We start from the raw sequence: 71,635 nt of genomic DNA on the forward strand, positions 1-71,635 counted from the left end.
AGAGCACTACTTTTTCCAATCCACTCCTCGGCCTACGATCTAACTTCTGATCGAAGTTCTCCACGATAACTCCTCTTACTGAGATTACAAATGACCTTTTAAGTGACATAAATCTTGGAGACATTTTTTTGATGATCAAGTGACTTTCTTCTGCACTCCCACTTGGTGACCACCCCTTCCCTCATTGTTTCCAGGACCATAGTTTGTCCCAGAACCACCTTTCTGACCTATTTATTTCCCCGTATCTTTCTATGCCATTTTTCTTTTGTCAGTTCATTCTTAAATGCTGATCAAGAGCATATCCATCCACCTCCTTAATCTACATACCCTCCCTGAATGTTCTCACCACTTTCAGTCTCACCCTGAAATGCTGAAGGTAGGGGAAATGGTGCCATACCCTGACACTCATAAACTGAGACAAAGATCGTTTATATTTGGAAGACTCCCCCAGTCCTTAGGAGCACCTCAAGTTCAAGTGTATCAAACTGAACACATGCACACTTTTTCTATACCATCCCCAACCCTGACTACCTTGCTGCCTCCCCACCTTCCTTAACATTATTTAGGTTAAGCTGCTGTCACCACCTAGTTACTCAAACCTAGGGCCTGAAAATCATGTTTGCCTCCTCCTCCTCCTCCTCCTCCAGTCCACTCCATGTCTAGGAGCTGTCAATTCTACCTCCAAGTTTTGAATTTATTTGCTTCTCTCTGGAGACATGGGAAAACCTTGTGGAAGCCACCATCTCTCACCTGACTGACCAAAATACCTCCCTCCTCACCTACCAGCCTCCAGTCTGGCCGCTTCTGCTGTTTTCTCCACCCTAGTCATAAACTTTCTCAAACTCAAATACAGAGGATGATGTGATCAGATTGGAGCTCCTTTAACCCCCATTGCCTCAGGATAAACTCAGTGCTCCTCGACAAGGCATTCAAAGCTCTCTCAAATTCTGTTTTCGTCTGCCTTTGAGCCCCATTTCTTGCCACTCCAACCTGGTTCTCTAGTTGCACCAAGCTTCTTGTGGTTTCCTAAACACACTATAGCTGGCTGATATTTTTAGCATTTAATACTCAGCCCTAAAGTCACCTCCTCCTGGAAGTCTTCTCTGACTCCCTAGGCTGGGTTAGGTGTTTCTGTTTAATGCTCCTAAATTCCTTTGATGACATTTCTGTCACTTCATTTCCAATATTGATTTGTGATTATTCTCACGTCCATTTTCCCCACTAGTTCGGAAGTTTGTGGTTGAGGTCAGGAACCATTAATTTCCAGTATCTAGCATATATAACCCCTTAGTGAATGGCAGTTGAATGAATAAATAAATAACTTTCCTAAGGTTATATTGCAAATAATTTCTGACTAACTAAAATGTTGCACTCTAAAATTCACGTTCTTTTTACTAATCCATTTGCACATGTAGAGTATTTAGAGACTTCAAAAAGCTGACATTTTAAGGGGCCAAACCTTATAAGATTTCCTTCCAATTAAAAAAAAATTAAAATGTTCAATAATATAGTCACATGGTTCAGTAATCAAACAATATAAAAAGATACATAGCGCCCACAAGAGTTGAAAGCAGAATCTCAGGATATTTGTATGTCTGTTCAGAGCAGCATTATATTCACAGTAACTTAAGATGTGGAAGCAACTCAAGTGTCAATGAATGGATAAGCATAATGTGGTATATGGAACATAATTCAGCCTTAAAAAGGAAGGGATTCTATAATAAGCTACAAAATGGGTGAATCTTGAAGACGTTATACTGTTGTTTGAAATAAGCAAGTCACAGACAAGTATTGCAGGATTCCACTTACACAAGGTACTTGGAGTAGTCAAAATCGTGAAGACAGGAAATATAATGGTGATTTCCGGGGGGAGGGGGGAAAGGGGAGTTACTGTTAAATGAGTATAGAGTTTCAGTTTTACAAGATGAAAAGAATTATGGGGACGGATGGTGGTAATGGTTGTATAATAATTTGGATGTATTTAATACTACTGACTGTATATGGAAAAATGGTTAAGATGGTAAATTTTATGTGTATTTTACCACAATAAAAACAGTTTTTAAAATTCCCCAAACGAAAGTTACTGAAAAGAGTCTGGTTCCCATTTTTCTCCTCCATCTTCCCAATTCCTACTCCCTTTACCCCAAGATAAACAACCTTGGTAGTTTCTCTATCTCCTTCCAGGTTTTCTTTTTGCAAATGCAAACAAATATGAAGCTATATATTCTTCATCTCCTGACTTTCAAAAAGATATTTAAAAAATTCTTTTTAAAACATCTCTACTTCTGAAGTGGAGATGTAGCAACAAAGTACCCACCTCCAATGAACTCACAAGAGGGAGCCTTGTGAAAAAGAACAGCTATTTGATGAGAGGGTCAGATAATCTTGCCTGTTACTGCCAAGGAGACCTCTAGAGGTCTATCCAGGGTCCCCCAGGTTAGAGCCGTGATCCAGGCAGATTTTTTATTAAAAAAAAAAAAAGATAACTAATAATAACTTTATTTACATTCAGGATCTTAGTCCCCCGACTAGGGATCGAATCTGTGCCCCCTGCAGTGGAAGCACAGAGTCATGACCACTGGACACCAGGGAATTCCCCCCACCACGTTGATTCTTAAGCTTCCCAGGTACCTTTTCTCTGGAACTCTCCTAGGCCACTCCCACTTGACGCAATATCTAGGTTTAGGCAGAAAGGAGGGTGCTGCACAGCCCGCCTCTTCAGAGCTGTCGGGGCTGGCTCCTCTTTCCAGAACAATTCAGGCTTTACAGCAACTCAGACTCAGCTCCAACATCTGTGTCCCGAAGCAAGGATGGCTGAGATGGAAAGCACACTTCATTCTGGAAGGAAACAACATTCCAGGTCAAGCTGAGTCTGCCAAACACCGACCCTCAAAATGATTCTAGAAGAAATCAAGACAAGTCTTATCATGTGGTTTTCCTACGCCTTGATTCCTTGTTTGTTTGTGGGTAAGTATTAATTAGAATACTGCCAATAGTCTGGGACTCAACTATAGGTTAAGAAACTGAAAAATGCTTTCCCAGGGTTTGGGGTTGTAATATATGCATAGATCACCTTATGTCTGTTTTTAAAAAGGTTTTTCACTTCCTAATCCTCCATCCGCACAAAGAAAAGGCCTGCATTCTATTAAGAAACTTCTCTTAAATTCATCAGAGCAATCTAGAAAGATAAAGCATCAGAACAAATAGTTTGAAGGTGAGCAGAGATCCGTATGCATTTTATTATTCATTTCATTATCGAGTTTTAAAAGCCACAAAACAGTATTATCTCAGTCTTTCTGTTTGTGCCTCAGAGATGTTCTCTGTAAGGAGAGGTTTAAGTAAAAAAGATTCTAACAAAACACAGGCGAATAAGAAGACATACTTTGCAACCTTAATATTGGGTCTAAGACATAAAAATTGGATGCCTCTCCTGGTCAGGGACTCTGTAACATTTTTACAAGTATTTGGTTTGGAGCATTTTGCCTGCCAGTTAAGATTACATAATTTTCTCTGCTCCATTTCTGGCTGCTTGCACCTACATGTTTTATTGTTATGAAATCGCAGCTTTTTTGCTTTAGATGTTTCTTCCTGTCAGCATTTAAGAGAAATTTCTAATTTGAATACATCAAGGTACGAGACACTTTGCACTGTTGATGGGTGTATTGAGTACTTTCTTTTTCATACTTTCTTTTCTTTTTTGGGGGTAACATTGAGAACTAATCATCCAGTTAGTTTAAATCAGGTAACAAATCAGTGCCAAGCTGATTAGCAGATGTTTGGAGCTGACTGACACATCAAATTTATGCCTGTGTAGCTCACAGCCCTTCATAGCTCTGTGTCTCAGCACGTGATATGTAAATTTGCTCTTTGTTTCGTGACCCACTGTATTTAGGCCCCAATCCTCTTTCTTACAGCTCCTTGTAAACAAGTATAGCCACAGGCAGCTGTTGTCTTCACAGTTGGCATGTAACCCCCTCATTTCCTCCTCCTGGACTTTATTATTGTTCTTCTCCACCAGAAGCTTGATCTCTAGTTCCTTACCTCACTCCAAACCCATCATCCCATCGTCATTCCAGGTGGGACCCTGCTCCTGCAGAACCTTACCACACCTCTCTCCTTTGACTCTTGACCCCATGTATTCTATTTCAGTGCATTATTTCTGTTTCCTACACTGGCCTGAAGGCAGGGCCTAGGCATCTTTCCTGGTGTCCCCATGGCCCTTAGCATAGGCTAAGCGTGTTGGTTGATTGGTTAGTTAGTTGATCGATTGATTAGTTGGTGGGACAAACAAGTTGCCAGGAAACTACTCCTCCACTAAGCCAAAGGGAGAAGATGGGGAGGCTGAATGAGAAGGGGAAAAGCCAGCATATTTTTCCTAATTTTTTTTTAACAGGAAATTTATGTTTTTTTTGATCCCCTTGACCCATTTATTAATTTGACATTTTCTTCAATGAGGCAGTCCAGCCTTTTAAGGAAAACTATTTTAAACAGACCTGGAGGTGAGTACTCTTCTGATACCTGTAAACTTGCACAGAAAAACAAAGAAACAAAAACAGCCCCACTATCCTTGTCTCTCCCTGCTCCCTTCCTCACCTCCCCCCAAAAACAGTGGTAGAAGCCACAAGGATGTCAGAGTGAGAAGGACCTGTGGGTGAGTCTTGATTTTTATCACTTGCTAGTTCAGTGAATGTATCACATCACTTCAATTTCCTTGTCTGTAAAATGGTCAAAATAGCTACCTTGTGGTTGGGAGGTGTCAAACGAGATTATGCAAACAAAGGCACTCTGAAGATGTCAGGGTGCCCACCCCATGTTACTATCTGTTGATTGTGCAAACTGGGGGTGGTGTCAGCAAATATTTCCTTTAGTAGAGGTTACCTTTATGCGATTTTGATCATTTCCTCTGAGTTGTGTAGAAGCCTGAAATGATTTCAGCAACATCTAAATGAACTATTATTCTAGATTCTTGGGAGAGATGGGTAGAGTTCTTGCTCTCTTTTTTGAATTATTTTGCCTTGCCTGTCCCTTTCAAGTAATTTGTGTGATTCAAGAAACCGATTCCCACTACCAGTAATAATAGTAATAAAAATAGCAACAACGATGACCATCACGACTGCCATTTATGAGGACACACTGTGTGCTAGATGAGTAAAACCATTCTCTTGACATCTCACATCAGTCCTGCAAAGGAGGTGATATACTCCCCATTTATGTGCTAGGAAACAAGAGGTTCAGTTAGTTACACAAGTGTATACATCTTGTAAGTTGGAGAACTGGGATTTGATCCTGGTTTGGGTGGCCACAGAGCCTGTGCCCTTTTAGTTCTCTGCAGAAGAAGCTGGCACATAAGCAGGACAGGAAAAGGTTGGAAGGACGAAGTGAAAGTAATAAAGAAGATGTTTCTACCTTTTCTGACACATTTGCCAGAAGGGCTATTGAGGTAAAAGTGAGAGAAGAGGATCCAAATGAGGGGAATTGAGAGCAGACCCCATGAGGGGAAAGCCAGTATGGAGTCATGCAAGGAAGAAGATGCAAGGTTTTCTGCTGGGGAAATTTGCCTGAGGACTTTGTGGTGGGCATAAACCTCAGAAGGGCACAAAGGTCTAATGTGAAATAGGAACTGTTGTTGTTCAGTTGATCAGTCATGTCTGACTATTCATGACCCCATGGACTGCAGAACATCAGGCTTCTGTGTCCTTCACTACTTCCCAGAGTTTTCTCAAACTCATATCCATTGAGTCGGTGATGCCATCCAACCATCTCATCCTCTGTCGTCCCCCTCTCCTCCTGCCTTCAATCTTTCCTAGCATCACGGTCTTTTCCAGTGAGTTGGCTCTTCGCATCACACAGCCAAAGTATTGGAGCTTCAGCTTCAGCATCAGTCCTTCCAGTGAATATTCAGTGTTGAATTCAAATCAGACTTGAAATCCTTTAGATTTGACTGGTTTGATCTCTCAAGGGATCCTCAAGAGTCTTCTCTAGCACCACAATTCAACAATATCAGTTCTTCAGCCTTCCTTATGGTCCAGCTGTCACATCCATTCATGACTACTGAAACCATAGCTTTGACGACATGGACCTTTATCCACAAGGTAATGTCTCTGCTTTTTAATATCCTGTCTAGGTTTGTCATAGCTTCTCTTCCAAGGAGCAAGCATCTTTTAATTTTACAGCTGCAGTCACCATCTGCAGTGATTTTGGAGCCTCCCAAACTAGTCTGTTACTGTTTCCATTGTTTCCCATCTATCTGCCATGAGGTGATTGGACTGGATGCCATGATCTTAGTTTTTTAAATGTTGAGTTTTAAGCCAGCTTTTCCACTCTCCTCTTTCACCTTCATCAAGAGGCTCTTTAGTTCCTTTCTGCTTTCTGCCATAAGGGAGGTATCATATACATATCTGAGGTTATTGGTATTTCTCCCAGCAATTTTGATTCCAGCTTCTACTTCATCCAGTCCGGCATTTTGCATGATGTATTCTGCATATAAGTTAAATAAGCAGGGTGACAATATACAGCCTTGACATTACTCCTTTCCCAATTTGGAACCAGTTCGTTGTTCCATGTCCAGTTCTAACTGCTGCTTCTTGACCTGCGTACAGGTTGCACAGGAGGTAGATAAGGTGGTCTGGTATTACCATCTCTTTAAGAATTTTCCACAGTTTGTTGTGATCCACACAGTCAAAGGCTTTGGCTTAGTCAATGAAGCAAAGGTAGATGTTTTTATGGAATTCTCTTGCTTTTTCTATGATCCAACAGATGTTGGCAATTTGATCTCTGGTACCTCTGCCTTTTCTAAATCCAGCTTGCACATCTGGAAGTTCTTGGTTCACATACTGTTCAAGCCTAGCTTGAATGATTTAAGCATTACCTTGCTAGCATGTGAAATGAGTACAGTTGTGTGGTAGTTTGAACATTGTTTGGCATTGCCTTTCTTTGGGATTGCAATGAAAACTGACTTTTTCCAGTCCTGTGGCCATTGCTGAGTTTTACAAATTTTCTGGCATATTGAGTGCAGCACTTTCACAGCTTCATCTTTTAGGATTTGAAGTAGCTCAGCTGGAATTCCATCACCTCCACTAGATTTGTTCGTAGTGATGTTTCTTCAGACCCCTTTGACTTCAGGATGACTGGCTCCAAGTGAGTGATCACACCATTGTGGTTATCTGGGTCATTAAGAACTTTGTGGTTAGTTCTTCTGTGTATTCTTGCCACCTCTTCTTAGTATTTTCTGCTTCTGTTATGTCCATACCATTTCTGTCCTTTATTGTGCCCATCTATGCATGAAATCTGTATGCAGGTCAGGAAGCAACAGTTAGAACTGGACATGGAACAACAGACTGGTTTCATATAGGAAAAGGAGTACATCAAGGCTGTATATTGTCACCCTGCTTATTTAACTTCTATGCAGAGTACATCATGAGAAACGCTGGACTGGAAGAAGCACAAGCTAGAATCAAGATTGCCAGGAGAAATATCAATAACCTCAGATATGCAGATAACACCACCCTTATGGCAGAAAGTGAAGAGGAGCTAAAAAGCCTCCTGATGAAAGTGAAAGTGGAGAGCGAAAAAGTTGGCTTAAAGCTCAACATTCAGAAAACGAAGATCATGGCATCTGGTCCCATCACTTCATGGGAAATAGATGGGGAAACAGTGTCAGACTTTATTTCTTTGGGCTCCCAAATCACTGCAGATGGTGACTGCAGCCATGAAATTAAAAGACGCTTACTCCTTGGAAGGAAAGTTATGACCAACCTAGATAGTATATTCAAAAGCAGAGACATTACTTTGCTGACTAAGGACCGTCTAGTCAAGACTATGGTTTTTCCTGTGGTCATGTATGGATGTGAGAGTTGGACTATGAAGAAGGCTGAGCACCAAAGAACTGATGCTTTTGAACTGTGGTGTTGAAGACTCTTGAGAGTCCCTTGGACTGTAAGGAGATCCAACCAGTCCATTCTGAAGAAGATCAGCCCTGGGATTTCTTTGGAAGGAATGATGCTAAAGCTGAAACTCCAGTACTTTGGCCACCTCATGCAAAGAGTTGACTCATTGGAAAAGACTCTGATGCTGGGAGGGATTGGGGGCAGGAGGAGAAGGGGACGACAGAGGATGAGATGGCTGGATGGCATCACTAACTTGATGGACGTGAGTCTGAGTGAACTCTGGGAGTTGGTGATGGACAGGGAGGCCTGGCGTGCTGCGATTCATGGGGTTGCAAAGAGCCAGACACGACTGAGCAACTGAACTGAACTGGTGCGTGAAATGTTCCCTTGTTATCTCTAAGTTTCTTGATGAGGTCTCTAGTCTTTCCCATTCTATTGTTTTCCTCTGTTTCTTTTCACTGTTTGCTTTAAAAAGGCTTTCTTATCTCTCCTTGCTATTCTTTGGAACTCTGCATTCAGATGGGTATCTTTCCTTTTCTCCTATGCTTTTTGCTTCTCTTCTTTTCTCAGCTATTTGTAAGGCCTCCTCAGACAACCACTTTGCCTTTTTCCATTTCTTTTTTGGGGGGATGATTTTGATCACCGCCTCCTATACAATGTTACGAACCTCTGTACATAGTTCTTTAGGCAGTCTGTCTATCAGATCTAATCCCTTGAATCTATTTGTCACTTCCGCTGTATAATCATAAGGGATTTGATTTAGGTCCTACCTGAATGGTCTAGTGGTTTTCCCTACTTTCTTCAATTGAAGTCTAAATTTTGCAATGAGGAGCTCATGGTCTGAACCGCAGTTATTGCCCACTCTTCTTTTCACTTACTGTAGAGAGCTTCTCCATCTTTGGCTGCAAAGAATGTAATCAGTCTGATTTCAGTATGGACCATCTGGTGATGCTCCTGTGTAGTGTCATCTCTTGTGTTGTTGGAGGAGGGTATTTGCTATGACCAGTGCATCCTCTTGGTAAAATTGTTAGCCTTTGCCCTGCTTCTTTTTGTACTCCAAAGCCAAATTTGCCTGTTACTCCAGATATCTCTTGACTTCCTACTTTGGCATTTCAGTCCCCTCTGATGAAAAGGACATCTTTTTTTGGTGTTAGTTCTAGAAGGTCTTGTAGATCATCATGGTACCGTTCAACTTCAGCTTCTTCGGCATTAGTGGTTGGGGCATAGACTTAGATTACTGTGATATTGCATGGTTTGCCTTGGAAATGAACTAAGATCATTCTGTCGTTTTTGAGATTGCACCCAAGTACTGCATTTCAGACTCTTTTGTTGACTATGATGGCTACTCCATTTCTTCTAAGGGATTCTTGCCCACAGTAGTAGATATAATGGTCATCTGAATTAGATGGGAATCAGAGGAGAAAAGAATTCAGGCTGAGGCCAGTTTCACCGAACCAAGATTTGGTTCACGTATTTTGTTTTCATTCATTCTAAATTTCTGAGCACCCACTTTGTGCCAGTTTCTGGATTAGGTGCTGATTAAAGATGAACAAAACAGAGTCTCCTGTCTTCAGGGAACATAAAAGCCTACTGGGAAATACACTCAAGTCTTTAGGGATTTATCATTCATAGTTTTTTTTAACTGAAATATAGTTGATTTATAATTTTGTGTTAATTACTCCTGGATAGCACAGTGATTCAGTTATACATATATATATGTACATTCTTTTTAAATATTCTTTTCCATTATGGTTTATCACAGTATATTAAATATAGTTCACTGTGCTATACAGTAGGGCCTTGTTGCTTATCCATTCTATCTATAAAACCTTACATCGCTAACCCCAGACTCCTACTCCACCCCTTCCCCCATCCCCTCCCCCTTGGCAACCACCATTCTGTTCTATGTCCATGATTCTATTTCTGTTTCATAGACAGGTTCTTTAGTGTCGTATTTTAGATTCCATGCATAGGTGATATCATATATCATTCATAGTTTTAACTGTCTTTCAGGCCCCAGAAGTAAGGTCTAGGTCAGTGGTTCTCAATCGCAAGTGCACATTGGAATCACCTGGAGCGCTGGTAAAAATACAAACACTTTCACTTTTCACTTGCATGCATTGGAGAAGGAAATGGCATCCCACTTCAGTGTTCTTGCCTGGAGAATCCCAGGGACGGGGGAGCCTGGTAGGCTGCCGTCCATAGGGTCGCACAGAGTCGGACACAACTGAAGCGACTTAGCAGCAGCAGCAGCCAGGATTTCACAGCCAGAAATCTGACTTAATTAATCTAGGGTGCTGCCTTGGCTCTGGGATTTTGAAAAACTTCCTGGGCCAGACTCCTTAGAGAAGCAGTTTATTCTATAACTGGGAAGAGAAAATACAAGTTTGGAGCATCTTGTAACGAAGGAAGTGCTCAAAATAGGATGGGGGCCAAGATGCCACAAGTATCCTGGATTGGAACCTGAGATGGAAAAAAGAGTATCAATGGAAAATTTGGCAAAATCCAAGTAAAGTTTGGAGTTTAATTAGAAGTAATATGCCAATGTTAGTTTCTTAGTTTGGACAAGTATATCATGACTATATTAGATGTTAGCATCAGGGGAAGCTGAGTGAAGGGTTTACAAGAACCCTGAACTTACTGTCTGTACTTTTTCCTATAAATCTAAAATTATTCTAAAATTAGAAGTCTATTAATGAAAATAACATGAAAAAAGAGAATGAGAGATGAAAGTAAGTCAAAAGTACACAAAATCCAAAATAACTCCCAATAACCAAAGAAGGGTTAGTTTAACCTCTATATACCAGTGCTTCTCAAACTTTAATATTTATGAATTACCTGGGGCGGGAGGGCATCTTGTTAAAATGCAGATTCTGGTTCAGTAGAGCATAGGTTGCAAGGTTTTGTGCTACCGCTGATCCAGACCATACTTCAAGATCCTGAAACAATAGACCACTTTCCTGAGGCATGAACTGGTTTGCATACTTTTTGAGGCTGAGATGTGGGCACTAGTTACTAGGCAGCAAGTGATGCCAGCAACTTGTTTAGCAGCCATGTCCTAGTTCAGCCTTGCTCTTTGTTCAGATCACACACAAGGGGATTCTCTTGAAATAATCTACTGTAATTGAGACAAGTCATGTCAGCTTGCAGTACCAGTATCCCCTAAAGTGCAAGCCCCTTGTGGTGGTAGTCAAAATGATGGTCCCCCAGTGATATCCATATTCTTCTTCAAAAAACACTTATTTGACTGTGTGGCTTGTGGGTTCTTAGTTCCCTGACCAGGGGTTGAACCCCTACTCCCTGCATTGGGAACACAGAGTCTTAACCACAGGACCACCAGGGGAATTCAAGATATCCATTCTCTAATTCCTAGAAACCAGTGGATATGTTACCTCCTGTGGAAAAAGGGATTTTTTTTTTTCCACATTAAGATGCGATTAATGTTATGGGATTTTGAGATTAGGAGATTATCCTGAATTATTGGTTGGGCCCAATCTAATCATATGAGTCCTTCAAAGCTGAGAAGCTTTCCTGGATCCAGGGAGCGAGGGATGGAAGGACAGAAAAAGAGGCAGGAAAAATTTGAAACATGAAAGGGACTTAACCAGCCATTGTTGGCTTTGAAAATGGAGGAAAGAGGGGCCGTGCGCAAGAAGGTGGGGCCTTGTCCCAGCAACTGGAAAAGGCAAGAAAACAGTCTTCCCTGGAGCCTGCTCTTTTGCCAATGCCTTGATTTTAGCTCAGTTAGACCTGATTCAGATTCCTGACCTATGGAACTGGACAATTATAAATCTGTGTTGTTTTAAGATACTGCCTTTGTGGGAATTTATTACAGTGCAATAGAAAACGAACAGGCCACAAGAAAAAGGGATCAGCTTTGTGAATGCAGCTCTGTGCAAAAAATGTTGCTTAGCTAGTTTTGCCACACTGAGCACCAAAATCTTAATAGTCAGGTCACAGTCACCCAGCTCAAGTTTTTGTTGGAAACACAATCCAAGAGGCTCCACCCCATGGGCCTTCTTGAGATACTGAGTCAGACGGTTAAAAGAGAATAATTCTCTATAGTGACAAGAGCATAACTATTCAGAAGAACCAAATGACCAGAAGATATTCCAACATCTCACTCCAGCTCTGGTGAGAATTCTCATCCAGTGTGGCTGAGCAAAAAACTCTTCCCCATTTTGCACCCTCCTTCCTGTGGCTAATGTGTCTTTCCCATTCAAACTACAAGCTTACTCTCCCCTTTCCCCTTGACTGTATTCTTTTTTTGTTTTTTGTTTTTTTAGTACTTTTAAAAAGTCTTTATTGAATTTGTTGCAATATTACTTTTGTCTTACATTTTGTGTTTTTTTGGCTGTGAGAGCTGTGAGATGTTAGCTCCCCGACCAGGGGTGGAACCTACACCTCTTGCCTTGGTCAGTGAAGTCCTAACCACTGAACCACCAGGGAAGTCCCTTAACTGTATTCTTTGTTTTTGTATTTGCTTATTTACATCAGGGAGAGTGTCTACTAACTGGTTGCTTCAGAGACTTGACTTCAATACATATTATTCCCGGCTGTTAGATGACATTTCTTGTTAATGAGATTGCTGGGTGGATGACAAAGTTTTCTTTTTCTCCACTGAATTGCGTTCTAAGGACCACCATGTGCCTTCTCAAACAATTGGAGGGGATTTTAAAACCTTTCATAGGTGAAAGGAGTCACTCTCGCTCAGAGTTGAGCTGAAACTAGAGTTCCCTGTTTAGTGTCCTAGCATAAAACGGATCCTTCCTCAGGTAGTGCCACCTTAGTTTTTTTTTTTTTTTTAATTTAAAATTTTGGCTGCATGGCATGTGGGATCTTAGTGCCCAGACCAGGGACTGAACCCGTGCCCCCTGCCTTGGAAGGCAGATTCTTAACCACTAGACCATCAGGGAAGTCCTCTGCCATACTTTCTATGTAACCCAATTAAACATACCCTGGCATCAGTAGTTCACTGGCATTACTGATTTTCCATCTCATTCCCAATGTGTGTGTGTGCTACATAAACTACAGTGAAACAAAGATAGAATTTGGAATATACTATACAAGTGGAATAAAGATATTGAAGATGTTGCTTATAGGGCTCAGAAGGAAGCAGTAATTTTCGTTTTAATATAGGAATGAGACAGTATTTTGCCGATAGTGGAGTTAGATTTGGAATTTCACAGCTAGGTGAAGACAGTTACACAAGTGCAAACTGTTGCATAGCATAATGGAGTGACCTAAAAGTTGGGACATTTGCTGTTGTCCTGCCTGTGTGCCCTTCATGAAGAAAGACATAACCAGAAATTCAACCTCAGAGTGTCTTCCTTAAAGCCTTGGTAAGTGCCCTAATCATTGGGACAGCTAATCATTAGGTCTCCCTCCATGAACAGGTTTCCCTCCCAGATTGAATTGACTACACAACTTTCCTAGATGCATTTCATCCTGTTTGAGTTTATCCTATCATGGTCTTTTAAAATGTATCCTGTCATTCAGATAATCAGAATTAATGTTAATTTTTTAGGTGTGATGACACTATATTTTTTCACTGAAATTTTGTTGTAATTCTAGATTTTTATGCAGTTATAAGAAATAAGTGGGTTTTCCTGGTGGCTCAGATGGTGAAGAATCTGCCTGCAATGCAGGAGACCCTGGTTCAATCCTTGGGTCAGGAAGATCCCCTGGAGTAGGAAATGGCAACCCAATCCAGTATTCTTGCCTGGAGAATCTCATGGACAGAGGAGCCTGGCAGGCTACAGGCCATGGGGTTGCGAAGAATTGGACACGACTGAGCAACTAATGCTTTCACACTTTTTGTAAGATATAACACAGAGGGACTTCCTTGGTGGTCCAGTTGCTGACTCCACCCCCACAATGCAGGGGACCCTAGGTTTGACCCCTGGTCAGGGAACTTGATCTCACATGCCACAACTAAGAGTTTGCATGCCAAAACTTAAAAAAAAAAAAAATCCTGCATGCTGCAACTAAAAAAGATCCCTCATGCCCAACTAAGACTTGGTGTGCTACTGCTAAGTCGATTCAGTCGTGTCTGACTCTGTGCGACCCCATAGATGGCAGCCCACCAGGCTCCCCCGTCCCTGGGATTCTCCAGGCAAGAACACTGGAGTGAGTTGCCATTTCCTTCTCCAATGCAGGAAAGTGAAAAGTGAAAGTGAAGTCACTCAGTCATGTCCGACCCTTAGCGACCCCATGGACTGCAGCCTATCAGGCTCCTCCATCAATGGAATTTTCCAGGCAAGAGTACTGGAATGGGTTGCCATTTCCTTCTCCAAAGACTTGGTGTAGCCAAATAAATTAAAAAAAAAGAAATAATACAAAAAACCCAGTTTCCCCAATGGTATTTTGTAAAACAATAGTATAATACTACAACTAGGATATTGAAATCCTTGGAATTGACAAAATCCACACATCTTATTCAGATTTCCCCAGCTTTACTTGCATTTGTTTGAGAACATGTATGTGTGTGTGTGAATGTTTGCATATTTATCACCACAGTCAAGATACTGAACATTTCCAATATCACAATGATATGTCTTGTTGCCTTTTTATAACCTCACCCATCTCTCACTACTGTGCCTTTCCCCACTCTTCCTAACTCCTGGCAACCATTAATCTCTCAAAATTTAAAATTTTGTCATTTGAAAATGTTATAAAAATAGAAATATACAGTATGTAGCTTTGGGGGTATGGCTTCTTTCAGTTGGTGTAATTCCCTGGAGATTCATCCAGATTGTTTTGTGTAGTTTGTGCCTTTTGCTTGGATATACCATATTTGTTTAACCATTCACCTGTGGGCATCTGGGCTGATTCCATTTTGTTTATGGACATTTGTTGTGCAGACTTTGTGTGATATAAATTTTCATTACCTTGGGATAAATGCCCAAGGGTGCACTTGCTGGGTTGTGTAGTAATTTACAAGTTTAGTTCTGCAAGAAACTGCTGAACTATCTTCCAGTGTGGTAGTACCACTTTGTTCCCACCCAGTGATGTATGAGGGATCCACTTTCTCTGCATCCTCGCCAGGGCTTGGTTTTGTCACTTTAAGAATTTTTAGTCATTCTGATAGCTGTGTGGCACTCTCTTATGGAAGTTTTAATTCACATTTCCCTAATAGCTAATGATATTGAACATATTTTCATGTGCTTATTTGCCATCTGTGTGTGCTTTTTTGGTGAAATGACTCTTCACATCTTTTACTCATTTTCTAATTGAATTGCTTGCTTTTTTACTGTTGTATTTTGAGTATTCTTTATATATATATTCTAGATATAAATCCTTAGTGAGATATATTGTTTGCAAATGTTTTCTCCTAGTCTGTATCTTGTCTTTTTATCCTCTTAACAGGGCTTTGTGGTGCAAGAGATTTTAATTTAAATGATGCCTGTTTGTAAATTTTTCCTTTTATGTCAAGTGTAAGAAATCTTTGTCTGGCCCTGAAGATTTTCTCCTATATTTTTTTCCTAAAACTTTTAGACTTTCACATTTTACATCAAGTCCACGGCCTACTTTGAGTTAATTTTTGCTAACATGCAAGATGTAGGTTGAGGTTTCTTGTTTGCCTGCAAATATCCAATTGCTCTAATATTGTTTGTTGAAAAGGCTATCCTTCCTTCAGTGAATTGCTTTTGTACCTTTGCCAAAAATCAGCTGAGCATATTTATGTGGGTCTATTTCTGGGATGTCTATATTGTTTAATCAATCTATGTGTCTATTTCTTTGTCAATACCACACAGTCTTAATTATTGTAAGTTTTAAAATTGGGTAGATTGAGTTCTCTTACCTTTTGCTTTTTCAAAATTGTTTTATTCTTGTTCCTTTGCCTTTTCTCATAAATTTTAGGAAAAGCTTGCCTATCCCCACAAAAAACCTTGCTGGGTTTTTGATAGGAACCTGTTAAATGTATGTATCACTTTGGGGAGAATTACCATTTTAACTGTGTTGAGTTGTCCAATCCATGAGCACAGTATGCCTCTCCATCTATTTAGATTTTCTTTGAAATTTTTTCACTGGCATTGTGGTGTTTTTTCCCCATAGAAATCTTAGGTATGTTTCATTAGATTTACACTGAGTTTTTCTTTTGGAGAGGGGCAATGATTGCAAATAGTATTTTAAGTTTCTGCATATAAGTGTTCATTACTAGTATTTAGAGATACAACTAATTTTTTTATGTTTATCTTGTATCCCATGAACTTGCCAAACTCACTATTAGTTTTCAGGGCTTTTTTGGTAGATTCTCTGGGATTTCCTACATAGTCTAACATGTCACCTGGAAATAGAGGGAGATTTATCACTTATTTTCCAAGCTGTAATGTCTTTTACTTCCTTTGTTTGCCTTATTACAGTTGCTAGAACTTCTAGTACAATGTCTAATATAAGTGATAAGTGTGGGCATCCTTGCCTCATTCTTGATATAGGGAAAAAGCATCCAGTCTTTTACCATTGAACAAGATGTTAGCTGTAGGTTTTTTGTGTTTTTTTTTTTGGCAGTGCTGGATCTTCATTGATTTGCATGGGCTTTCTTTAGGTGCAGTGAGCAGGGGCTCCTCTTCATTGCAGTGCTTCTCACTGTGGTGGCTTCTCTTACTGTGGGGCACAGGTTCTAGGTGCACAGATTTCAGTAGTTGCGGCTGGCAGGCTCTAGAAAGTGGGCTCAGGAGTTGTGCTACATGCTTAGTTGTTCCACGGCATGTGGGATCTTCCCAGATCAGGGATCAAACCTGTGTCTCCCCATTGGCAGGCAGGTTTTTATCCACTGTGCCACCAGGAAAATCCAGCTGTAGCTTTTTTATAGATGGTCATTATCAAATTGAGATAATTCCTGTTGTTCATAATTCAAAGAAACGGTTTCTTTTTTTTTCTGTTTTGTTTTAAAATTATGAATGGGTGTTGAATTTTGTAAATGCTTTCTTGGTGTCAGCTGAAAAAATTATATGATTTTTCTTCTTGATCTTGTTGATGTGGTGGATTACATTAATTGATTTTCAAATACTGAAGCAGCCTTGCATACCTGGAATAAATCCCACTTGATCAGAGTGTATAGTCTTATACAACACCAAATTTGGATTGTATTTGTCAAAGATTTTTACATCTAAGTGCCTGAGACATATTGATCTGTAGTCTTTTGCTTTTTAAAAAATATACATAATCTTTGTCTGATTTTGGTATCAGGGTAATACTGACCCCATAAAGTAAGTTTTTTCTTCTCTCATTTCTGGAAGATATTGTATAAAATTGGTACTACTTTCTTTTCAACTATTTCATAGTTTTTGTTGTTTTTCAGTTGATAAGTAGTATCCGACTCTTTGCGACCACATGGATTGCAGCATGCCAGGCTTCCCTGTCCTTCACTATCTCCCAGAGTTTGCTCAAACTCACGTCCATTGAGCTGATGGTGCCATCCAACCATCTTATCTTCTGTTCCCCCCTTCTCCTCATGCCCTCAATCTTTCCCAGCATCAGACACTTTTCCAACGAGTCAGATCTTCACATCAGGTGGCCAAAGTACTGGAGCCTCAACTTCAGCATCAGTCCTTCCAGTGAATATTCAGGACTGAGTTCCTTTAGGATGGACTGGTTGGATCTCCTTGCAGTCCAAGGGACTCTCAAGAGTCTTCTCCAGCATCACAGTTCAAAACCATCAATTCTTCAGTGCTCAGCCTTCTTTATGGTCCAAGTCTCACATCTCACATTCATATTGAGATATGAATTAATTATCTGGTCCAGGAGATTTCATTTTTGAGAGTTTTAGAATTATGAATTCAAGCTTTATGTTTATAGTTTTAAAATCCCCACATATCTGACTAGAGAAATGTTTTGTCTGCTTCACCAGAGGAAGCATGTCAGAGGGGACTACGCCCTGCCCTCCTGTGCTATCTTACTGCAGCTGGCTCTTTTCCCTTTCTTCCCTTGGGTGACGACAAGTGTAAGGGTGGGGAGGGCAGGAAGCCTCCCTTGAGGGCACCCCAGGTGTTTCCTCACAGGCCAAGCCCTGGATGCTGAGAGTGAGATTGGGCTGCATCACCAGGGTCCTACATTAGTGGCCACAAGGGCACTAAGTGGGATGTTCCCGACAGCCCCCATCCCCTCATGGTTACAGGACTTGATAACGAACAGCAGGTGCCAATTTGGAGACAGACACAGAGATGAAAAGTCCCAGGCGAGGATCCCAGCCTCATACACATTGTGCTGTTGATGTTATCACTGCAACTGTAACAGCAAAAGGAGGCAGGTGTTGGGCATTAAAAGAGGAGTGTGTAAAAGTCAGAGGGGAAGACCACAGTAGAAGATCTGGACTGGGGCTGCGAAGTCCTTATAAGGGATGAGCTTCACAGATGATTCTGTGAAGAATCACAAGAATCACAAATCAGCTTTGATTCTGTGTGCAAGCTGTAGACCCACTATGTGCACACACTGGGCACACAGCTGTGTGAGCAGATGCTTGAGTCTAGTCTGGCTCAGAGGCCTGCAGGCTGTCTGGGGTGGAGTCTCCAAACTGGCTTGGTGCCCTTCTGTACTGGACTCCTTCCATGGCAGACCTGAGCCTGCACTTTCCAAATAGCAGCTGTGCCCCATTTGGCCATTTTGGAGACACAAAGGAATTGCTTTGATACCTGAGGATGGCAATAGCAAGAGAGGGTGGTGATGAGAAGCTGGCAGGAGCCGATCTGGGTTTGCCATGTAGAGGTGGGAGCTCAGGTTTACACAATGTGTTTACGGTCGCAAAGTCAGGGGCAAAGTCCAAACAAAGTCCAGGCCTGCATCGCGGCCAGTGTGACACAAGGGTTGTATATAATGTGCTTCAGTTTTCTCACTTGTACAACAGAGAAACTGATGGTCCTTGCATCCCAGTATGGTCATGAGAATTAAATGAGATAATCATGTGTTAACCGAGCACACGGCATAGACAGAGCTTGGTAAGTGCTCAGTAATACTGTTGTTGTTCAGTCGCCCATTCATGTCTGACTCTTTGCGACCCCATGGACTGCAGCACGCCAGGCCTCCCTGTCCCTCACCATCTCCTGAAGTTTGCCCAAGTTCATGTTCATTGCATCAGTGATGCCATCCAGCCATCTCATCTTCTGATGCCCTCTTCTTCTGCCTTCAATCTTTCCCAGCATCAGGGACTTTTCCAATGAGCTGACTGTTTGCATCAGGTGACCAAAAATACTAACCATTATTAATGTCAATAATGTTAGCTATTATTATTAATATTAACTGGGTTTTCCAGATGGCTCAGTGGTAAAGATTCAGCCTGCAATGCAGGAAATGCAGGGGATGTGGGTTTGATCCTTGGGTCAGGAAGATCCCCGTGGAAGAGGGCATGGCAACCCACTCCAGTATTCTTGCCTGGAAAATCTCATGGACAGAGGAGCCTGGCAGGTTATATTCCATAGGGTCACAAAGAGTGGGTCACAACTAAGCACCCACATACAAATTATTATTAGTGTTAATATGCTATTCTATCACCAAAGGGAGAATTACAATGATGATAGCAACATTTAGCATGAACACAAATATGGTAAAATTAGAGTTGTTTCTAGTTCCAACCGGTCCATCCTAAAGGAGATCAGTCCTGGGTGTTCATTGGAAGGACTGATGTTGAAGCTGAATCTCCAATACTTTGGCCACCTGTTACGAAGAGCTGACTCATTTGAAAAGAGCCTGATGCTGGGAAAGATTGAGGCCAGGAGGAGAAGGGGCTGACAGAGGATGAGATGGCTGGATGGCATCACCGACTCAATGGATGTGAGTTTGAGTGAACTCCGGGAGTTGGTGATGGACAGGGAGGCCTGGCGTGCTGTGGTTCATGGGTTCGCAAAGAATCGGACATGACTGAGTGACTAAACTGACAACTGACTAGTTCCTAAGCATGTTTGACTTTCCATTAGAAGCTAACTTGAAGCTGTGGCATTCTCTGAGGTGAACTCACCTAGACAACTTGTCTTTTTCCCTTGGTCACCAGATGGAGTGGCTGTTCTACCTGCCCCTCAGAACCTCTCTGTACAATCAACCAACATGAAGCATGTCTTGACGTGGAGCCCAGTGACTGTGCCTGAAGAAATAATACACTATTCTGTTGAGTACCAGGGGTGAGCGTTTGTTGTTGTTGTTGTTGTTGCTGTTTTTTTTTTTTTTTTTTTAGTTTCTCTCCTTTAGGCAGTAGTTGATTCCTGGAGGCACAGCCCTCATTCCAGAGCTCAAGAAGGCTTTGTGAGCCCAGAGAAAGATGATTTTCTATGATCTGCCTCCTCTGTCTTCACGGGCCCTCAGAGAATTGAAGCAACAAGGGAAGTTGTCACATGGATTTGACAGGGAACTCTCTGAGAACACAAACGTATATAAACACATTTTCATGAAGTTTCTTTCCAACAGTGAGTCAGTTGTCTATAGCTGAAGAAAATCTTAAGATGAAATGAGTTTGCCTCTGACTTGAGGAAGAGAAATTATTTGGAGACTTGGATCTTTTAAGGGTTGGGGAGACCTCAGTTTTCCTGACAGTACGCTTGCCCCTAGGAGCCAAAACAAATTGTGACCCTATAGGTCAGCTGGTCCTTCTCCAGGTGTCCAGGCCCTCAGAGCTGTCAAGGAGTGACAGGGATGCAGAAGGTACTCAGTAAAGCTCATTAACAATTCATATGAACCAAGCAGCTTACATGCGTAGACATTCTTCTGGGCTCAGGGGTACAGACCACAAAGTTTCCAGGCAGAAGAAGATTACATTTAGAGGAGGAGACAGTAAAAACTTAAAGAAATAAGAACACTGTCCAACGTGGTAGCCACTAGACACGGACAGCTATTTATACTTAATCAAATTTAAATTCAAAAGTCTGTTTCCTAGCCATATGAGCCACATTTCACGTTCTTAATAGCCATCTGTGGCTACCGGCTACCATATAAAACAACACGAATACAGAAGGTTTTCACCATCACAGGAAGTTCTGTCAGGCAGCACTTCTGTAGGTAAGTTCAGATAGAAATCAGTTCTAGGAGGGAGCTAAAAGCCATTGCAACGTGAGCTGGCTCTGTGGCAGCTTTTTATCTGATGGTTAGGGAAGGTCTGTCTGAGGATGTGATATTTAAGCCAATATCTGAAGGACAGGAGCGGGCAACCTGTGTGAATGCAGGGGCAGGGCACTGAGACACAGCGAGCACTCGCCAGCCAGGAGGAATGGTGAGGAGGCCCGTGTGGAGGGAGCGTCGCCTTTAGGGGTGGAGCAAGAAGGCCAGAGAGTCTCGTAGGCCGTTGGCTGGGGGAGAGTGTGCATTCCATTCTAGGCTCTTTGGAAGTCACTAAGGAAGTGCTCTGCTCTGCTGAGTGACAAGTGGTTTGAAGATTGGCAGGAAGGGAAGTAGGAAAATCTGTCCGGAGACACAGCAAGGCAAGGGGTGACAGTCGCTGAGACTAGGGTGGTGACCGTGCAGATGGAGAGACCAGGACAGAGTGGGGTTGATGCCTGGGTCTCCCTTGTCTTTGGAGTCAGGACGAAGGGATGGTTGGTGACGGAGGAGAAGGGAGGAAGGGAATGTGGAGCAAATACTTGTTTTCCTGGCCCATAAGAAGTTAGCGGAGGAGGCGGTTACTTGAAACTGTCATTGAGCCAGGGTGGAGGGGCCTGGTGTGACCGCTGTCCCCTCCTCTCTTTGGCCAGGGAGTATGAGAGCCTGTACACAAGCCACATCTGGATCCCCAGCAGCTGGTGCTCACCCACTCAAAGGCCTGAGTGTGACATCACGGAGGACACCACTGCTACTGTGTCATACAGCCTCCGGGTCAGGGCCACCCTGGGCTCGCTGACCTCGGCCTGGAGCATCCTGAAGCACCGCTTTAACCAGAACTCAAGTAAGGCCCTTCTCTCCTTACTCCCCCGCCCCCAGCAGCCTCCCCTTCAGCAGCCGTGCTCACTGAGACTGTTGGGATTCTTTTCAGTGTCGAATGAGTCTTACAAAGTCAGAATGCTACAAACATAGACAACCCTAACTGCTCTGTTGAAAACATTGCCAGCTGCTTCCTCTCTCTCATTTTGAAATGAGACTTTGGAAGTTATTCCTGACTGTCTCTGGAAGGAAAAGTGCTCTGGAAGTGGGTAGAGGCACTAGGATGGCCTCTCCCTACCGTGATCACACAATTAACTCTTAACACTGCCTCCCATCTGAGGCCTCACTGTCCCCATCTTGGTTGCCTGTGTGAGCATCTTCTTTGGCAATAGGGTCTATACATGATCAGAGTGACCAAAAACAGCCCTTTGGAAATAAACAACTTTTCTATAGCAATGGAACCTGGCAAACATATTGAGAAAGAAGTAAGCGAAGAATCTGGATTGGTGACCAAAAGGGCAGAGTGCAAACCATGCCCAGTGTGTAGCAGGGTGTGAGGGGAAAGAGCAGGAGCAGGGTCTGGATGGCTGGGGCGAGGAAGCAGCTGGTCACACGGTGAAGGGCTTCTGCATGAAGTCTCATCAGATCAGTAGAGGAGCGTCATGGAAGAGGCGGGGATCTGGTCCAGTCTGTGTACAGAACAATCGCTCTGGCTGTGGTGTGGAAAGTGAGCTGGAGTAGGACAGACTTGCAGGCCATGGGAAGAGTGAAGAGAGGGCTGTAACATTCCAGCTGAACCAGTGTGGATCGTGATCCTAGAGGAGGGGGAGGCATGGGAAGGAGAGGACAAATTCCAGAGACATGGTTGAGTTAGAAGGGACAGAGCTTGGTGACCAGTTCCCGTGAGACAGAGTTGGGGGAGATGGTGATGGGCCCCAGCTTCCAGATAGGGTTAGTAGGAATGCCTTCCAAGGAAGAGAACCCAGGAGGAGCAGCTGGTCTGAGGAATAAGAGATGCTGCTGGCTTTGGGCTCTTTGAGGTTGAGATTCCTATCAGACATCATCCCATGGATGTCTGATTAGCAGTTGGGAATCAGGCCCTGGGACTCAGACAGGTCACAGACACACAAAATGAAATTAACAGCTAACGGCCTGAGAGCAGGTGAGGGTGTCCAGGGACAAGATATGAGGACAAATAGAACCAGGCTAGGATTCTGGGAAACCTAGGGTTTAAAGAGAATGGAGGGGAGGGTACCAGTAGTGCTGGACAGGGAGAGAGTCAGAGAAGGGAGAACAGACGAGCTGCTGCTGGGCCTGAGGGAGGCCCCCAAATAGGTCCTCTTGAAAGTGGTCTCATGGAGCAGGAGGAGGGGGGATGTTGGACAGGCTGCCGACTGGGGGATTGAATGGAGGTGGAAAGACAGCTGTGGGCGATGATGTGACCCTCTGGGACACACAGGAAAGGCAAATGAAAGGTCTTTGGGGACCTGTATTCTCTGGGTGACAGGTGGCCCTCTGCTGGGAGTGAGGACACAGGGAGGTCGGGGCGGCCTCTAAATTAATGAACTGAGTCAGAGCTTCCTGAGGAGTGTGGGGGTTGCCAGAAACCGGGAGGGTTAGAAGGTGAGGGAGCCCCTGCTGGAGGAGGTTGAGGAAGGTGAAGGTAGATCTGAGAGAGAACTTGGTCCTCCAGAGTCAGACAGACGGGGTTCAAATCCCGGCTCAGCCACTTGAATGAGAGGGGCAATGGCTTGCCTCAACAGGTGGTTGGGGGTGAGATGAAAAGTGTAAATGCTCAGGGCAGTGCTGCCTTGTAATAGCACTCAGCTATTTGTATTATTATTATTACTCTAGGGATATGCCCAGAGTTGAGAGCCAGCAAGCAGAGGAAGAAGGGAAGAGCTGGGGGGCGGGAGTGGGACCATTGGAATGGGTGTGTGTGTGTTAGTCGCTCAGTTGTGTCCAACTCTTTGTGACCCCACGAACTGTAGCCCACCAGGCTTCTCTGTACATGGAATTCTCCAGGCAAGAATACTGGCGTGGATTGCCATTCCCTTCTCCAGAGGATCTTCCTGACTCAGGGATCGAACCCTGGTCTCCTGCATCACAGGCAGATTCTTTACCGTTTGAGCTACAGGGAAGTCCTTTTGGAATGGATACCAGTAGGAATTTTGGTGCAGGATGTGGGCTCCTCTGCCTGCCCTCTCTCCCATGGCACTGGCAGGACATGGTGGAAGCAGTGGGATCCTAGTGCCAGGCCCTGGGGGAGCCGAGGGGGCTCCGGAGGCTGCTGTAGCTCTGCCTCCACCCACAGTGCCTGGGCAGCACCAGCACTACCTCCCTCTGGCTCCTGGAAGCACAGGGTTCCAGGCAAGATCATTGCTGGAGGCTGGCAGCTGTTGGAAAGGCAGGCATGGGGCATTTGGAGATAAGGAAGTGTCTGCACAGCTCTGAGGATGGGTGTGTGCAGTAGCAACTTATGCTTGAGAAGGTCAGTATAAACAGGAAAAGGGCTCGCTGCCGAGGAGCTGAGGAAAAGTGTCTCCATACCTGCCCCAGAAGCAGAGGACGAGGGTCCTCAAACAGGTGGACCCAGCTGCAGAGCTGGGAGGAAACTGAGACTCCTCAGGGCATGACGTCTGCTTTTTGGCCTTTGTAAAACCCCACCCCAACTTCTCCTCAGACATGAAAAATCTGGTTTTAAGGCTGTCTTGGAAAGGATCCCCAGTTCTTAAAGGGAAGACTGTTGAGAGCAGAGGTTCTTAACCTCAATGCAAATCCAAGTCACAGGAGAGCTTTAGAACCCCTGATCTCCGGGACCCATCCCTAGAGTCTGATTTAAGTGATCGAAGTGCATCCTGTTCCTTGGGAGTTAAAAATCACCCCATACAACAGAGTCTAGAAACGTGGAAAGACATGAGCTCAAAGTCTGGCCATTCACTGGGTGACTCTGGAAATATCACTTAACCTCTCTGAGGCTCTGCTATGTCATCTGCAAGTAGGAGTAGTATTTACTTTCTGAAGCTTGCTGGTTGGACTAAATGAGATGAATATGTAGAGTACATAGGAGAGAAGTTCCTGCCCCAACATTGTCAGAAAATCATCTGAACTGAAATGACATGTGGTCATTTTGTCTAATTCTATTCTCTACATAGATGGAGAAAAGGGGATCCAATCATGTTTAACTTAAAAGTGGAGGAGTCAAACATCTCCTTTCTTACTGGAGGTGTTTCAGAGGCAATTCTAGTGGTGCTGTGTGCTCATATGAAGCCTCTGATCTGGGTATGTTTTGTACAGTTGGCCCCTGACTTCCCAGGTCCTCCTGTCCCATTTCCAGGCAGCTCTTTAGATGCCAGGAAATACTTTGTTCTCTGAAAACTCCCTGTAGGAATTGCCTTTCTGTTGAGTGTCTACTGACCCCAGTGCAGGAGGTTTAGCCAGAACACACTCCCAAGCCACAGCCCATAATTAGGGTGGCCCTTCCGGTCTTGCAGTGTCTGGATCTGGGAGGAAGGTCTGGACCCATCATCAGTAGGCAGGGACTGAAGACTGTGTGGGCCCTTTGGTTTCTGGTCTACTAAGTGGAAAGTATCCATGTGGCCTGTGAGGTCTCTCTGTTTTGGATCCAATAACATGAAAGATGGTGTTTGTGCTTAGGCTGTAATTACTAGAGCTGATTCTTGGAATTTGTAAAACCCTCTGACTTTCCAACATCTCCCATAAGGCTATGAGATGAAGAATCCTTGGACTGGGAATAGAAAGGCTAACCCATCCACAGGCTGCTGATCTGCTGATGTTTGAAAGTTAGCAGCAGACGGTATATATCACTGATCTATGTGAATTGTACTACATGGTGGTTGTTTGTTTTTTTCACTTGCTCATCATTTGCACCTACTGAGTACAGTGCTTGCTTCTGCATGCTGTGAAGCCACATAAAAACCCCTCCCCTCCCATGAGCCTGGCGTGTTTCCACTGATGGTTTGGTCATGGTCTCCCTGGACAGAAATCAGTCTTGTCTGGGACTGGCTTTGACTCTCCCCTTGTCTTGCCGACAGCCATCCTCACCCCGCCTGGGATGGAGATCACCATGGACGGCTTCCACCTGCTTATTAAGCTGGAAGATCTAGGGCCCCATTTTGAGTTCTTCGTGTTCTACTGGAGAAGGGAGCCCGGTGCCAAGGTGAGACTTGCAGCCTGGGCCTTTAAGTTAGACTTTGGAGAAGGTCTGAGAGCTGGATGAGGAAGGCCGGCCCCTGCAGTGCCTGCTGTCTGTGGTGGCCGGAGGATGAGCAGGCCTGGGTGAAATTAGGGAACACAGAGATGGGTGTAGGCTGTCAATGCTGGCAGCGTCAAACTCAATGGACTGCCTTGGTCCCATCCAGACTTTGGCTGGGAGCCGTCTTAGGACATATTCACTGAAGCAGGGAGGCTACCTCCTTGCCTTAAACTCTGTCATAGTTGGATCCACAATACCTGTGCAATGCATTTCTTCTCTCCCATCAGCGTGTTTTCTCAGCCATTCTTCCCGCTGTTTAGGGGCAGCAGACAGGGCTGTTCCAGGTCAATTGGATGATTTCATAAGTATATGAGGCTGGTCCCAGCTTCTTGAGGGTGTGTATCTGGGCTGAGTGCAGAATTAGGGGCAGAGAGCCAGGAGCTAACTTATAAACAACCCTAATTATGAGCCAATGGGCCACCTGGAATGCCTAGATGGGGCACGGCCCCTCCCTGTGGGGTGGGTGCTGCAGGCCAGGCTGGGTGGGAGGTCAGCTCTCTCAGAGGGAGTGGCTGAGCTGCAGCAGCAGAAGGCATGAAGCGTGGGTGCACCTGTGGAGCCCTGTCCAAGCTGAAACGGTGATAAAACCAGCTCAAATCAGTGCAAGGAAAAGTAGGCTCTGTCACAAGGATTGCTGTTGTTTAGTCACTCAGTTGTGTCTGACTCTCTGCGACCCCATGGAATATAGCCCATCAGGTCAGGCTCCTCTGTCCATGCAGTTTCCCAGGCAAGAACACTGGAGTGGGTTGTCATTTCCTTCTCCAGGGGATCTTTCTGACCCAGGGATCGAACTTGTGTTTCCTGCATTAGCAGGAGGATTCTTTACCACTGAGTCACCAGAGAAGCCCTGTCACAAGGATTAACACGGTGCTGTCGGGGGCTCTCACAGAATCCATGACTGGAGCAGGCCCAGAGCCAGGCTGCTGCACAGCCTCACTCACCCAGAGGCCCCTGTCTGCCTGGGGAGCCCTTGCTTCCCCCTGGGGGTCCTCTCTATGCACTCTGTCCATGGCCCTCACCCCAGCTTGCCCCGACCCCTCATCACTCCTTCCTGTGAGTGCCCGTGGTTGCGACTGACTCCCCTCACCATGTCCTCTCCCCTTGGTCCCTGCTTCTGGCTGCAGGTATTCAGTTCCTCGATACCAGTTCCCAGGCCAAGAAATCTGACTGGTCCTGCTGATTTTATCAGGCCAAGCGTAGGGGTTGCCAGATGCTTGCTAGCCTTTGATAGACCCTTCTCTGGCCAAGGGTACCCCTGAGCTAATGCCAGGACATGTGCCCCTCCTAGCATTTACTCCTGCTGGGTCAGGGCCCAGTGGTAGGGCCTGGCACTGTGAGTCGGGCGGATGCAGTCGTGTGGGAGCAGATCGGGGCCTGGGCTGCAGGGAACAGGCAGGTCCCTCAGGTTCTTTGGGAGAGGAGCACCTGACCTGAGTCACCTGGGCTTGGCCCAGACAAGCCTCCGCAGGTCTCAGGGGGTGGCAGAGGTGGAGGGCTGTGCAGATGGATGGACAGACAGTGGATGGGTGGATGCGTGAGGAGGCACTGCCCACTGGCTGCAGTACTCCTCTTCACTGACCCTTTGGAAGTCATGGCTGGGCCAAGCACCCGGTCAGCTTTCTGTCCAAGTATGAGCCTATCAGAGAGGCCTCCCCGAGCCCCTCTGCTGGTGCCTCCTTGCTACTCTCTACCTGCTTGTCCTGCTCCATGATTCCTCGTAACCCTCATCACCACCTGATGTGTGTTGTCAGTGGTCCGGCTTCCTCATACATGACAGAAGCTCTGTGAGGGCAGGAACTTTTTGTTCTGTTCAGTGCTGGGTGTCCCTGTTTTGTTCAGTGCCTACAGCTGTGCCTGGCACACAGTAGGTGCTAAATGAATTGCTAAATAAATGAGTAATTTTTAAAAAGTGAATGAGTGAATGAAAGAATGAGAGGAACATTCTGTATGCATGCTGGGAAGGAAACATTGACAGCTTTCCTTCCCTCCTCCTCTCCCTTTCCTGGCCTGCTTCGCTCAGGGTGTGACTGTTTTCTGGTTTCCTAAAGGAACACGTCAAAGTGGTGAGGCCCGGGGTCCTTCCCGTGTACCTGGAGACGGTGGAGCCCGGGGCGGAATACTGTGTGAAGGCCCGGACGTTCGTGAAGGCCATCGGGCGGCACAGTGCCTTCAGCCGGACAGAATGTGTCAAGGTGCAAGGTAAGGCAGCCTGCCGGCCCCTCCTGGGGGTGCATGGCGCCTGCTGCTTCCTCTGGCTCTGAGTCTCCCCTTGGTTTCCCTGACCTGCTCCCCCAGGCTGCATGGGTTCCGGTGGTGAAACCGTGCTGTATCCTAATCCCCACCCCAACCCTGAGGTGAAAGTCCACCCTCGGGCTGGGTGGGGGTCCCTTGGCAGCTGTCTGGCACACTTTTCCCCTGAAAGCTTCCGAGGCCTGAGGACAGACTTTGCAAAGCTGGTTGACCAGGTGGCTGCTGCCTGCGAATTGGGCCAGTGCAGGTGAGGCGCTGGGGCCCCTGAAGCTCAGAGCTTGTGAGGGGTACCCACTCTGTAGTGCAGCTCTCAGCTGGGAGGGGCCCGATAGGACATCTGTAGAATCCTCTTCTTTAATTTTTTTTCCCTTAAAGTTTTTATGGTCTACAAACCTAGAATGAAGAGAAGCAAAATGAAACCCCACATCCCATGATTCTGCCATACAGACATTGCTAGTGACATTTGTGTAGAGCTTTTTAGTTTTTAAAATATAATTTTGAATATTTGGTACATATATATTTCAAAAAATATGATAAGGATTTGGAATTGGCTACCTCCTCCTCTTCTTCATCCATGTCATTCCTATCCACTCCCCCATAAAAGTTAGCTCTTTGTATATCTTTCTGAAAACTTCCCAGTGCATTTACAAGTAAATGGGAATAAATTATTATATATTTTTCTTCTTCTTAGCACAAATGGTAGCATACTCTGTGCACTGTTCTGGATCTTTTTATAGATCTTTCTGGATCTATAAAGTCTTTTTTTCACTTTATACATATTATAGATTTTTTCATATCTAAAAAAGAATTTCTTTAACCTTCTTTTACTAGCTACCTAGTTTTCCATTGGGTGTTGTGTACCTATAACTAATTTTACTACCCCTCTATTGAGGGGTGGGCTTCCCTGGTGGCTCAGCAGCAAAGAATCTGCCTGCAAGGCAGAAGACACAGGAGACAGGGATTTGATCCCTGGGTTGGGAAGATCCCCGGGAGGAGGGCATGGCAACCCACTCCAGTATTCTTGCCTGGAGAATCCCATGGACAGAGGAGCCTGTCAGACTATAGTCCATAGAGTTGCAAAGAGTTGGAGATGACTGAAGCAACTGAGCACACGCGGACGGTATTGAGAGGTGTTTAGTTTTTTTCCTGATATTTTGCTATTAAAGCCAATGCTCTCATTAGTTACCCTGTACATACATCACTTGCTGGTGTATGTGAAGGGTAACTTCCTGGCAGCTGAGTTGCTGGGTTGAAGGGACACACATTTGAATTTTGACTGCTGTTTCCAAATTATCCTCTAGAGTGGTGTTATCCTTCATGTAGACATATGTTCCAGTTGTATTATACATATGTTTTATGTCTGCTTTTTCACAAATGTCATATCAAAAACATTTTTCCTGAAGACTTTCTGATGACCATTTTATACTATTTTTTAAAACCATGTAGGTCAAGCTTGTTAAAAAAATTCAAACAACAGAGAAGTATGTAGAATAAGAAGTGTGCGTATGTGTGTGTGAGCTCAGTTGCTCAGTCGTGTCTGACTCTTTTGTGAGCCCATGGACTATAGCCGGCCAGGCTCCTCTGTCCATGGAATTTTCCAGGCAAGAATCCTGGAGTGGGTTGCCATTTCCTCCTCCAGGGGATCCTCCTGATCCAAGTTTTCCATTCTCCCCACACCACTGAGGAGGTTTCCTTTGGCAAGTGTGGTGGTTAATTTTGCAGTCACCGTGTGAGGCCAGAACTCACAAGCACAGTTGGGACTGCACTATGCTTACTGCTCTCCACCGCCCTCGCCGCCACTGGGTACTGCTATTGTGAACACCTGTTCACGTCAGTGCGTATGGATCTACCTCATTTTTAAAGATGCATAACAAGCCAATGTGTGGATGTGTCAAAATACGTGTAACAGAACCCCGTAAACTAGGTATATTCTGGGCTTTCCAGTGTTTTCTGACTACCACCCATGCTGCAGTGAACAAGCTTGTGTATATTATGTATCCTAATTCTCATTTTAATAGCTGACCTCCTGACCTGCCATGCTGTTATCTGATGATGTAGCAAATCATCCTCTACTTGGGGATATTTAGGCCATTTCCATCTGCTTTTTTAAAAAAAGATTATTTAGTTTTGTCTGTGCTGGGTCTTCCTTGCTGCATGTGGGATTTCTCTAGTTGCGCCAAGCAGGGGCTATGCTCTCCATGCAGTGCTCAGGCTTCATGTTGCAGTGGCTTCTCTTGTGGCAGAGCACAGGGGCTTCAGTAGTTGCAGCTCGTGGGCTCTAGAGCACAGGCTCAGTATTTGTGGCACATGGGCTTCATGGTTCAGTGTCATACAGGATCTTCCCGGACCAGGGATCAAACCCATGTCCCCTGCAGTGGAAGGTGGATTCCTAACCACGGGACTACTTCCGGAAGTACCCATTTCCATCTGCTTTTGAAGATGACGTTCATTTTCACTGATTCATTCATTCATTCGGTGAATAATTACTGGGCACTATCACTGGGATATAGTCCCTGCCCTCGCTGAGCTTACCTTCTAGTTGAGTAGACAGACAAGTAAGCAAATGCGATGGCTTCCCGTGGTGGTTTGTGCTATGAGGGAACACACCAGAGCATACTGGGGTGGAGGGAGGGGCAGGTGTGCTGCCGTGGGCTCCGCGGACAGCTGGTTATGAAGCTGTGGCTCTAATCTAGACGTTGCTGTGAATTGCTTTATGTGTATGTTTTGTCCTCTTTGGAATTATTCTTTGGAATCTACTCACAGGAGCGGTGAAAGAGTCTGAACGTTTGTGTATCTCCTGATGCATGCTCTGTGCTCAGTCACTGTCGTGTCGGGGAGCATCACCACGGGGAGATGGGGATTTGATCCCTGGGTTGGGAAGATCCCCGGGAGGAGGGCATGGCAACCCACTCCAGTATTCTTGCCTGGAGAATCCCATGGACAGAGGAGCCTGTCAGACTATAGTCCATAAAGTTGCAAAGAGTTGGAGATGACTGAAGCAACTGAGCACACACGGACTGTACTGAGAGGTGTTTAGGTTTTTTCCTGATATTTTGCTATTAAAGCCAATGCTCTCATTAGTTACCCTGTACATAGATCACTTGCTGGTGTATGTGAAGCAGCAGCGCCACCACCAGGATCAGCACGAAGCCCACGAAGGCGAACAGGGCCAGCGCCAGAGGCAGGGCCTCTCCTGAAAACAGAAAGACAGGAACCGGCTTAGGAGACAGCCCCAAAGACCAACTCGCTCTTGGTCTTTTTGCAACCCCGTGGACTGTACCCCACCAGGCTCCTCTTTTCATGGGGTTTTCTAGGCAAGAATACTGGAGTGGGCTGCCATTTCCTTCTCCAGGGGTTCTTCCTGACCCATGGATTGAACCCATGTCCCCTGCATTGGCAGGCAGAATCTTTACCATGGAGCCTCCTGGGAAGCCCCATCTCTTGATGTGTACTGCCAAAATCATTTCCAAAAGCACTGAGGAGACCCTCCCAGCTTCTCTGCAGCTGTATCAGCTGTGCCACCCTTCACACTGTGGGTGAGCAGCCCAGCTCAGAGGGGCTACACGAATAGGATGGAGAGATGGGACAATAACCCATCCCCCACTTCCACATCTCCAGAGGCTCAGACTTGGCACTTTCTGATACAACACTTGGTAGCATCTGGAGCACGGCCCTCCCTGTGTGACCTGGGGTAAGTCACTTAACCATCGCCAGGACCTGATACATCAGAGTTATTATGTGACTGTGTTCTGAATTCAGTATTTTCTTCCATAATACGGATCAATGCCAAGAGAAAATTGTGAAACACACTTTGTTTTCAGTTACCGCCCAGCTCCCTTCTGGGCTGTGCTCTTGGGCACCGCCTCCTCATCCTGCCTGGGGGCCTGGCTCTCTGCCTTCCTTCTGGCAGTGGTGCCAAGGTGTGTGCAAACACAGCTAGTGCTTAATGCATGAGGCTCCTCCCTTTCTGGAAACCAATCTGGATTCTAGAAAAACGATTGAATGGTGGTCACTCTTGTCCCTGGGGCGTATGTTAGATCTCAGGATGCCGGAGTCTGCTCTCTTGATCCGTCTGCAGAGCCAGTCCCAGGAAGGCCAGGGAGGCCCAGGACTGGCGAGCTAGTTGGTCTTTGGGGCTGTCTCCTAAGCCGGTTCCTGTCTTTCTGTTTTCAGGAGAGGCCCTGCCTCTGGCGCTGGCCCTGTTAGCCTTCGTGGGCTTCGTGCTGATCCTGGTGGTGGCGCTGCTCTCCGTCTGGAAGATGGGCCGGCTGCTCCAGCACTCCTGCTGCCCCGTGGTGATGCTGCCCGACACCTTGGTAACTGCTCTTCTTCCTTTCAGTGTGACACGCCTTCCAGATGTCGTCTGGGCCTGAGCGGGGCATGGACCTCCGCTTCATGGGTGTACAAGCACTTGCACCAAGAAGGGAGAAGGACCTCCCTTCTAATCAGAGGGGCTGGGAGACCACCCTTCTGGGTAGGGGTTGGCCTCCCCCAGGTTCCCGTCAGGCCTCTGCTGCTTGCCCCTAGGGCCTGGCACAGCCAAGGCAGCAGGTGTGTAGCCCAGGCCAGGAGCTCGGCATTCCAGGAATCATGCGCAGTCTTACCTTGAGGACCGGCATACCGGGCCTTCTTGGCCCCCTCCCATCATTATAACAGCAGCTATATCCAGAAACAAGTTCCAACACAACAGAGTCAATTCATACACCAAGAGTATCCTGGGTTCTTGGGGGGAGGTGCACATGTGTGAGTGTGGGGCATGTGGACAGTGCCCTTGCCTTTGGCTGGGGCAGGGGAACTATCTGCACATGCCCAGTGACTACCCAAGGTGAGGGGTCCCCACAGCTCACAAGCCAGGAGGACCCTGGGCCGTCCGTCTGAGTCTCCCTGTGGGGGCAGGCCCCGTGTGATTTGCAGGGGTGGGGGAAATGCAAGAGCAGGCCTCCAGAGCTCCCTCCATGCTGCATCTGTACAGAACGTCAGGAGCAGAAGGAAAGCGCTCAAAAGACAGGAGCTCCTAGGAATCCTAATGCATTCTGTTCTTGTTGTTGTTCAGTCTCTAAGTCGTTTCCAACTCTTTGCCACCCCATGGACTGCAGCATGCCAGGCTCCTCTGTCCTCCACCTTCTCCTGGAGTTTGTTCAAATTCATGTCCTTTGAGTCAGTAATGCTATCTAATCGTTTCATCCTCTGCCGCCCCCTTCGCCTTCTGCCTTCAATCTTTCCCAGCATCAGGGTCTTTTCCAGTGAGTCAGTTCTTCACATCAGTGGCCAAAGTATTGGAGTTTCAGCTTCTACATCAGTCCTTCCAATGAATATTCAGGGTTGATTTCCTTTAGGATTGACTGATTTGATCTCCTTTCAGTCCAGGGGACTCTCAAGCTTCTGGGAAAATCCAAGCAACTGAGATGAGACCAGAGACAAGAGATTCTGTGAAAGAATGTCCACTTTGGTCCATGGAAGATAAATGCCATGATCCTTGACTCCCTTTTGCTCCTCTGTTCCCCTTACCATCCTTCCTACATCGTTCCAGTGTCTTCCTACATGCATTCCTTTCCATAAGGCTTTTAATTTCTATTCTGTTTATCCCCAAATTTTTATGTGGACAATTTCTCTGAGTATATGCATTTCCCACAGTGCTGTGTGAGAAATCGATCGCTAGTGTCCATCAAACCCCAAACAAGTTCTGGAGCTGCACATCTCCACTGCCGTCTCTCCTCATCCTCAGCCTCAACTTTAGTACAGGCTAGCTGCTGCACTTCCGGAGAAGGCAATGGCAACCCACTCCAGTACTCTTGCCTGGAAAATCCCATGGACGGAGGAGCCTCATAGGCTGCAGTCCATGGGGTCTCTAGGAGTCAGACACGACTGAGCGACTTCACTTTCACTTTTCACTTTCATGCATTGGAGAAGGAAATGGCAACCCACTCCAGTATTCTTGCCTGGAGAATCCCAGGGATGGGGGAGTTGGTGGGCTGCTGTCTATGGGGTTGCACAGAGTCAGACATGACTGAAGCGAGTGAGCAGCAGCAGCAGCAGCAGCTGCACTTCAGCATTGGCCTTAGTCATAGATAATCCTCCAAACTATTAAAAAGCAGCTTCCAGCCAACCTTGCAAAATCCGTGCATCTTCCCAATTAAACCATGGAAAATTACCAAGTGGAAATCCTTGAGAAGCTTCAACAAGTCCTATTGAGCTTGTAAGTGTTTTATCTGTTTGGATTAAACATTTCATGTCTACATCTGTAATTTTACAGTTGGTGATGGTTGCACTTTGAAATATACCATTAAGAATGTCTTTCCATTCAAGTTTATATCACCAAGGAACAGTCTAAAGCAAAAATATATATGCAAGGAGAATTATATTAAGACTGCTAGGTGTGTGTTCCCTATTTTAAAATATAATGTGTTTTCCTTGTCTTTTATCCATAATTGCTTCATGGAGATGGAGGCTTTGGTGCTAAAGGTCTTAGTTTCCTTCTGTGACTCACTTTATTCTTTCTCTTCTTGCTGTCACATTCCACTGTAAATGTGGGTAGCAAACACCAAGACGGCCCCAAGTTCAGCTCGGTTCACTTCAGTCGCTCAGTCATGTCCGACTCTTTGCGACCCCATGAATCGCAGCACACCAGGCCTCCCTGTCCATCACCAACTCCCGGAGTTCACTCAAACTCATGTCCATCAAGTCGGTGATACCATCCAACCATCTTATCCTCTGTCGTTCCCTTCTCCTCCTGCTCCCAATCCCTCCCAGCATCAGGGTCTTTCCAATGAGTCAACTCTTCGCATGAGGTGACCAAAGTACTGGAGTTTCAGCCTCAGCATCAGTCCTTCCAATGAACACCCAGGACTCATCTCCTTTAGAATGGATTGGTTGGATCTCCTTGCCATCCAAGGGACTCTCAAGAGTCTTCTCCAACACCACAGTTCAAAAACATCAATTCTTCGGCGCTCAGCTTTCTTTATGGTCCAACTCTCACATCCATACATGACCACTGGAAAAACCATAGCCTTGACTAGACAGACCTTTGTTGGCAAAGTAATGTCTCTGCTTTTGAATATGCTATCTAGGTTGGTCATAACTTTTCTTCCAAGGAGTAAGCATCTTTTAATTTCATGGCTTCAGTCACCATCTGCAGTGATTTTGGAACCCCCCCAAATAAAGTCTGACACTGTTTCCACTGTTTCCCCATCTATTTGCCATGAAGTGATGGGACCAGATGCCATGATCTTCTTTCTCTGAATGTTGAGCTTTAAGCCAAGTTTTTCACTCTCCTCTTTCACTTTCATCAAGAGGCTTTTTAGTTAGTCATCTCCAAACTGAGATATGCTTCAGTGGACTATCCCAAGTCTGACTTTGTGTGCTTCATAGAAAGTGGAGTCTATGAACAGAAACAGACTCAGAGACTTAAAGAATGACCTTATGGTTGCCAGGGAGACGTGATACTTAGGGAGTTTGGGATGGACAGGTACACACTGCTATATTAAAATGGTTAACTGACAAGGACCCACTGTGTAGCACATGGAACTCCACTGAATGTTACGTGGCAGCCTGAATAAGAGGGGAGTTTGGGGGAGAATGGATAAATGTATATGTATGGCTGAGTGCCTTTGCTGCCCACCAGAAGCTATCACAACATTGTTAATTGGCTATGTGCTGTGCTAAGTCACTTCAGTCATGTCCAACTCTTTGTGACCCTATAGCCCACCAGGCTCCTGTGTCCATGGGATTCTCCAGGCATGAATAATAATCGACTATACCCCAACACAAAATAAAAAGTTAAAAACAAAAAAAGAGAGTGAAGTTTGTGAACTCAGATGCCTCAGGGGCCCAGAGAGGTACAGAAGAAAACAAGGGCCCAGGAAAAAAAAAAAAAGTGTACAGTGCAGTAAATGTGACTTAATAGGGAGAGATGGATATGGGGACCAAGGCGCACATGTCCCAACTAAAGAAAGCATCTGCTTCTCAGCTCAAGCAGGCTACCAAGAGGAGATGTGAGCTGGTGCCCCCTGGGCTCCACGTTTGAAATGAGAAAGCAGAAATCCAGACTTTATAATAAATCTCCTGATTTTTGAGCATTAAGAACTAATTCAAGTATATATGTATATATTAGCTAAACCTTGCTTGAAAGTTTGTTCTAACCTATGGGATGACAGTTTTGTACATTCTGAAATTCTGAGATTATGCTGTTTCACTTTAACATTCTAGAACTACACTGTCCAAAACAGTAGCTGCTAGCGTATATGATTATTAAGCACTTGAAATGTGACTGGTCCAAATTGAGATATTCTGTAAATATAAAATACACAATAGATTTGGAAGGCAGTACAAGGAGAGTGCAAAATGGTTTATTAATATTTTATATTGATTATATATTGAAATAACATGAAAAAATAAAGTATGTTATTAAAATTAATTTTACCTATTTCTTTTTAGTTTATAAGATGTGCTACTAGAGGATTTTTAATTGCACATGTAGCTGCCAGTATATTCCGCTGGATAGCGCTGCTGTGGAGTTTAAGAAACCATCAGGTATAAGCACTGCAGATGTAGGTAGCCAGCGTCCTGAGAATAAGTGGACCATCAGTGTGAATGGATGGCAGGCTCCACACTGACATCCTGTTTGGTGAGCCCTGCTTGTGCACTGTCCTTGCCCATTATTTGCCAAGCCCTGAAGCCACTTCTTTACAAACAACATCCAGAGCAACTGACTTGATGAAGCTGTTGTCTCCTGGGCACTGGTATGGAGGAAATCATTGGTGCCCACCTGTCTGTGCCCATGTGCTACTCTTCAGAGTAATGATGAGCAGAGCTTCAGGAGAAGGTGTTTAAGAGTTGAGCGAGTCTGTTGGAAGTGACTGAGTTAGCAACAGTGGAGAGAGTTACCCTGAAAGGAAGAGACCTGAATTTTTACCATCAGTTATGATAATGTAGGAAATGGCACCCCACTCCAGTACTCTTGCCTGGAAAATCCCATGGACAAAGGAGCCTTGTAGGCTGCAGTCCATGGGGTCACGAAGAGTGGGACACGACTTCACTTTCACTTTCACTTTTCACTTTCCTGCATTGGAGAAGGAAATGGCAACCCACTGCAGTGTTCTTGCCTGGAGAATCCCAGGGACGGGGGAGCCTGGTGGGCTGCCATCTATGGGGTCGCACAGAGTCGGACACGACTGAAGTGACTTAGCAGCAGCAGCAGCATGATGATGTATTGGGCTCACTGGGAGAAGATGGCAAGAAAGTGAAATACGAGTAGGGAGGGACTTCTGTTTATGGAGCACCATCCCTGGAGCAGACACCGTGCTGGTGCTGTTTGTAGAGCGCCTTGGACCAGGTCACTATTCTCAGAGCTCTCTGGTGGAAGAAGGCTAGATTTTTGGAACCAGCACTACATGCTGGGCTTTTGTGGGGCAGGGTCCCTGAGGAGGCAGGGCGCCAAGAGATCCACTAGTCAGTGACCTGGGAGATGATCTCAGTAAAATGGCAAGCCCATGCTCTAGGGGTTAGAATTGTCTATTTTTCTTAAAGTTTATTTATTTGACTGCATTGGGTCTTGGTTGCAGTACGTGGGATCTTTGTCGTGGCTCAGAGACTCACTAACTGTGGCTCATTCCAGAGTGTGTGGATTCAGTAGTCGTGAGGCATGGGCTTAGTGGCTCTGAGGCATATGAAATCTTACTTCCCTGATCAGGGACTGAACCTGTGTCCCCTGCATTGGAAGGCAGATTCTTAACTGCTGGACCACTAGGGAAGTCTCTTCAGGCTTTTTTTGCTGCTAGAAAGTTAATGAGTCAAATAGTTGGGATTTTTGGTGATATTCTCTTCAACTCTGACTATGACTATTAACCTAATGAATATGAATGAAAATTGTCTTTCAGAAAATAACAAATTCACCCCAGAAGTTAATCAGCTGCAGAAAAGAAGAGGTAGAAACCTGTGTGACTTCAGGGCTCTCTTCTGAGGAGCTCCTCAAGGCCTGGATCTAGCAGATGAAGCCGAGAAATCTGGGCTGCAGGATGCAGAAACCATGAGGGGAAAGGCTGCACTTCTTTTAAGGACAAAAGACAAGAGAAGAGCCTGCCATGTCCACGTCTAGAAGCAGCTGCAGAGGCAGGGTGGTATGGCTGATGGAGTGCCAAGAGGGGGTCAGGGGATGTGACTTCCAACACTGGATCTCTGCCGTCTACTAGCAGGATGACCTTGGGGGAAAATGACTTAGTCTCTCTGCCCCTCAGTTTTCTCATCTGTACAATGGTTAACTACTTGACCATTAAACTGTATGTGTATATATATCTATATTATCTCTCTGCCACTTGCAGAGCTGTCAGGAAATTGGCAACACTGTACATTGTGATTAGTTCTGCTTTTCTGAAGAGCAGCAGGTCCATGTGTAACAGGGATGACTAGAGACTACACAAGCAATGGCCACTTTCCTGGAGGACACTTTGAAGATGAAAGTAAGAGTGAGTACAATGAGGCTGATTTCACTTCAAGCCAAATGCCTGTGCATGCATGTGCACTAAGTCACTTCAGTCGTGTCTGACTCTTTGTGACTCTACGGACTGTAGCCCGCCTATGCAGAGGTGACTGAATGGCTCAGCCTGCAATAAGATCTGTGGCCTAGAGGGAGACTACAGCCCCACTGAAAATGGGCTGCGCGTGGGTGCTGCTGACCTGTGAAAGGCTGTGCAGGGTGCCTAGGGTGTGTATGCTGAGGACAGCAGCGGAAATGAGTGTGTATGATGAGATGAGACTGCAGAAGGCTGTCGATCGTAAATGTAATGTTTTCTGTGCTCCTTTTTCCTGTGGAGTTGTTACAGTACAGCATGAAAAATAAAAAGAGGTCACCTTGGGGAATCATTTTGGTTTCTTCCAAAACAGTGGTCTTTAGGGTTCAAGTTACATCATCAACCTTGGGTCCAGGCTGCATGAAGGCCACCTTTGGTTAGGATGCTGGGGGTAAGCCTAGGTCGGGGATGGAGCAGGGGTAGACTTGGGGACAGTGTCTGGGTGCACTGGGGCTCTGACTGAGGCAAGGTGCTCTTGGCTATTCCTGGGGCCTCACACTACAGAAAATCCCTTGGGGAACTTTTAAGATAGCCACTGAGGGTATCCTTGATTCTCCCAGCATGTTCATCCTGGACCCACGACTGAAGCCTCTTCCTGACCTTCTCGCCCACCAGGTGAGGAAGAGTCAGGGTCAGAGAAGGGATGGAGGGGGGGAGTCTCTTGAAGGCTGAAGCAACTGTTGGGCAAAGCCTGGGTCTCCCATCATAGACCCCACCCTTCCCAGCTCCGGAGCCTCTGAGCTGGTTTGTTTCCACCCCCACTTCCTGGGCCCCTTCTAGCCAGCCTTGAGGTGGAGACAGTCTAACTGCTTCAGCCAGGTGTTTCCCCTATAAGGCAGAGGCCCCCCAGCCCTCATTCCACCTGGGCAGGGGTTTCTAGGGGCCAAAGAGGGGCTCTCTCTAAGATGAGATCACTGGAGAGCTTCTCTTTTGTACCATTTTGTATGCTCCTGCATTGTTTGATTCTTTTATGAAGAGTATATGTTCATTTTACCTTTGGCCAAACTGGAATCCCACTCCAGTTTGGAGTGGCAAATGGCAACACACTCCAGTACTCTTGCTTGGAAAATCCCATGGATGGATGGAGGAGCCAGCTAGGCTACAGTCCATGGGGTCGCAATGAGTTGGACACCACTGAGCGACTTCACTTTCAATTTCTTTCTTTCTAAGCTGGAATCATATTTTTAGTTTGCAGGAATAAAGACTCTACTACTCCACTAGTCATGACCCCCTCCTTCTCCCCTGCCCTCCACCTTTGGGCCACAGTTGCCCTGTCACCTGTCCAGAGCCAGAACTCAGGAATGACCCCCGACTTCCCTCTGCTTGCATCCCTCTCACAGCTAGTTCCCTTGCCCATCCACCTTGCAGGTTTATACAGGTATCCAGACATTTCCCTCAATTATCCCATTGTCCTCCCATGTCCCCAGAATCATTTATGGAAGCCTGACCACGCACCAAACATTTAGCTGGTCCTTGAGAGTAGAGAGGCGCCCTCCCCCATAGCTGGCCATTCCATCTGCCCTGGAATACTGGTATTTTGACTCCCCGGCCTCTCCTCTGATTGATTTACCCCTATCACCCAGATTCTTCAATGAGTGAAAGGGGTGTGATTAGTAACTACAACAGGAATACTGACCATCTCTCACAGTCCTTGATGGTGCCCAACGAGCAGACACTCCTGACCCCACAGTCAAGCACATTTTTCTTAGTCCTGCCTTCAGATGCTACCAGGGTCCAAGGAACAAAATCCTGGTTCTATGAGGCTTACCTTTGGATGGTGGGGCCGAGGGGAGGAATAATAATAAAATAATAACAGTATTTGTCATTATTAGGTGAATTATCTAGATTACTGGGAGTGTGTCAGTCCTATGGGAAGATGACAAGATGGAGCAGAAAATGGAGGGGTGGGGTGAGGGCAGATTGCAGCTTCGTCTGAGTGAAAATAAATGGAAACAGGAGAACCACAATGCTAGTTCAGTCCTTGCCCGGTGTGGGGGACTAAGCGTGTGTGTGCTAACTCACGTCAGTCGTGTCCTGAAGTGCAGGGCCCTATGGACTGTAGCATTCAACACAACCCTATGGACTGTAGCCCTCCAGGCCCTCTGTCCATGGGATTTTCCAGGCAAGAATACTGGAGTGGGTTGCCATTTCCTCCTCCAGGGGATCTTTCTGACCCAGGAATTAGAACCCACAGTTCCCACATTGTGGGTGGAATCTTTACTGCTGAGCCACTGGGGAAGCTCAGATTAAGTGTGACTCTAGAGCAAATGGTTTGGCAACAAGTCCTTAGGAGTGTGCAGCCTGAAACAGAAACGTCACTCGGTGTTTCCACTGTTTGTACTGACAGTGTATTTTTTTTTTAAACTATTCTCTTAAGTTGTCACAGCAAGTAAATAATTATGTGTATTTGTATAGGAAACTAGATATCAGGATTAGTGAAAGGGAAGGTCAATGGTACACTCAATTATTTGTGTAGGAGCAGTGTACTACTGGCGGAGAAAGCGATGGCACCCCACTCCAGTACTCCTGCCTGGAAAATCCCATGCACGGAGGAGCCTGGTGGCTGCAGTCCATGGGGTCGCTAAGAGTTGGACACGACTGAGCGACTAAACTTTCACTTTTCACTTTCATGCATCAAAGAAGGAAATGGCAAGCCACTCCAGTGTTCTTGCCTGGAGAATCCCAGGGACGGGGGAGCCTGGAGGGCTGCCATCTATGGGGTCGCACAGAGTCGGACACGACTGAAGTGACTTAGCAGCAGTAGCAGCAGCAGCAGCAGTGTACTACTGGAACTGAATTGAGTCTATCCATATGAACTCATGCCTTTATAAAACATTACATTAGAAGTAGATTTCCTTTTGGGCTTTTTGCCACCAAAGTGGCCTAGTTGCAATGTACCCTATATTTTGCCTTTTTTTTTTTTTTTGCTATTTTTCTCTCAAAAGGAGCCAGGGTTTCTTGGAGCAATGTCTGATTCTATACCTGGTCTGGGGTAGAAATGAGCAAGATAATAATGCCAGGACATTTATACCTTGTTGGGCCAGAAGCAAAAAGCTTTAAATAGTTGGGTCATTCAAAATTATGCAAGGAATCAATCTAAAAGAGGCAAATTTGCCTCAGCCAAAGTTGGGACAATGTGAACATCGAAAGGAAAATACTGGCTGATATCAATGGGCACACCACATTTGCAAAGTCATGGGTCCATAACTGTACACGAAAAGAGCAAATGTCAATACAATGAATTCTCAAAGAAGATGAATAAAATATATTTCTACTGAGTCTTGTTATTGAATCCTATTGGGCTTGTTGACTCACTGTATCTAAGAAGCATACCTGTAAATGTAAACTGGTAAATGTAGCTACACCAGTCAGAAGGCGTTCTTCTCTCCCACCCTTCCCTGGCCCAGGCCATGACCTGCTGAATGCCTGCAACAGCCTCCCCTTCCTTTCTCTGCACCTGCCCATCTCCTGTCTTTCCAGGGATTCCCTGGCAAAACTCTTTTTTAAGTTCCTTTTACAGGCTGTCTAGCTTCTGTGCTACCCTTCCCCATCTCTTAGATAATTTTCCTTATTTTTCTGTGCGCCCTGTTTTTCCCTTTGGCTAACTTCCTGTGGGTGCTCAGAGTTCTCAGTTTCCTTGGAATCTGGCTTGACTGGGTCCCTTTAGGGACGAGCTTCTGAGGCCACCTGTATACAGAATACTCTGTATTCTGGAGTGGGGAGCGCATCACGTCCACGGGTGTCTGGCGCCACCTTGTGTTGAGCGCTGGCAATTCCTTCTTTTGTTCCCATTTGCCTGGAAGTGCCCTGGGCTTTCTGGAGAGCGAAAAGGAAAACTCAAGCAAATTTCCTAGAATGAGAACTGCAGAACTTCTCGGGCTTGGTCCCTGGCAAGCCTCCACCATCATCAGTGGATTTAGAATTTAGCAGACACCATATCCTCACTCGTGCTCAGAAGGGCTCTGCTCAGTGCTCCTGTGGCTCTCCCTCCTGGCTGGACCTTGGCCTCTGCCTCAGGCCTCTGGCTACCAGTCTTTCCTCTGTGCTGCCTTTCCCTACCTCTTTAAAAAATAGTTTTTTATATTTTCTCCTGTGTTCTATAACGTATCTCAGGGTTTAACTGACTGTTTTGGGTGGTGGTGGGATTTGTGTCCATGACAGGGGAGTCATGTTAAACCATTTTGGCACCCAGACTGTGACATCTGGAACTGGCACACAAGAGGTGAACCCAAATTACAGTTTTCTCTTGCTGGCGGTCAGGTCCTCAAGGATCAAACAAAGAAGCCCAGAAAATCTATCTTCCCTGGAGGTGGGAGCACACACAGGTGGGAGCACACACAGTTGGGAGCAGGAGGGAAGACACAGCCCCTTCTGCCTCCTTGAGTGAGGGGCCACCAGCGCAGGAGCGGCAGTAAAACCCTATGAAGGACCCTGGAGGAAAAACTGAGACGCCTTGTCAGGTACCTGCAAAAAGCCCCCAAAGCCAAAGGAAAACTCTCCTATGCGAGGAGGTTCGTGTCCCCAGTCCCTCCATTGGAGCCCAACGGGGAAATTTTAAAAAACAACCTTAAAAAACCTGACTGTTGAAAAACATTAGTGCCTGTGTAAACCGAAGTAACTTCTACATTTGCTCCTGTGCTTTCAAATCACCCATCTACAAGGTGGCCACATATCTCCAAATTTCCTGGAGATGACAGTAAGTCTTCTGCCAAACTGTCTACTGATGTTACTACAGGTTTCTAGCCTTAGGAGATCACACCCCAGAGCGGGGGCCCCTTGATGCCATCCCACCTACATTACCCACACTGAAGGGCTTTCCCAGGCGATGCCCGTTTCACTGAAGACTTTGGAACCTTGCACTTAGAAACAGGTCAAAATGAAATAGCCCTCAGGTTAAGCCTAGGTTGGGCTTCTCTGGCAGCTCAGGTGATAAAGAATCTGCCTGCAATGTGGGAGACCCGGGTACACTCTCTGGGTTGGGAAGATCCCTGGAGAAGGGAATGACTACCTATTCTGTACTCTTACCTGGAGAATTCCATGGACAGAGGAGTCTGCGGGCTACAGTCCATGAGGCTGCAAAGAGTCAGTCCTCACTGAGCAACTAACACACTTAAGCCTAAGTTATGGAGGGCCAGTGGGGTGGAAGAATTATGTATTTTAAGTGAGGAGTTTTAATTTAGCAGATGGCAGCAAGTAGATGCTAAAATTTTAATATGGGTACCTGTAAGCAGCTCAGTTTTAATTTATGAGATAATCTCTTTGTCTGAGAAAAGGATTTGCCTCCTTTATCCCTCTTTTCCTCTTTCTTTTTCCCTCCTGCCTTTCCTTCCTTTATACCTACTTCCTCTCTCTCTCTCCTTTCCTTCCCCTCCCTCTTTCCTTCCTTTTTCTCTTTACTTCCTTTTCTAACAGTTTTAAACTGTGAAGGAGAATTTTAACCTGGGGTTGGCAAAGACGACCTTCAGGTTGAAGAACTGATAAGAAGTTTGGGTCTGAGGTGTGGTTCTAAATGTGTTGCCTAAAAGCCAAGAGCCCAGGCCCTAGAGATGGGTGTGGTGTTGGAGGTGGCCGCGAACATGCAGGGCGTGGGTCTGCACTTCGCACCAACTCCAGTGGGCAGCGCTCACACCCCTCTCCTTTCTGCTCTTATCCTACTTGGTTGTTAGAGCTTCAAGACTTGGGGGGATCAGCCAAGGCCAAGCTGGGCTGAAGGTGCTGCCCCTGGAGAGAGCAGAAGCCCAGTGAGCAGCATGCTGGAGGCCGAGAGCTCATTGAGTCTGAAGGAGGAGCAGCAGACTGACCTCTGTGTTATCAGCGTTTGCACCTGAGATTTTATCTGAATGTCCTGAGGCCCCCCTCAAGTTTCTTACATGAGGAGGAGTGCTTGGGGAGGCCTCTGGAACTGTGGCTCTCCAGGACATTGCTCCGGCCTGCCCTGTGTCAGCTCCTGGGAGGAAGTGATTACTCTTCTCGGTGGGACAGGACAGGAGAGGGTAAGATTTCTGCTTTAGTCACTAATAAGAAAACTCCTCCTATCACTGAGGGAAAGTGTTCCCACTTTGGAAATGGGCCCGACCACTCTGTGAAGACTGAGATTGTTGCCAAAACCTTGGCTCTCTGCGCACTAATGCCAAACAGAATACGGAGACAGAGTTATGGAAGAGAAAGAAAGAGTGGATTTATTACTTGGCCAGTTAAAGGGGAAAAACAGGAAGCTAGTGTTTTAAGAACTGTGCCCCCCATCCTGGTGAGTAGGGAAAGGTTATATAGTCAGGCAGGAGATTGTGATAAGGATCAAGACAGTACCAGGCGGCACTAGTGGTAAAGAATCCGCCTGCCAATGCAGGAGACCTAAGAGACGTAGGTTCAATCCCTGGGTTGGGAAGATCCTCTGGAGAGGGCATGGCAACCCACTTCAGTATTCTTGCCTGGATAATCCCACGGACAGAGGAGCCTAGTAGGCTCTAGTCCATGGGGTTGCCAAGAATTGGGCATGACTGAAGTGACTTAGTATGTATATTCTTTCTTCTGCAGTTTCAAAAGGGTGGGTTGCTGACAAGATTAAGGTATGTGCAGGATCCTAGGAGAAGGGAATGGCATTCCACTCCAGTACTCTTGCCTGGACAATCCCATGGACAGAGGAGCCTGGGAGGCTATGGGGTCACAAAGAGTCGGACAGGACTGAGCGACTTCACTTTCACTTTTCACTTTCCACTTTCATGCATTGGAGAAGGAAATGGCAACCCACTCCAGTGTTCTTGCCTGGAGAATCCCAGGGATGGGGGAGCCTGGTGGGCTGCCGTCTATGGGGTCGCACAGAGTCGGACATGACTGAAGCGACTTAGCAGCCGCAGCAGCAGCAGGGTCCTGGGTAGTCCTCTCCTAATATTGACGAGTTTCTGCCTCAGGTGGTTTCATTGCTGCTTCTCCCTTGATTAGCAACTGTTCTGCCCTCTGGAACCCAGAGAATGTCATGGAGTCTGGAGTCTTGGCTACAAGGCATGGGGAACAAAAAGACCTCCATGCCCAGGAGTCCCACGAGGCCCTGCTTGGCATTAGTGACTGGGTCTGGGACATGTGTCTTCTTTTTTTTTTTTTTTAGATATTTATTTATGTGAATGTGTCAGGGCTTAGCTGCAGCATGCAGGTTCTCTAGTTGTGGCAGGCAGGCTCTAGAGCACGGGCTCAGCAGTTGCTGCACACTGGCCCAGTTGCCCTGTTGCAAGTGGGATCCCAGTTCCCTGACCAGGGATCAAACCTGAGTCCCCTGCAGTGGAAGGCAGACTCTTAACCACTGGAATCCCTGGGGCATGCTTCTTGCTTGTCTAGCTCAGTAGCGTCTGAGACGTGCCTGGAAGACCTTGATCAAAATGGTGGAGTGAGCACACATCAAATCCTCTCTGTAACCTCCACAGAAGAGTGATTGATGAAATTCACACACACAGATACACACACACAATAAATCAGTGAATCAACCAATCTTTGTGACTAATAATGAAGAATAAGCCTACTGTGTGGGCTGGTGGAATGTAGCCCAAGGGTAGAAGGTACCGGGTATACTGTCCATAGGGTGGGCCTCAAGACTCATGTAAGAGCAGAGATTGAGTGCACCCCATGCCTGGCAGAAGAGTGGACCTGTGCTCGCTGCATGAAACTGAGGTAGTGGCTGGCTGTCTTGCCTATTCAGTGGAGGGGGGGCTGAAAAAGCTCCAGAAATGTGCTGCTTGCCCATGCTGCAGGAAGAAAAAGAGGCATCTTTGTTAAATTGAGGAACTGGGGTGGTCGAGCAAGGGATGCAGCGCCTGGAATCGTGTTGACTGAGAACAAACGTCTGAAAGTCCATAACTTAAGACCCAGTCCTGAGTGTGCAAACCAGGAAGAATGGTCTAAGTCAGCTGCAAAAGTGCTTACCAAGCAAGGACTTGTTCATGGCAAAAACCTGGCAGAACAAGCTGAGGAACAAGAGTGACAAAGAACACTGGGAGGCACGCTTTACAGACTCAACAAATAAGAATTCATAACAGAAGGGATGGAAATAATAGATAATTGGAAAATCTAAAACTCATGGAATCTCTCTCACCCTTCCTTAAATTTAGTGGTGGCATTTTTTTCCCCTGCCAATTGAGACTATTTTGCTTAATTCTGGACAACCGGAAGCTCTACAGTCATTTTAACTAGGAGTTTGCATTCATAATTAAAATTGCCTCTTCCCAGATAGTAATAAAAACTTTGAACGCTCTCTGGAGATATAAAGCTTCTTTTGTCTTTGGCAGGTGGCTTCCTTACTTCAGGGAAGGGTGCAGTCAGTTTCTATCTCTTAAACCTCCTTTTCCTTCACCTGCTGCCATTGTGCATGTCTGAGATTGGAATTCAAGAAGAGGGGATGGTAAAGGGGATCAGGAAGTGTCTTACTTCATGGTAACAGTGAAAATCTGGATTTGGGATCCCTGAGGCCGGCTGAGATTTAAAGCTGATTCTCCTGTGAGTAGTTTTGTGAGTTCTTTGTAAGGTTTTCCTGCTGAAACTCTCAGACTTTGAGCCCCAGACAGACAATGAATTTTGTTTTTCCAGCTTGTGATGGTTAACTTTATGTGTCTTGGCTGGGCCTTGGAGTGCCCAGATAGTTGGATGAACATGATTCTGGATGTGTCTATGGGGGTGTTTCTGGATGAGATTTATGTTTGAGTTGGTAGACTGGGTAAAGCACATTGCCCCTCCCATGGTGGGTGGGCCTCCTCAAATCCAATGACAGCCTGAGTAGAATAAAAAGGCAGAGTAAGAAAGAAACAAAATTGTGTCATTTGCAGAGACCTGGAAGGACCTAGATACTGATACTAAGGGAAGTAAGTTAGAAAGAGTAAACCAAATATTGTTTGTTAATGCATACATGTTGAATTTAGAAAAATGTTATAGATGATCTTATTTGCATAGCAGAAATAGAGACACAGATACAGAGAACAAATGTATAGATACCAAGGGGGAAGGGGAGGCGGTGGGATGAATTGGAGATTGAGATAGACATACATATATATATATATACACTATTGATACTATGTATAGACAACTAATGAGAACTGACTATATAGCACAAAAACTCAACTCGGCGCTCTGTGGTGACCTAACTGTGAAGGAAATCCAAAAAGAAGGGATATGTGTGTGTAGGTGGCTCAGTGGTAAAGACTCTTCCTGCAGTGCAGGAGATGTGGGTTTAATCCCTGGATTGGAAAGATTCCCTGGAGTAGGAAATGGCAACTCACTCCGGTATTATTACTTGGAAAATTCCATTGACAGAGGAGTCTGGCAGGCTACAGTCCATGGATTCACAAAGAGTCGTAGCTGACTGAGCATGAGTGCACATGCCTGACTCACTTTACCGAATGCAGAAACGGATCCAGCGGTGTAAAGCAGCCATACTTCAAATACATAAATAAATAAAACTACTTTAAAAAAAGGAATTCTGTCTTCTCTGTCCAACTGTTTTCAAGCTGGGACGTCAGATTTCTGTCTTCAGACTCAAACTTGGACTGCAATTTACACCATTGGCTTTTGTGGTTCTCAGGCCCCCAGGCTCGACAGGAACTATACCATTGGCGCTGGGCCAACTGCAGATTTTGGGACTTGTCAGCCAAATTACGTGAGCCAACACAATAAATCTCTGTCTTCCACTGGGAGGGTCCAGAGGACATACCTTAATTTTTATCTTATTTTATTCTACTTTATTTTTAAAATTGAATTATAGTTGACTATATTAGTTTCACATGTACAATACAATATTTTGCAATTCAGTATTTTTATAGATTATACTCCATTTAAAGTTATAAAACATTGGCTACATTCCCTGTACTGCACATTGTATCTTTGTATGTTATTTATTTATGTTTGTTTTCATGTAAATCATTTATTTATTATTTAAACTGATAACTTTGTACTGGGGGGATAGCCAGTTAACAATGTTATGATCATTTCAGGTGAACAGCAGAGGGACTCAACTATAGGTATACATGTATCCATTCTCCCCCAAACTCCTCTCCTATCCAGGCTGCCACATAACACTGAGCAGAGTTCCATGTGGTACACAGTAGGTCCTTGTTGGTTATCCATTTTAAATTATGTGTTATTTATTTTATACCTACTAGTTTGATCTCTTAACCTCCTTCACCTATCTTGCCCCTCTTCCTACCCCTCTCCACACTGGAAGGGCTAGTTTGTTCTCTATATCTGTGGGTCTGTTTCTGTTTTGTTATATTCTTTTTTTTTTTTTAGTTTTTGGATTTCACGTTTAAGTGAAAACATACAGTATTTTTCTCTGCAAAGATCTTTCACCACCACTGTGAGAAATAAGTGTGAGAGGGGAGCCCTGGCATCCTCGAAGAGCAATGTGATCACCCTTCTCTGCAGGTCAGATCTCACAGTGGAAGCTGCACTAATTGAGACCTAAATGCAATGGGAGTAATCGCATCCAGGGGTGGCAGGAGCCAAATGGTGGCAATCAACCACCAAAGCAAGGTGGATGTGGTTAGTGTAATGGACAGCAGAATAAGGGCAGCGATCAGGATAATCTGACTCACATAGACCTAGGGCATTGGCTAGTGGATCACAATGCTCCTAGAAGTGAAATAGATAGGAAGCCTCCTACTCAACCTGTAGAAACAGAAAAATTCTAAATCAAGGGGAAAAAAGTCTAACCTAAATCATTAAAAACAGAGAAGCAACCTAAATGTCCTTCAACAGATGAATGGATAAAGAAGACGTGGCACATATATATAAGTGGAATAGTATCCATAAAAAAGCATGAGATAATGCCATCTGCAGCAATATGGATGGAACTAGAAATGATCACATAAGTGAAGTAAGTCAGAGAAAGACAAATATCATATCACTCATGTGTGTAATATAATTAAAAATGATATAAATGAACTTATTTACAAAATAGAAACAGACTCACAGATTTCAAAAACAAACTCATGGTTACCAAAGGGGAAACGTGGGTGAGAGGGATAAATTAGGAGCCTGGGATTAACATATACACATACATAAAATAGATAACCAAAAAGGACCTACTGTGTAGCATACGGGACTCTACTTAGTATTTTGTAATATCCTATAAGGGAAAAGAATCTGAAAAAGAATGAATATATGTATACCCGAATCACTTTGCTGTAAACCTGAAACTCATACAACATTGTAAATCAACTATATCCCAATAAAACTAAAAAGAAGAGAAAGAAGGAGAAAATACCAGAAGACTATGGCCTCCCAGTCAATCCCCAGACCTGAGCCAGTTTATAGACCCAGAATGAAGGAGGGTGGTGGCTGGTACCCTTAGGAAGGATGCTGGAACATTACCAAACCTGGTACTCTTACTCTTCCTCTCATATTTCCTGAAGGGACTGACTTACAGCCTTTTTCCAGGGTAACTGCTTTGGGGAAAAGGAAATAGTCAGGCATTCTGGGGATGACTGAGCACTGACTCTGAACTAACAGTGATTTTGGTAGACCCAGCATGTCACTGTGGTCTACCAAAAGTGACTTTGGTAGAGTCAGGGACTTTGGGAGGTCAGATGATCAATGGGTTTAATTCAGGTCTGTGTCAGAGAGGACCAGTGGGTCCCTGAGCACATTCGTGGCTATTTCCCTGGTTCTGGAGAGCATAAGTGGAAGAGGTACACCTGCTGGCTGGCAGAATTCCCACACTGGCTCTCTGACCTGTGGAGTGAGAGGTATCGTGGTAAGAAAGGCCGAGTGGAAGCTGCTAAAGCTGCCGCTGCCTAGGAGGCTCGTAACTCAAAGGCAGTACTGCGTTCCCGGCGGGAACTGCAGGAATTAGGGCCACTATCAAGGACTTGAAAGATACCCCACCCACTCCACCTCACCTATTTGGCCTCTGCTGAAGAAGGGTGGATCCTGGAGAACGACAGTGCATCATGGAGTATTATAAGCTTAGCCACGTGGTGTTCTTTTTAAGATTAAAACAATGATTTATTTTTGGCTGCACTGGGTCTTCATTGCTGTGCACGGGGTTACTCTAGTTGTGGTGAGTAGGGGTGAGAGTCTAGTTGCGGTGCACAGGCTGCTCATTGTGTTGGCTTCTCTTGTTGCTAAGCACAGGCTCTAGAGCATGTCAGCTTAGTAGCTGTGGTGCATGGGCTCCGTTGCCCCATGGCATGTGGGATCCTCCTGGACTAGGATCGAACCTGTGTCCCCTGCATTGGCAGGTGGACTCAACCACTGGACCACTGGGGAAGTGCCCAGGTGGTGTTTTTAATTGCAGTTGCTGTACCAGACATGATTTCGTTGCTTAAGCAACTCAACACATCCCCTGGTATGCAGTTATTGACCTGGAAATTGCTTTTTGCTCATTACCTGTTGGTAAAGGTCACCAGAAATAGTTTTCTTTCAGTTAACAAGGTCAGCAATACACCCTCCATGTCCTGCCTCAGGGGTGTATCAGCTCTCCAGCCTCTATGTTATAATTTAGTTCACAGGGATCTTGATCACCTTTCCCTTCTATAAGATATCACACTGGCCCATTACATTGATGACATTATGCTGATTAGACCTACTGAGAAAGAAGTAGCAAATTATTGGTATTTGAATTTTAAAGGATGGGAAATAAATCTAACAAAAATGCAGGGACCTTCTACCTTAATGAAAATTCTAGGGCTCAAGTGGTGTGGGCGTGTCAAAATATTGTATCTAAGGTAAAGAATAAGTTGTTGCTCAGGCCCTTCTAACAACCAAAATTGTGGCACAACACCCAGTGGGTCTATCTGCATTTTGGGGATAACATATTCCTCCTGTGATGTGTTTCTCCTGCCCATTTACTGAGTGATCTGAAAAGGTGCTAGTTTTGAGTGTGGCTCGGAACAAGAGAGGACTTCACTGATGGCTTAGACAGTAGAGAGTCTGTCTGCAGTGCAGGAGACCCGGGTTCTATCCCTGGGTCGGGAAGATCCCCTGAAGAAGGAAATGGCAATCCATTCCAGTATCCTTGCCTGGAAAATTCCATGGATGAAGGAGCCTGGCAGGCTACAGTCCATGGGGTCGCAAAGAGTCTGACACGACTGAGCGACTTCACTTTCAGAACAAGAGAAGGCTCTGCATCGGTCCAGGCTGCCATGCAAGCTGCTCTGCCATTTGGGCCACAGGACCCCGGAGGTCCAAGGGGCTTAGACTGTCCTGGCAGACAGGAATGCTGCTTAAAACATTTGGTGGCCCCTGTGGGTGAAGCACAAGTTGGGCCCTTAGGGTTTCTCTGGAGAACCCAGACTAGTCCACAACTCAGATTTCCTCCTTAGCCTCTGGTTTCCCTAGACACTGCTGCCTCCTTGTATGCACAGGCCCTTGGCCTCCTCCCAGTGAGCCAGGCACCCAGCCTCTTTTTGTCTCCAACAGCAGGGAATACACATTGGGCTCTGTGCATGGGACCCCCAAGGTTGGGGTTAAAAGATAAACTGCCCTTCAATCCACCCTTTGCTAGGGTTTAGTGACACTCAGAGCACTCCAGCATTCTCTCCACAGGTACCCTCTTCACACATCCTTGAAACGTCCAACAACTCAACCCTTTTTATATCCTCTCAATAGGTGTTCGGTACAATATTCGGATACTTTCTTTTGGCTGTGCTGGGTCTTCACTGCAGCATGTGAGCTTCTAGTTGTGATGTGTGGGCTCAGTAGCTCCAGCGTGGGGGCTTCTCTCGTGGTGCACAGGCTCAGTTTCCCTGTGGCATGCAGGAAGACTGGAAGCTGCCCATCAGTGAGCCAGGTTGATTTAGGACCACCCACGTGGTGCTAGTGGTAAAGAACTGCCTGCCAATGCAGGAGACTCAGGTTCGATCCCTGGGTTAGGAAGATCCCCTGGAGGAGGGCAGGGCAACCCACTCCGTTACTCTTGCCTGGAGATTCCCATGGACAGAAGAGCCTGGCAGGCTATGGCCCATGGGATCACAGAATCAGACACAACTGAGGCAACTTAGCATGCATGCTTGCCAGGCTGTCTGCGTAAGATCTGCATGCCACAGGGAAACTAAGCCTGTGCACTGTGAGAAGACACCCCCACACTGGAACTACTGAACCCACACATCACAACTAGAAGCCCACACACTGCAATGAAGACCCAGCACAGCCAAATGTTCCCTAACCAGGGATCACAGATTGTTAACCACTGCACCATCAGGGAAGTCCCTGGATATTACTTTCAAGTTTAATGTCATGTTATGTAGCAGCAGCATGTACTGAAGAGGTAAGGATAGAAGAGAACCTCTCCAAGGAGATCAGGAGATGATTAAATGTGAACAGGCAGTTATGAAAAATATTGCTCTTGGTAATAAAAAGACTTTAATATGTAGGCTAAACAAGAGGCTAGAATAGTTGATAGGTGAGTTGATCCAAGGAGAGAAAGAAATTTCATATAAAAAGCACCAAAAGATCGAGAAATGAAAATGTGAAGTTGAGAGTCATGGAAGACTGAGAAATTCTAATCCAAGAGGAATTCTGAATGAAAAAACTGATGAGATCATAGGAGAGGGAACGGATGAAGAACTTCCACAACTGAAAAAATTCCAGCTTAGATACTGTACTGATTGTGGTGAGAGTAAAGTAATAAAAAACAAAAAATCCCTCCTGAGCACCATGGCCTCCATGCCTCACTGGGAACAGACAGGGAGGGGGCCACCATCACACAGACCACGTTCCCATCACAGGAAACATCTGGGTCAGGAGTGTATCCTGCCTCCTCGGTCCAGGATGGGAGAATAGCGAGCATGTGACTGGCGTCTCCACAACTTTCTACTACTTCCTTATCTCTCCACAAACTGATCAAACAGGTTTTTTAAAAAAAAAATCTATTAAAGATAAACGACTTTTCTGCTGCTGCTTGTGATGAGCTCAAGGTACTTGTTGTTTAGGGTTCAGACACATGGAACACCCTAGGAACTTATTCCAGGGCTTTTTTCTCAGTGTTTATTATTTTTTTAAGGGGATAAAAAGTAAAAGTGTTAGTTGATCAACCATGCACAACTCTTTGTGACCCCATGGACTTGCTGCCAGTCTCCTCTGTCCATGAAATTCTCCAGGCAAGAATACTGGAGTGGGTAGCCATAGCCTTCTCCAGGGGATCTTCCCAACCCAGGGACTGAGCCCAGGTCTCCTGCATTGCAGGCAGATTCTTTACCGTTTGAGACATATTTATTTGGCTGTGCCAGTCGTGGCATGTGGAATCTTAGTTTTCCTACCAGGAGTCAAACCCACACCCCCTGCAATGGTAGCTCGGAACCTTAGTCACTGGACTACCAAGGGAGCCCCTTTTTCTCATTGTTAACACTCAACTCGCTAATAGGGCCTGGCTGATTCAGTGATGGGGACTGGGTTGGTAAGCGAGGGAGCAGCAATACCCATCTCTTATGACGTATTCTGATTGCTCTCCTATTGCAGAGCTGTTGCAGGCAATGGTTTCACAGGATGAACAGAATAGGAAGGGAACTAACAAGATTTGTCTAGTCTGTTGATTTTTAACCTTTAGGCCAATTAAATCGATCTCCAAAAGGAATATCTGCTTATTGTAAAAAGTCTGAATGATAAGGAAGGACATAAATCAAAAAGCTTCTCCCTTGCTCCCCTTCCTCCTCTTCCTCCTTCACCCAGGGTGTGAGCCCTATGATTATTTTATATATATATAATGTTGGAGAAGACTCTTGAGAGTCCCTTGGACTGCAAGGAGATCCAACCAGTCCATTCTGAAGGAGATCAGCCCTGGGATTTCTTTGGAAGGAATGATGCTAAAGCTGAAACTCCAGTACTTTGGCCACCTCATGCGAAGAGTTGACTCATTGGAAAAGACTCTGATGCTGGGAGGGGTTGGGGGCAGGAGGAGAAGGGGACGACCGAGGATGAGATGGCTGGATGGCATCACTGACTAGACGGATGTGAGTTTGACTGAACTCCGGGAGTTGGTGAAGGACAAAGGGGCCTGGTGTGCTGTGATTCATGGGGTCACAAAGAGTTGGACACGACTGAGTGACTGAACTGATATAATTTTAATTTATTTATTTTTGGCTTCACTGGGTCTTCATTGCAGCCTGTGGGCTTTCTCTAGTCGTGGCAAGCAGGGGCTACTCTCTAGTTAAGGTGTTCAGGCTTCTCACTGCAGTGGCTTCCCTTGTTGCAGAGCTCGGGCTCTCGGGTGCGTGGGCTCAGTAGCTGCAGCACGTGGGCTCAGCAGCTGTGGTTCCCCGGCTCTAGAGCACCGGCTCAGCAGTTGCGCTCATGGGCTTAGTTGCTTCGCTGCATGTGGGAGCTTCCCCAATCCAGGGACTGAACCCGAAATTCCTGAGTCTCCTGCATTGGAAGGCAGATTCTTTACCACTGAGCCACCAAATACTCACAGAGGGACTTCCGGGTGTGCGTCCTTCCAGATCCTTCTCCCTGAGAGGTGGGATAATATGTGAAGTGTCACCAGCTCTGGTTCGCCCACCCTTCTCACCTTCTTCTCTAGAGGAGCTCTCCTCCACTCCTGATTTGGGAAGGTAAATCCTCGTCCCCTTGGGGAAGCTGCCACAGTGGAATCAGAGATGAAATATTCCAATTCTTAAGTTTTCATCTGAGAAGTTCTATTCCCAGATATGAAATAGAGAAGACTGTGCAGGCGATGCCCTGCCAGTTTTCCCCCTCTTCCCAAACCCAGACTAGACAGAGCTGAGGATGAGGAAGATGAGGGGAAGCGACAGGAAAACAGAGTCTCCTGTGCCCTCCTGTTGGGGTTAGATATAACCATGAGGGTGTTATGGAACACTAGGGGCAGAGTGTGCGGACTCAGGGGCTGAGGGGTCAGTGACAAAGCTTCCATTTGGAGCTTTGGGAAGCAGACACCTCTCCTCTTAAAATGGGATACTAAGTAGGCCCCTAAACTGAGGGTCAAGGTAAGGAAAGAAAACTTCTGCACTGACTAAGTCTAAATATAAAATACCTGACTTTACCCAGGACTGACCATGGTTAGTCAGGAGGGATGGAGACTCCAAATAAAGGTAAAATTGAATTATGTAACAACAAAAGTCATGACAAGTGCACCCAGCTGATATATATATATGGCTTTTGTCATGTATCTATATATTTTTAATATATAGTATATATAACCTTCTCCAGTATTCTTGCCTGGAAAATCCCATGGACGGAGGAGCCTGGTAGGTTACAGTCCACGGGGTCGCAAAGAGTCGGAGACGACTGAGTGACTTCACTCATTCACTCACATATATATATAATATATCAATATTTATATAAAAATATATAGTTTGTCTCTATATAATATTTGGACTTTTAAAATTGTTTCCATTAAAAAAAATTATTTGGCTTTACTGGGGTCTTACTTACAGCATGTGGGATCTATTTTCCTGACCAGGGATCCCAAAGCTCCTCCTCCTTTGGGAGCGTGGAATCCTAACCACTGGAAGTCCCAAGTTTCCATTAAAAAAAAAAAATTCCCAACACAGCTGCAGTGACTATCTCTATGCACTTTTGAGACTATATGTAGGTTGGATTCTTAGATCAGAAGACTGTGCAGTGTGAAGTTGAATTCCACTTATGCTTTCAACTCTATTCCTCCATTTCTTTCTCAATAGACTTTATCTTATGGGATGAAAAAGTAATGGTTTCAATTCTTCCTCTCTTGACTATTTAAGATAAAAATTTTTTAAAAAAAAGGTATTTAATATGAAGTATGAGTTTGTCTATCACCAAAGAGGTTCTGGAAAGTGAATTTTTTGTTTCCCACTCTGTCTTCCTCTCAGGTATTTGTAAATACCTGGATCAGTGGCTTTTGTTTCACTTCACTTATTCTTCCGTGGTGGCTCAGACGTAAGCCTCTGCCTACAATGCGGAAGACCTGGGTTCAAGCCCTGGGTCGGGAAGATCTCCTGGAGAAGGAAATGGCAACCCACTCCAGTGTTCTTGCCTGGAAAATCCCATGGACAGTGGAGCCTGGTACGTTACAGTCCATGGGGTTGCAAAGAGTCGGACAGGACTGAGCGACTTCACTTTCTTTTCTAAAGGAACCCTCCTGAGCCAGCTCAGTTCCGAGAGATGCCACTAGGTGTCAATGTAGGTCTTGGTTGGCGCTTACTCCCGGCTGCTGTTAATTTGATTTGGAGCCTCTGCGTCCTCTCCTGCAAAATAACAAATGTTCCTGGTGCAGGGCACTTTCTTTGGGAGGGACTCCAGGGAGTTCAGGAGTTTGCATACGAAGCCAAGAAAGCGAGGGGCTTCTAATAATGATATTCAATGTCTAACGGAGTCGCTTACAGGCAGAACTGGGGTCTCTCCCAGGTTTGATGTATGAGATTATTATGGAGAGGTAATGCAGGCTGACGAATGCTATATGGTGGGCTGTGCAGGTGGGTTCCTGTGTGAATAGGAAATCCTGGCGCTGCCAAGATGGTCACTTCACAGGGTGGAGGGAGAGGGGTGCGATGGGGACCACCATCGAGGGCCAGGCGCACTCTCTGTTCTCAGCAGCAAAAGACAAGGCCTCTTCCGTGGGATGTGAGGGCGGCCAGACCTGGTGAGTGTCTCTCCCAGGGCCTGCGGTGGAGGACAGAGCATATTTCCCGGGGGAGATGCCCAAAGGAGCTGCCAAGAGGTTGCTGCTCTGGAATCTAAAATGTTGACTGAATCAGTATTAAATTAATGCAGGGAACTCTTCAATTCAGGCCTTTATGAAGGTGACGGAGTAAAAGAGGAGTGGGCTGGCACTCTGGAATGAGGTCCCAGTAGAGGTTCGTCCCCAGCTGACCTCCAGAGATGATGGTGGCAGGGCCGGTAGACCCCTAGATAGGGTTGCCAATAAAATAGTCTTTCTTCTCTTCTTTCAGCTGTGCAAACCTTTACCATGGCCCACCCGTTTAGACTGGAGTCTTGTTTTCTGTTTTGCTTTGAGATTCTTATGTTTGAGCCATACCACTAACTTGAAGCAAGAATTCTATCCTCTTGCTTTGATGTTTCTACCTACACTGGGGAGGAGTCCCTGCAGGCTATGACTAAGGGTGATGAGAACCTCCTCTTAAGCCTTCCATATCCCACCCCACGCTGTTCCAGGACCACAGATGTTTTACCTCTTGGGACCTAACTGTGATCACCACCACTGGGCATCTGGCCATAGATGAATGGATGCTTGTCCTCTGCAGAGTGAATTCTCACCCTGTCATCCAAGTTTTTACTCAATTGTTGCTCATCTGCTTGGCTGTTACCCCCAGGGTGCAGCGCAGGCCCCAGCCAGGTCTCGTCTCTCCCACAAGCCCTGACCTCAGGCCTCAGGCTCAGGTTAGAGCCTGAGTCCCCACCTCAAGATTTCCCATAGACCTGTCCACCCTGACAGCTTTCTTTCTCTCTCTCTCTTTTTAGTTTTCTCCTCTCTTCTTTACTATTTATGTGGCTACACTGACTCTATTTGTGGCATGTGGGATCTTAGACTTCATTGCAGCACACAGGATCTTTTAGTTGGGGCATGTGGGATTTTTTTTTTTTTTTTTTTGCAGCATGTGGGATCTAGTTCCCTGACCAGGGATTGAACCAGGCTCCCTGCATTGGGAGCTCGGGGTCTTAGCCACTGGACCCCCAGGGAAGTCCCCAACAGCTTTCTTAGCTGCAAGTCTGGATCTTAGACCCTTTGTTTCTCAGAAGATCCTGGCTCCTGCTGCAGATGTCTGCCTTTCCCCTGAGCTCTGCAAATCATGGGGTGTCAGGCAGTAGCTTCACAGCACCCCATAATCCTGCTACACTCCTACAGGGCATCAGCAGTAGGGACTTATATACCTGCATCCCCATGGGGCCTTAGCATCCTCTCCCCTAATATATGTAAGGCCTTAATGTGCGTAACTAAGAAGGGTCCCCCAATGGCCCCAAGGTGACTTACCATCCTAACGCAACAGACAAACAGGCAGACAGTGTAATTTGTTCAATTCTGGACTTACTCTGGACAGAGTTACTTTTACTGTTGACAGAAGACTCCTCAGCTTTGTATGATATGATATTATATGCGAGGTAAATCTGTCATTTTGACTATTCGCTCATCTGTGGACGAGCATATAGGTAATTACTGTCTGTTTTCAAATGAGTGAACACTGGGCTCTGGCTTCAAACCTGTGAGGAGTGACTGTTTGCCAGCCTGATGGGATGGGGTGGAGGTGGGGGCTGTGTGTGCTGAGTGACTGTCATTTTCCTCCTACTCTCTTGCTGTCCCTCATTCCTTGGCCTCTCTTCCCTAAACCTGGGCACTCAGCCTATTTCTGGGGTCTGGATGTTTGGTTTCTGTTCTGTTCAGTGCCCTTCGCTGCTTCAATCTACAGTGGGAGGGGCATTTTAAAACACACTGGGTGGGAGAGCCTTGGATCTGGGACCAAGGGCAGGCAGATACTGTGGGGCTTTCTGTGTGACACTGTTAAATATGCTTCCAGGCTCTTGCAGCTGAGGGTAAGGAAGAAGAGTACTGGGGCTCCTAATTTAGCTATTCTGTGCTCTGTGTCACATAGCTGACAACCATAAAAATGGTTCAGTGGTTGGCAGGCAGGCAGTTGGGACGTGGGATCAGCCAAGGGGTGAGGGGGCCTGGAGAGTGCTATGAATAGGTGAGTTGTGGACTGGAGAGAATTCTGATGGTCTGGATCAAGCTCTGGAAGACATCTAAGACTCTTTTCTACACTTCAGTTCTGTCCAGGACTGGTGAACAGACACCTCTGTTTAAACGATCTGAATCCCTGAAGTGGGATACTGGCCATTAGAGAAAAGCATAATGAAGCCAAGAGGGAGATGTGCAGAAATGGTGAAAGGGACCCCAGGGGGTCTGGGTGGAGCATGGAGGCCCCTCCAGCCTTTGTGCACATTGGGATTGGCGCCATCAGCACACCCTATTGTGACAGGTGATGCGAAAGCTCTTGGACAGCCTGGTCAGAGGATCCCTGTACTTTGTTGGTGCCGACCCTCTAGTCTCCATTCACGTGCTCGGATCCACTTCTGTTTGGAATCCCTTCCTTTCAGTATCAGTCCTCGTCTGGGGTCTGGACTTGGGGATGGAGCGCTGCCAGAGCTCAAGTGGGACACCGAGCGAGACCCCCAGCTGCCCCCTGATGAACAGCAAGCCCAGAAATCTGTGGAGAGCACAAGCTAGAGGAGGCATTGTACACACCCAGCACGGGGGATGTCACTGCCATTTAGTCCCCTCCAGGCGTCTCACACACGCGGACATTAGGCCAGAGATGTGGATACAGTCAGCTCACTGGGACTCCTTTGGCCCTGGGCTCCAGGGCCTGGCCTGGCTGTGCTGTTGGTTTCATCACTGGCCATCATTCAAGTTTCTGCCTTTCTGAGTCCAGGAAATGGGGAAGTAGATTACTGTGCTGTCATCACTTGAATACCCCCAAACAGCCCTGTTTGAAGACCCCATACAGGCGAGGATCTTCCAAAGAGGGGCAGGCGTTCCCCAGCAGTGCAGCTGGGACTCTGTCTGCTGCATGCCGGCTTCTGTTGGAGCAAGTGTTAGGTTGAGCTGCCTCAGATTCCCTGGGTCGATCATTTTCAGATATTAAAGCAGACATAGGTCAGATTCACCCTGGACACCCACTTCTCCTCCATTCCTTCAGCTAAAAGAATTCATCACCAAATCCTCTTCTTTCACTTTTTGGAAAAAGTACTCCATATATCTGAAAGATGGGACAGAGTCGTGGCAGGAACGCTGAGCTCAGGCACGTTGCCTACACATACCACTGAATCACTGGAGAAGGACATGGCAACCCACTCCAGTATTCTTGCCTGGAGAATTCCATGGACAGAGGAGCCTAGCAGACTATAGTCCATGAGGTTGCAGAGTCGGACGCAACTGAGCGACTCTCACTCACTCACTGACCACTGAATCACAGTGAACTGTGGAAAAGTCCATTCTGAAAAACCCACACATTTAACTAATGTATGTTTGATGCTCCAGTTTTTTTTTAATTTATTTATGTGTTTTTAATTCCTTGGCCACACCATATGGCATGTGAGATCTTAGTTCCCCAACCAGTGATCAAACCTGCATGCCCTGCATTGGAAACATAGAATCTTAACCACTAGACTGCCAGGGAGGTCCCCCCTCTTTTTTAAAAAGTTAATTTTTAAATTTTTATTTAAAAAAAACCATGGCACATGAGTTTGCATGTCATCCTTGCATGGGGGCCAGGCTAATGGTCTCTGTATTGTTCTAATTTGGGTGTATGAAGCCAGCATGGTATTCCAATTTATTCATTGAGGGTACTATGTAGTATGAGTGGAATCTGTAGCAAACATTAAAAAAAAATAACAAATGACATCCTGTGGTCTCTCTTCCTTTTTTATTTTTATTTTATTTTTTACCTTAAGTACAATGCATACCGATAAAAAAGATGTACGTTGCATGTATCCGTGATAATAGCCGCGGCCAAGGCAGTCTGAGGCATATTAACAACAGACTTATCTGTGGAACAGCACCTTATGTAAGATGCATTTTCCTCTAGAGCCAAGCAGCGCAGAATCCACCTACATGGCAGATAAGTGGCCCCTGGGCCCAAGTGCAGCCCAGTGCCAGGGCTGCGGCTGGGGAGTTTTCTCAGCCATAGAACTGACACAACAAGGGTAGGATTTCCATTTAGTGCAACAGAAGCTGCCATGTAAATTGGCACTTGATGCTTTGCAGTCTGGCTGTACTAATGTCATCTATGGAACCCAAGATAATTTCAGTGACATATTTCTTTTCTCTGGGGGAGAAATGTGCTTTCAGCCAGGGTCCATCTGACAAGCCTGGGTAAAGATTTGTGTGGCAGGTGGAGACTGTGTATAAAATTGTCCCCCACCCACTCCAGTGTTCTTGCTTGGAGAATCCCAGGGACGGGGGAGCCTGGTGGGCTGCCGTCTATGGGGTCGCACAGAGTCAGACACGACTGAGGTGACTTAGCAGCAGCAGCAGCAGCTCTGCAAAAGATATAGGGCTAAATAACTTCTTGGTAGAAGCTGATGGAATAACCTTGATTCCTTGTTTCTGGGGTAGCCAGGGGCTCCTTAGACTGTGGTGACCAAATGGATCATCCAAGAAAGCTGGCAGCCTCATCTGTGCAGCTCTGTGAGCCTTGGGTGTGGCCTGGTTAGGGATGCATGCTTTTCATCTGTAGCCCCGCCCCCATCCAATCACAACCTCTACCCTTCAGCCCCAGGTCCTAACTCACACCCCTGTGGCCGCAGGTTGGCTGTTCATTCTGACCTGCATGCCGTCACTCCCTGGTGCAGATGGAGCCGTTCCCCAGGCTGCTGTCTGTCTCCCCCTCCCACTTCAGTTCTCCACTGCCAGCCTTCCCTGGCTTCTCTGCCTTCTCAGTTGTTCTGCTGTTGGTCTCTCTAGCAGACCAGTATTGCTTATTTCCCAGAGCCTCCGTGAAAAACCATCCAACCTTTGCCTTTTGCTCTTTATCCAGGCCTCGGAGCTCTTGGGAAAATCATGAAGATGGAGTCAACATCTAACATCAGCTGGAGACTCTGAGTCGTGTTGAACTTCTCTTCCTCTTGGGACTCCTTCTTGGCATTTCCCCAGAGGGAGCTTCAAGCCTGGGACCTCAAGGCCTCGTCCCGTCTCAGGGCAGTGGGGTCTCCCTTCCAACTTTCATACCTCAGTGATTCTGCCACTCCTTGTGCTCCTATGATCTGTCTGATTCTCTCTCTGACTGTAGTTCTCTCCTCATCGTCCTTTGCTGGACTTTTCCTAGGAGTGGTCAGCATTTCTGCTTCCTTGTTTTTACCACCTGCATGCCTCTAATCGCTTTTTTTTTGGCCACGTATCATGAGGGAACATAGTTTGCTGACCAGTGATCAAACCCCTGCCCCCGGAATTGGAAGCTCGGAATCTTAAGCCCCAGACCACCAGGGAAGTCCCTTGTAATCTTTTGATATCTAATTTCCATTCCTTCCATTTTGTGAAAATGATGTTTTTGAAGGACACAGATGAGGCTGTGTGAGACTCAGTGGCTGTTCCTTAAGCTAGTGTCAGGGCTTGTCTTGTGTGACCACCATATCCTTCTTTTGGTAGACAGAATAATGACTGTTCAAGGATATTCATGTTCTAATCCCTGGTATCTGTGATTATGTTACCTTATACGGCAAAAAAGACTTGGCAGATGTGACTAAATTAAGGATCTTGAGTTGGGGAGATTATCCTAGCTTATCTGGGTGGGCCCAACGTAATCACGGGAGTCCTTATAAGGAAAAGAGGGATATAGGAGGGTCTACTTTGGGGAGGAGCTGTGATGACCCAAGCAGAGAGCAGATTGATACTGGGCCAGGAGCCAAGGAATGCAGGCAGCCTCTAGTAGCTAGAAAAAGCAAGGAATGGATTATCCCATAGAGCCTTCAAACGTAACACAGCTCTGCCAATACTTAATTTTAGCCCCATAAGACCCATTTCTGATTTCTTTCCTCTAGGACTGTAAGAGAATAAATTTGCATGGCTTTAAGACACTGAGTTTGTGGTAAGTTGTTACAGCAGAAATAAGAAACAAATATACTTCTCAAAACTCTCTTCTCTCTAGATTGTCCCATCTAAAGTAATGGAAACTTCTGCTTCATCTTCTAGTTTTTCTCAACCTGTTTCCTCCAAAATGGAAAAATGCATTTAGCATTTTCATATTGAATATTTGCAGAAGTAGTCAGTCTGTTTAAAATGATACCACTGTATTTAGCACATGTGGGGATACCTCCCTTCTCAGAGAATCCTCCTCCACTTACAGCCCTTGATGGGTAGACCTCAGATCCCTGATCCACCCCAATCATAGCTGATTGACTCAGGGGTGTGCCCCTCATCTAAGGGGACCTCATTGGTCAGCTGGCCTGGTGCAGAAATGGGGAGTTGGGCCAATCAGATGCCCCTCTGGGAAATCTGTCTGATACCAAGTTTTGGTTCATGATAGGCAGTGGAGTGGAAAGACTGGTAGATTTATATCTGGTATGGCAATAAAGGACTAGATGAAATTCAGAGATTGGAGAAACTCAGAGGTGACTAATTGGAGGATGAGAAGGGGGTGAAGGTAGAGATACTGAGGAACCGCTAATGGGGAAGAGGCAACAGCGTCTGTGTCTTGCAGCAACTATGGTTTCACCTTTGCCGAAGCCTGCGAGTTTTCTGTTTCTCTGAAACACTCCTCTTTGACTTGGATGGATTTCTGTTCCTTAAGATCAAAGATTCTAAGACTAGAATGATCTGTGTTTGTCCAGTTGCTCAAGTCAGAAAGCTGGGGTGTCACCTTTCACTCTTCTTGTCTTCTCTGTTGTCCTGGAGCCTGAACACATGAGAAGGAGGAGAACATGGGTCAGATCCTGAGAAAAACCAATATTTGAGGAACAGAAGAAGAATCTTCAAAAGGGGAAGAGAAGGAGAAACGGGAGGAAAACTAGGAATGCTTCCTGAAGCATCCTTGAAGTGAAAGAAGTGAGTGCTTAGAAGCACTGAATGTCACCAGATCCCAAATCAACTGATTTTTGTTTTGATGGGTGATGAAAAAGGAACAACTTTTTGGAAACCCAGTATCTTAAAACTGGGAGCTGAGGGAAGAGCATTTGGGTGAGGGAATACATAAGCCATTCTCCAGTGGAAGCCAAGGCAAGTTGTTTATTAATGCCAACTGCAAAATACATACAGGGATGAGAAATGAGTGATGAGGATTGCAACTAGATCTGACCTTGAGCTCCTCAAGGTCAAGGCTTGTGTCTTATTCACCCACCTATTTTGCAATACCTGGCTTAGCTCCTGGCATTCATTCATTCTTGCCACAATCTCTGTCACATATTTAGGTATCAAGAACATAGTAGGCATTCAGTTGGACAAATTAAGTTCTTTTTACATCATGTTCTGAAAATTGTTCATCTGAAAAACTCCAGACTTCCCTGGCTGACAATTTTAGCCACCAGAATGCATGGGAAGAAGAGACAGTTTGTTTAGAACTGAAGATATTTTCCACTTGTCAAGGAAGGAATCCAGATTTTGAGCAAGTATTGAATTGTGTGCTAAAGAAAATATTTAATGAAAAGAAATTTGTTGTTTGCATGGATGGATCCATGCAACTAAAACTGTTCATACAGAGATAATCTTCACTGAAAAAGTTAAGGATAAGGGCCTCCCCAACATTGGGTTGAACTTGCCCTGAATGAAGGGGATACCCTGAATGTGCCAGGTTATCACTCTGAAGTCATAATGATCCATATGGAGTCCTTTGCCCCATCAAAGGAAATTCAGTGTGGACCCTGGATGTTTGACAGGAGAAAATAAACTCCCTACCTCTGTGGCTCATTTTGGAAAAAAGAAAAGGGGAATTGTATAATCAAATATGCTCTTTTCAAAATTCTGAGAGCAGCAGGGCAGAAACCTTATGGGTAGCATGCTTAGGTTGAGTTGAAAACAAGTGGAGTGTTTCTGTGTCCATAGGAAGCCCTTTAGGTTGGATGCAGCCTGGCTTTGTGAGAACTGATTAGGATGCAAAGCAATCTTGCAGTCTTGTTCCTGGAGCGTGTCTCACCTCTGTCCCCTCAACTCTGCCTCGGCCCATTCCTAAGTGTGAAAGTTCTGATTGTTATCTTGGTTACAGAATCCCATTCCTTGTCTGTTTTCTTTTGCCCTTATCCTCACACTTCTTTGAATGTCCTTTCATGGGACGCCTTGATCTGCTCCCAAAGAAATGCAATTATCAGAAATCAACCTCTCTCACCCATTTCTGCCCTAAGCAGCTTTTGCCCACTGGTGAATTTCGCATTGTGCTGAGAAAGTCAGCAACTAATACTAGTAACAATAAAATATGTTTGTATTTTTTAGATGACTTTTTCCACTGGGGACTCCCTGGTGAGAGCCAGGCGCTGAGCAGAGTAAGTGTGTATATGAGCTGGAAATGGAGAGCAAGAAAGAGACCTGGCCGGTTGAAGCCTTTCCTTGACAGCTAATTTCCATTTTTTGGTATCAAGGGGTCTGTGCCAGTAATTGGCATGCAGATTGTGTCTGATGGGCCTGTTATACAGAATAAAGGAATCTGCTAGTTAGAATAAGCCAACCCCAGGCTGATGGATGGGGCATAAGGAGGTCATTGCAAAAGAGAAATTGTGTGTGTGTGTGTGTCCCTGTGCGTGCGTGTGTTTCACAAGAATTCCACCCCCCTCCCGTCTCCCTCTTGATCCAGCAAACTCTAATCTTTCATATTGCATTGAGACAAATGTTGCTCCATTTCTCTCCCTCTCTCTGTTTTTCCCTTGAAGGGATATTTGATAGAACCCAGTCCAGGTTTTAATAAAGTGTGGGGGCAAAGGAGAAATTAAAGCAGTGTCATGGTTTGTTAGCAGCCCAGGATCTTCCAGGATGGGCCCAGGCTACAAATTATACTCTGGAATTAATTGGCAGAAGGTAGTTCTCCTATCCATCATGCTTAATCCAAAGGTGTGGGTGGAATGGGGCTGTGGGGCATCAACAGGAATGTATATACTCTTATCCACTTCCCCTTTGCTTTGTCTAAGTCACTGGTGCCATTAGGTAGCTGTTTCCTGGACCCTCACCCCATGCCTCGTTTAGGTAGGAGTTGTACCATCTCCTGTTACCTCTAAAGTATAGGTGCCATACAATGTTGTGTTAGCTTCTACTGTACAGCAAAATGAAGCAGCCATACATATACGTTTATCTCCTCCCTTTTGACCTGAGTCCCATCCAGTCCATCACAGTGCATTAAGTAGAGTTTCCTGTGATAAACACTAAAACAGAACATTATTATATTTTAAAAAAGAAATAGATGAATCCATCATAGAAAATTCTTTGCTTTATTTTCCATTAGAGAAATTCGGTTGTGTCACCGAGCAGATGTCAGCAAGAGTTCTGAAGCCCTTTGTCTTCTGAACTGATCCAGAAGGGTCTCATTTTTTTTTTCTGGCTATGTCTTTCTCCAAGGCTACCATAACAGGTGAATGCAGAACATTTAAAGGGTCCAATTGTAGTCCTATACTTTTGGGTAGGACTATGATTTGACCTTTTTATCTCACTAACCTCTAAGAATGGGGCCAAGAGCCTGTAGAAAAGTGGTACTGGAGGGAAAATAGAATGAGGAAGAAGACAGAGGAAGAACAAGGACAAGCGGCTAAGGAGTAGGAGGGAGGGAAGTGAGAATGAGAATGAAGAGAAAGGGACAGAAGAGGGAGACCAGAGATGAGAACAGGGGGTGAGTTGGAGACTCAGTTCAGTTCAGTTCAGTTGCTCAGTCGTGTCCAACTCTTTGTGACCCCATGAACCACAGCAGGCCAGGCCTCCCTGTCCATCACCAACTCCCGGAGTCCACCCAAACCCATGTCCATTGAGTCGGTGATGCCATCCAACCATCTCATCCTCTGTCATCCCCTTCTCCTTCTGCCCTCAATCTTTCCCAGCATCAGGGTCTTTTCCAATGAGTCAGCTCTCTGCATCAGGTGGCCAAACTATTGGAGTTTCAGCCTCAGCATCAGTCCTTCCAATGAACACCCAGGACTGATCTCCTTTAGGATGGACTGGTTGGATCTGCTTGCAGTCCAAGGGACTCTCAAGAGTCTTCTCCAACATCACAGTTCAAAAGCATCAATTCTTCGTCGTTCAGCTTTCTTTATGGTCCAACTCTCACATCCATACATGACCACAGGAAAAACCATAGTCTTGACTAGACGGATCTTTGTTGGCAAAGTAATGTCTCTGCTTTTCAATATGCTGTCTAGGTTGGTCATAACTTTCCTTCCAAGGAGTAAGCGTCTTTTAATTTCATGGCTGAAGTCACCATCTGCAGTGATTTTGGAGCCCAGAAAAATAAAGTCTGACACTGTTTCTACTGTTTCCCCATCTATTTCCTATGAAGTTCGTTTTCTAAATGTTGAGCTTTAAGCCAACTTTTTCACTTTCCTCTTTCACTTTCATCAAGAGGCTCTTTAGTTCCTCTTCACTTTCTGCCATAAGGGTGGTGTCATCTGCATGTCTGAGGTTATTGATATTTCTCCCAGCACCTCCTAAACCCCAATCTGAGGATAGAGGCTGCGTGCCTCCTCTCTTGGCCCTGCCAGGGAGCTTCCATGTTTCCAGGACAGTGCTGCTGTGCCACCTACAGGCCTGGGGGCTGAACGGAGGCAGGCAATGTCTCTGCTAACATTCCTTTGAACTCTGTGCAGCCCCTATTTAATGCCCTCTACTGTGGAGGAAAGACCTCCCTCCCTTTTGCCAAGTGTGCCAGAGGGGCTTTTATTGGCTGCTGATGTAGGTGGTACTCTCTATTTCTCTCAAACACATCAGTATCTCTGAGTTTTTGCATCACAGAGGATTTTTTTGGTGGCAGGAGAGGGTAAAAAGGAAGAGGAGGGAGTCAGTGGTATGGTGACTCTTCCTGATTCAGCTTGGTGGATGGGGCACCAGACCTGTGGGCTGTATCCCTGGAGGATACAGGGGTCCCTGCTGGCTCCCAGGTTTCACCAGGTTGCCCAGGCCAAGGGGTGAGCTTGGGGTGTTCTAGGAATTGACAGGGCCCTTTCCTGAGACTCTGGGTGCTGACAGTGCTGATTTAGGACCCAGGCGATGAGGAGAGGCACAGAGTTGGGGAGACCATCTCCCCCTTCTGCATGGGGACCAGCACCGTGAGGGCACCTGAGGATGGTGGCTTTAGGAGTGTCTGTCACAGCACCCACTGCACAGCTGGAGGCATTTCCCCATGGGCTGGTGGAGCTGAGGCTCAGGGGATACAGACAAATAAAATGTGGGGTCCCGGGGAAGGGAAGGCTGATGCCTGGTTGCAGCTCATAGGCCGGTGGTAAGAGCATGGCAGGCTCCCCTTTGAAGACTTCCAGAATAGCTGGGTGTGCTCTAGGTCTATCTGGGGGCTCTGGAGTCCTACTGTTCTGTACGGGGAGTTATTAAGCCCATACGAGGTCATAGTTGACTTTCTAAGTCCTAACTTTATAATTTGGGCCACCTTCCCAAAAGATAGAGAAAAGAAAAGGCTGCTGCTATGGAGAGCAGGTCACTTGTCAAATTATGGGTCTCCTAACAAGGTCTTCCAGCAGAGGTCCTGACACCCCAGCCTTGCCTCAGGACAGGGAGCCTTCTTAAAATTCCCTTCCCCTTGTGGTCTCGGAATGTTCCAAACCTCACACAAAGCTCTTGAGCACTCAGGTGGGCCTCATTTTATTCTCTGTTGATATTTCTTCCTGCTTCCCCATTCTCTTGCCTGCCATGGGTTTTGGCAACTCTGGACAGGGCCAAGGCCAGCCAATGAGAATTAGAGAAACCTTTGTGTAAACTTTGCACAAGTTATAAAAAAGTGTCCTTTCCTCGGGAGACTAGCCTCATGCAGGGTGCAGAATGTGATGACTGAATCACAGGCTGAATTTGAGCCTCCACTCACCTCCTTGTCCAGGAGCCCTGAATAAACTGCAAGGGGTCTGGCCTCTCCTGTCTTTCCACTTGTCAAGGGTGCTACCATTATCATGTGACCGCACTCTTCATATTCAGCATCATTTTCTTGTTCCCAGCTGTGAATTTTGTTGATTTCTACCAAAAATTATCTTCCTGTTCTCCTTAAGCATGTATCCACTTTTGAAGCATTGCTCCATGAGGATATGAGTTTGTTACTGTGTTAGCCATGTGGCCATTCGGGTTGTAATTGAGAAAACAAAGTCACTTTAGTTATTACAACAGGAGGATTTTAATGCAGGAAATTGTTTAAGCAGGTGGTAGAGATGCTGAGAAGACAAACAGTGGATTGGTAAAACAACTTAGAAATTAGCAGAAGCAGGGAGCTGCTCCCACCCTAGGAGGAAAGCGAGGTGATGGTGTTACTGGGGCAGCCAGTTTACAAGTGAGGCTGCACGCATAAGGCTCAAAAGCCCACAAGCCAAAGATGGGAGCATGGACAGATATACACTCTTGGTTTCTCAGTGGCATCATTAGGCTGCCAAACCATCCCTAGTATCACCCTTTTTCATTTTCTTGTTAGTGTTGCAGAAGTCAATCTGTCGGGAAACCAAGCATTGGACTCCAGATTCAGAGTTGGAGAATTCAGGTTTATTACGCCAGCAGGCCCAGAGGAATTAACACTTCCAGCTATGAGCTCTGAACAAAGGAATTACAGAGTTTTTACAGACAGTGCATGACACCAGACTTTAGCGTGCAGTGGGGACTGAATACGCTAGTTCAAACTAGGGATCTCATATACTCCAGAACAGTGATTAGGATGCAGCCGGGGGTGCCTGACCTTCACGCAAACAAACATGGTTAAGCAGGATTACAGGGGCTGGGTAATTGACAAGGGTGAATGAAGTAAATTTCAGCTCTTAGAATTGCTGCAAGTTTCTGTTTTCCCAGAACTATGTAACTTACGTGATTTTGCAAGGAGCTGGCTGAGTTGCAGAAGCAGAAGGGAGCATGAGGTTATTTCTAGCTGGGTGCAAGTTTTTAAATTTTCCTCTTCATTAGCAAATAATAAAGGCCTATATTTGTTTGAATCTGTTAGATTTTCTGTTACTTATAGCTAAACATGTCTGATGTAATAGTCGTCCAATGTGAAATAGTCTACTTATGTTAACAAGTGTGTTACATTTTATCACCCTTTGAAGCAACATTTGGCTGGTTGAGGCCACAGTGAACCCCAGGCCTGTGGGTGCAGTGCCCCTCGAGTCCCCACAGTGGCAAACTGTGGGTGCTGATCAGTGATGGAAGCAGAGCCTGGGTTGAAGCATGCTGGGATTCACTTCCAGAGTCTCCCGCTGGACACCACCATTGTGTGATTCATTCAACACACCCAGCCACCTGTGTGCCTGCTAGGCGTCCTGGAAGAAGTGTTTTCCTCTTCTTTCTGGTCAGCTAAGACTCAGGGCTTCCTGATTGCCCCACATAATATAAACACACAATTACAGTATTTATCCTGGAAGCGCCCCTGAGCCTGGTACTCAACAATGCATGCAAAGATCTCCTCTTCTTTCTCTTGGGTACTCTGATCTCAGGGCAGTGAGTTAATGAAAACAAAAAATTGCTTGAGGCAAGGCTTCCTTTTTTGTTCCTTTACTGTTGATTTTCAGTCTGAGGTCAGTTTTGCTTGTTTATTGGGAGTGGCAGTGGTCAAGTGTACCTTGTAACTGGGAGAGTACAAACAGTTGTCATAAGAATTGTCTGCCAGTGGGTTAATTTTGCCCAACTGGTGTGCTCAGTTTTGTGGCACACAAGCCAGGCTCAACTACTCCACACGCTGGTAGAAATTGGTCTCTGAACAACCAGAGAGTAAACATTTTTGGATGGATTTGCCTTTTCTTTCATCTTTTGGGAGTTATAAAGCTTTTTCTATTTTGTGTTAGAACCACTTTGCAACCACTTTTATGTCTTGCTATTACACGGTATAGAAATTCTGAAGTTGATTTAATTCATCATCATCATTCTTGCCTGGATAATCCCATAGACAGAGAAGCCTGGCAGGCCATGGTCCATAGGGTCGTAGAGAGTTAGACATGACTGAAGCGACTAAGCACGCATACACGCATCATTATAGCACAATGTATCAATATATAGGGCTTCCTCTAACCTAAGCATTTTACAAAACCTAACTCATTTTAATCCTCATGACAAATCTATAAGGTAAGCATTCAGGGTCATATTGTGTCCTCAGTTCAATCCCAGTGCCTAGAATGTGCCCTTATTTGGAGACAGCGTCTTCACAGAAGATAATCAAGTTAATTGAGGTCATTGTGTGTGTGTGTGTGTGTGTTCAGTAGTTTCCAACTCTTTGTGACTCCATGGGCAGTAGCCTGCCAGCTTC

The 71,635-nt window shown here is 45.7% G+C and overlaps 1 protein-coding gene and 1 non-coding gene across 2 annotated transcripts; one reads left to right on the forward strand and one right to left on the reverse strand.

Annotated features, from left to right (window-relative positions):
* The first annotated feature begins 2,662 nt into the window (after nt 1-2,662).
* Nucleotides 2,663-39,105, forward strand: IL20RB (interleukin 20 receptor subunit beta). Its single transcript, XM_040233236.1, has 7 exons — nt 2,663-2,967; nt 19,873-19,999; nt 21,560-21,750; nt 25,781-25,905; nt 28,050-28,200; nt 32,425-32,567; nt 38,127-39,105. Exons 1-7 carry the CDS (start codon nt 2,895-2,897, stop codon nt 38,232-38,234), a joined length of 918 nt encoding a protein of 305 aa, XP_040089170.1. The 5' UTR covers nt 2,663-2,894; the 3' UTR covers nt 38,235-39,105.
* A 21,857-nt stretch (nt 39,106-60,962) lies between these two features.
* On the reverse strand, nt 60,963-61,068 carry LOC120859649. The gene has a single exon (XR_005720127.1). It is a non-coding gene; the product is annotated as a U6 spliceosomal RNA (small nuclear RNA).
* Nucleotides 61,069-71,635: the final 10,567 nt, after the last annotated feature.

Source organism: Oryx dammah, unplaced genomic scaffold (assembly GCF_014754425.2).
Source record: "Oryx dammah isolate SB20612 unplaced genomic scaffold, SCBI_Odam_1.1 HiC_scaffold_2, whole genome shotgun sequence".
Taxonomy (NCBI): Eukaryota; Metazoa; Chordata; class Mammalia; order Artiodactyla; family Bovidae; genus Oryx; species Oryx dammah.

Bases quoted from the DNA above. Each gene is read 5' to 3' on its own strand.
- IL20RB (XM_040233236.1), top strand. From the start codon at position 2,895: ATGATTCTAGAAGAAATCAAGACAAGTCTTATCATGTGGTTTTCCTAC. The intron at 2,968-19,872 runs GTAAGTATTAAT...CTTGGTCACCAG, and splicing joins GATTCCTTGTTTGTTTGTGG to ATGGAGTGGCTGTTCTACCT. The intron at 25,906-28,049 runs GTGAGACTTGCA...GGTTTCCTAAAG, and splicing joins GAAGGGAGCCCGGTGCCAAG to GAACACGTCAAAGTGGTGAG.